Source organism: Schistocerca gregaria, chromosome 2 (genome assembly GCF_023897955.1).
Source record: "Schistocerca gregaria isolate iqSchGreg1 chromosome 2, iqSchGreg1.2, whole genome shotgun sequence".
In the NCBI taxonomy this organism is placed as follows: Eukaryota; Metazoa; Arthropoda; class Insecta; order Orthoptera; family Acrididae; genus Schistocerca; species Schistocerca gregaria.
The window spans coordinates 489,131,486-489,203,574 of record NC_064921.1 but is presented as its reverse complement, the minus strand read 5'-3'; the positions used below and the strand labels follow the sequence as shown (position 1 = coordinate 489,203,574).

At 37.1% G+C, this 72,089-nt stretch overlaps 1 protein-coding gene across 1 annotated transcript; it reads left to right on the top strand.

The window, feature by feature from the left end:
- The first annotated feature begins 33,254 nt into the window (after positions 1 to 33,254).
- LOC126327615 (esterase FE4-like) lies at positions 33,255 to 61,556 on the top strand. The gene is made up of 11 exons (XM_049995902.1): positions 33,255 to 33,360; positions 33,658 to 33,801; positions 41,384 to 41,518; positions 43,669 to 43,819; positions 47,908 to 48,093; positions 49,314 to 49,513; positions 51,271 to 51,436; positions 55,864 to 56,045; positions 59,607 to 59,739; positions 59,891 to 60,011; positions 61,281 to 61,556. The coding sequence occupies exons 1-11, from the start codon at positions 33,292 to 33,294 to the stop codon at positions 61,432 to 61,434; spliced, it is 1,641 nt and encodes a 546-aa protein (XP_049851859.1). The 5' UTR covers positions 33,255 to 33,291; the 3' UTR covers positions 61,435 to 61,556.
- The last annotated feature ends 10,533 nt before the right edge of the window (positions 61,557 to 72,089 follow it).

The following is a 72,089-nucleotide window of genomic DNA, read 5'->3' as shown; positions in this document are numbered from 1 at the left end:
CACTAAAGAAGTTGTGTTCAAATCCTAAATCACTCTGGCAATTTTTCAGTCTTCTACTCAGTTAGCACTCCTCAGATTTGGTAACAGTCATATTTTAATATTACTGTTTAAGAGCAATATGCTAAGTAGTCCATCAGGTTTTAGTGACTTACCTTTTCCCAAAGCCTCAGAAACATTGATTTTGTTGATAAAAATATCCATACAGGAAAACCTGCTATGTGAGTATAAGCAACATATATTTACAAAGTACATTTATGTGTTATTAATTGTGGATGCACATGACAGGAAGTACATTGATGATCATTCAATAACCTGAGATTTAGAGAATTCATGCAGACATGATTTCCACTCATAGTCAAAAGAGTTTAATATGATTTACATTTATGAGATTTATTGTATTATTCTTATATTTGGGTTCCAGTTAATTATTTTATATACTGTTCCTTCAGATGTATATAAACCATACTTGTATTCTTTCTGTATTTAAAATGAATAATTGATGGACAAGTTATAACAGAAATTGATTCATTCATACACAATGTTGTTAGTATAAACAGCATTCATCTGTTATAAAAACCATACAAGCTGCTAGGAGAGATACTCAGATAATCTGCAAAAGTGCTCAGAATAAGTATCGTTAGTGAACAGTACGTCTTTTATGTATCTTTTCTGAATGTAGTCATGATGATAAGTTTCACAAGTGTCATATGCTCTCAATTTAGGATTATTTCAATTTAGGATTATTTTAATCTCCTGTATGAAAAATTCTACTGCATGGAACACACACTATATAAAGAATTGTATACATTATTATATCTCCCACTGAGGGATACAGCTGCTTTAATTTTAGTTGACAACTTTGGAAAAAACTGCAAGAAATGAATTTATATTTGTTTGTTGCAAACAAAAGTTAAACCTTAAGGAAAGTGTGTTTCCAAGTGATGTGACTGTTACTGAGAAGTAACATGTCATACATAGACTGAGATGTTGTTGATGTGATATCCATTGGCCAACAGACATTGTTCATGGGTTAAGGTAGTTACCAAGTAGGAAGCACCCCTCTTTTTGGAGGTTTGTGGTGATCCGAGCTGTGCCAGTCTCATGCTGTCAGTGATGTGGGTGGCAGACTGTATTTTCTGTCTGCTGGGTGAAGTTTCTTGTTCTATGGGGCCATGTGGGGAAAGGCGTGGAGCACACATGACCTCCATGATGTCTAAGAAATCATCATGTAATATTGTTCTGAGTCTTATGTGAGACAGGTACATGACAACATCTAACTGGAATGTAATGTATGTGTAGTCAGTTCAGAAGTTAGAGTTGCACATTGCAGGAAACACATTGAGTTCCACTTCCCTGTGTTTGTTATTCCACTGCAAACAATAAAAGCCTCTTTCAACATCTTTGACGCAATGGACTGAACTCCACAAGAAAGAATCTGCGTCGTGGTGTAAAGGTACTGAATAGCAGGACACTTGCAGCATTGGTATTGTGTGGTGAGCACAAAAAAGTAGGAGAAGCATGGATCCTTGCAAGATATGGAAGTTATGGATCAACTAATGCACTTTTTCAATGGCCTATGCCCATCACCCTCATCAGGGAAATGAAGACTAAAGAAACAATCCATTATAAGTACATATACATTTTTTTTTAAATCACGTAACTAATGCTATTTCAAATTAACCTCTTGCTTGTGTAACCACTGGTGTAGATATGAAGACTGTAGCTTTTTACCACCTACAGCACAGTCATCTTTTAATAACTGCTGCTTATAACATGGCAACAATACAATGAAATTAATCTTGTTCAATTCATAGTTTTCTCTCAGCTGGAAAAATGTAAACATTACAATACTGTTTGCATTTGGTGCAACAACATAAACAGGGTATGTTTCTGCTTGAGGAACACAGTTTGATCATTTCATTCTCTACAACTAGGTGGTTCATTAACACACATTTTGCATATATCTTCCTGCCTCATCTAAACAAAAGGTGTCAAAGGCAAGGCAATGTAATAACCTGAAAACATGTATACAAACTCTGGAAGAGCTAAAGTGTTTGCCTCAAATGTGTTTCACAAAGACAATCAGGTCCACAATTGTATACAACAGTGAGAATGAACAAGCATACAAATGAAAAATGATAAAGCATCAATTTGATTGATTAGAATTATAGCTTAAGAGTAAGGCTATCAGGTCAGAACCAGACTTTTCTATCCTACTGAAAACACCACCATAAGTAGCAGAATTGTTACTTACTATGATCTGATGAACTCTGTAGCCTCATTGGGGGTTCTACTTTTGTTATTGTCTGTTGGTGAAGTATGTAGTGTCTGCACAAGTAAATCTAACACTTCTGTGATTCATTGTGGTGGCCAATGATCTGAAAGTGTCAGCATTTCTAGCTAGCATTTTCCGAGGGCTCAATTTCAGTTGGTTTACTATCATTCTTAGTTTCTTATTTGATAATGTTTTGATACGTTTTCCTTATACTTGAAGTGTGTTATTTTTTAGCATAGTCCTGTGCTGTCAAGTATTTATTTTGCCATATATGAGTGAAATCTACCTTCTTTGCTTCATCATTAGGCATTCCTCATCCCTTTTTTAATGAACCTACTTCATCATGGTACACCACAAAAATTTCTCAAACTACATTATGAAAGCACGGCCTTTAACAAATCTTTTTCAATGTACCTCTGATAGATGAAGAAGAGAAAAAATTACTTGTAGATGCTACTGTTCATCACTACTATCATTTATTCTAACAACTGTCAGAGACTACGTGGGTAATGCCTTGGGTAGATCCAGTTGGAAAAAGGGGATGGGAAGCTTATTAAGAAACCACCAGAATTAATTTTCCATAGCTTGCAGACAGTGCGGGAAGAAGATGAGATGAACAAATATGTGAATTATTTCTTATGAGCAAAAGCACTTTGATTTCTCTAGGTTAATTAAAATGTTGTTGTTGTGGTCTTCAGTCCAAATACTGGTTTGATGCAGCTCCCAAAGGTACTCCATCCTCTGCAAGCTTCTTCATCTCCAATCAACTACTGCAACCTACATCCCTCTGAATCTGCTTCTGTATTCAGCTCTTGGTCTCCCTCTATGAGTTTTACTCCCTATGCTTCCCTCCAGTACTAAACTGGTGATCCCTTGATGCCTCAAAATGTATCCTACCAACCAATCCCTTCTTTTGGTCAGGTTGTATCACAAATTTCTCTTCTTATTACTTTTATTCAGTATCTCCTAATTAGTTGTGGGATCTATCCATCACATCTTCAGCATTCTTCTGTAGCACCACATTTTGATAGCTTCTATGCTCTTAATGTCTAAACTGTTTGTTGTCCATTTTTCAGTTCCGTACATGGCTATGCTCCATACAAATACTTTTAGGAAGGATTTCCTGAGACTTAAATCGATACTTGATGTTGACAAATTTTTCTTCTTCGCAAAAGCTTTCTTGCAATGGCACTCTGTATTTTATATTATCCCTAACTCAACCATCATCAGTTATTTTGCTTCCCAAATATCAAAACTCATTTACTGCTTTAAGTGTCTCATTTCCTAATCTAATCCCTTCAGCATCATCTGACTTAATTCAACTACATTCCATTATCCTCATTTTGCTTTTGTTGATGTTCATCTTATGCCCTCCTTTCAAGACACTGTCCATTCCATTCAACTGCTCTTCCAAGTCCTTTGCTGTCTCTGAAAAAATTACAATGTCATCAGCAAACTTCAGAGTTTTATTTCTTCTCCCTGGACTTTAATTCCTACTTCAAATTTTTTCTTTTGTTTTATTTACTGCTTGCTTGATATACAGATTGAATAACAACAGGGATAGGCTACAACTGTGTCTCACTCCCTTCTCAATGACTGCTTCCCTTTCATGCCCCATGAATCATATAACTGCCATCTGGTTTCTGTACAAACTTAAATAGCCTTTCACTCCTTGTGTTTTACTTCTGCCACTCCAGAATTTGAAAGAAAGTATTCTAGTGAAGAGTGTGAAAAGCTTCCTCTAAGTCTAAAAATGCTATATATGTAGGTTTGAATTTCCTTTAATCTACCTTCTATGTGAAGTCACAGGGTCAGTACTGCCTCATGTGCTCCTACATTTCTCCAGAATCCAAACTGTTCTTCCCCAATGTTGGCTCCTACAAGTTTTCCCATACTTCTGTAAATGATTCATGTGAGTATTTTGCAGCCATGACTTATTAAAATGATAGCTTGGAACTTTCACACCTGTCAGCACTTGCTTCCCTTGGAATTTGGATTATTATCTTCTTCTTTACATCTGAAGGTATTTCACCTGTCTCATACATCTTGCTCACCAGATGGAAGAGTTTTGTCATGGCAAGCTCTCCCAAGGCTATCAATAGCTTTAACAGAATATTGTCTAGTCCTGGAGTCTTGTTTCAATTCACGTCTTTCAGTGCTTTATCAAATTCTTCATGCAGTGTCGTATGTCCCTTCTCATCTTCCTCTACACCCTCTTCAATTTCCATAACATTGCCTGCAAGTACATCTTCCTTGTAGATCTCCTCTATATACAGCTTCCACCTTTCTGCTTCCCCTTTTTTGCTTAGGACTGGTTTTCCATCTGTGCACTTAATATTCATACAGGTGGTTCTCTTTTGTCCAAAAATCTCTATTTTCCTGTAGGCGGCGTCTGTCTTACCCCTAGTGATATATACTTCTACATCCTTACATTTGTCCTCTAGCCATTCCTGCTTAACCATTTTGCACATCCTATCGACACTTTTTAGAAGTAATCTCTTTCACCTGCATCATTTATTGCTTTTTTATATTTTCTCCTTTCCTCAATAAATTCAGTATGTCTTGTGTTACCCAAAGGTTTCTACTAGCCTTCATCTTTTTACCTACTTGATCCTCTGCTGCCTTCACTATTTCATCTCTCAAAGCCATCCATTCTTCTTCTACTGTACTCCTTTCCTCTGTTCTTCTCAATCATTCCCTAATTTTCCTCTGAAACCCTCTACAGGCTTTGGTTCCTTTTTATTAATTATTTTTTATTAATTTTATTAGTCCATTTCAATTAAAATATTACTATTTATATTGAATCTACAAACTACAGAAACATTTTTCACTTTCCTTACAGATGCAGTACCATACAGATTATATATTTCTTTCAACAGTTCAGATTTATGTCCCCCATGTAAGCAATATCAGGGTCATTACTTAAAAAACACCATTGTAATGTTCTTCATCCTCTTCCAAAATTGATAAGTGCTCTATTTGTAATACCTAAACTGTCAAAGGATCATAACATTCTAATATACTGGTATGTGTAGCTGATAGGAAATGAAGCCAGGTACTGAAAAGATTTTGTGTTTAAGGCAGTTTTAATAATTAAGTGAAAATTTATTTAATGGCCATTTTTCACAAATGCTAAAGCATATATTTCACAGAAAGAAATACTCAATAGCTTAAAAACTACATTCCATAGTTTACCATATTAGTTACTGTATTGAACAGTATAATAACAGCACCTTTATTGTATTTTTTGGCTTAGGTGTATCTGCTCGGGATTTTGACACTTGCTTTCTTGTAATGTACTTTTATGGTTTCTTAAAATATAATTCTGATTAGACATCCTTACAAGTGTCGAAATTAGGTTAACGTACGAAACAGTTCTCTGCAGCTGGTTCGCTGTGTGAGTCCTATGCTGAAATATTTACAACTGCTGAGAGACAGCCATGTTTAAATCTGTAATATCTCAGTAGTTTTCATCTGCTGTTAGTATACATTAATGAGCAGTAGAGCAACCTCGCTGCTGTGACAATTTTTTACTGAAAGTTGCATACATTCAGTGGCAAGCATACATTCAGGGGCAAAACTGGATCATTTATGACTACCTCCCACTCCCCCAAATGTATTTCTTCTGGTAAATGGTTTATGAGACTCTGGGGATAATCGTCCTTCTGAGAAACCCCCTCCCCCTCCACCACAATCACCACCCCTCTGGAAAACACCCTCACTCATACAGGCACACATTTGAAATCAAATTTTTGGACTAATTATTAAATCAGTTATGAATATAATAGAGGGAAACATTCCACGTGGGAAAAATATATCTAAAAACAAAGATGATGTGTATGTGCAGATGGATATGTGTGTGTGTGTTTGTGTTTGTGTGTGTGTGTGTGTGTGTGTGTGTGTGTGTGTGTGCATGCGTGTGTGCAAGTGTATACCTGTCCTTCTTTCCCCCCTAATATAAGTCTTTCCGCTCCCGGGATTAGAATGACTCCTTACCCTCTCCCTTAAAACCCACATCCTTTTGTCTTTCCCTCTCCTTCCCTCTTTTCTAAAGAAGCAACCATTGGTTGCCAAAGCTTGAATTTTGTGTGTATGTTTGTGTTTGTTTGTGTGTCTATAGACCTGCCAGTGGTGAGTTGGCATCAATTTCTTGATGGTATTCCTTGCTTGATTTGGAAAAAAAGCGATTGATTTAATTGCTTCTTTTCGATATATTTTACAAGACCTGCATCTCCCAAAATAGCCTTTCCACCCAAATAAAAGAGAGATCCAACCCCCACAAACTGAATTTTATAAACAAACAATATATCATTTGCCATGTAGCTGACATTGATTTGAATTTACTGTCACGGGATCCTTCCCATCCAGCACAGACTAACTGCTTTTCCCACCAATTTCCTGGTGGCAGAGGGGTGATAGAAGGTAAGGGCTGGGGTTTCACCCATGTAGGAGGGGTTAACTAATTAACTGATTTAATATATCTAAAATAAAAAATGATGTGACTTACCAAACAAAAGCGTTGGTATGTTGATAGAGACACGAACAAACACAAACACACACACAAAATTCAAGCTTTCGCAACCCACGGTTGCTTCATCGGGAAAGAGCGAAGGAGAGGGAAAGATGAAAGGATGTGGGGTTTTAAGGGAAACGGTGATGAGTCAATCCAATCCCGGGAGCGGAAAGATTTACCTTAGGGGGAAAAAAGGACAGTTATATACTCGCACACACACACATATACATCCACACATATACAGACAAAAGCAGACATATGTCATTGCACTGACGTCCTTTATCCACGAAAAATTCGCAATGGAAGACAGTGGCAAATCGTCATTGGTGCTGAAACTGTCATCACTGTCATTATCAAAATGGTCCTCACTCTCACTTTCCGAAATAATATGAGATGAGACAGGTGTTTTCATTCGCAAATCCAGATCACTATCTTCAGCTAGCACAACACTTTCACTGTCACTGCTAGTGTCAATCAATCAGTCTGGATATGAAGGAATATCTGCGAAAAGGCACTCCAGAATTTCCTCATCCTTTAGTCTGTGAGAATACATCACGTGAAACTGGGGGAAAAAAGTTCGTCAAACCTACTAATGCTGCCGTTACAGGATCACTGGTTTCAAATGGAATCACCACAAGATTCACTGAAATAAATGCAGTATTTTGGTTATTATTGCAGTAAATATAGTATTCTGCATTTAATACATGCATAATAGTTACCTAACACAGAAGAATACAGTCACAATTCGAGAACAAAGACGTTCACGCACAGCGTACAAAAATGGCTATCCAAATCGCCTCACTACTTGCTAATATTTACAGATTTTGAAGCGGTTCCGATGACAGTCGCTAGATGGCTGCACCAACTAGACTGCTGAATGGTGTCCCCAGTCTGTAGCCACTGCCCTTTTGTCACAAAATGAGAAAATTGTGGGTGATTTCATACGGAACCACTTCCCCTGAAAGGGTTAAGGCCCTATTTTGAAAAATATTTTAACAAAATCAGATACTGGACGAATCGGGTGTCTCAAGTAGACATGCTGAAAATTGTAAGAGCTGTCTTTCTGACAACATTAGGGAAAAACTCATTACCATTCTGGAATACGACACCAAATACTTTTTATCTGTACTGGACTCAATAGATTTAATATATAAAGAGAGATCAGTACAACCCAAGCCTGTTAATACACCGATAGTGACACAGAAATTTATGGACTAACAAGTAAACTAAGGATTCGTTGTACAACACAGATGGCAACTACACCCCACACATACCTTTGATAATGGTAACGGAAATCGCAACAGCAATGGAGGAAGCTGTAGATATAAAAAAAATGGAGAAAAGTTGAGGTAAAATAATTTCAGTGGGGGAGTATTGTGTTGCCAGCCTGCACAATATGTACAATCAACAGCTACCGAGTATAATCAACCGATCACCTGGCAAACGGAAAACAATAACAGACAACTGAATGACCCACAGACAGTGGAATTCTGCTAGCAAAGTTCACACATATGCCGAATAACACGCAGACACAAAGAGAATTTCAGTCAAGAGCCTCTCAGGACACTAATTGACGTAACCAAACACCAATGGTCAACATAGTGGAAGTTATGCCTAACGTAGAGATCGATGCCAGAAAACTTGAACTGGTCTGTGACCTTGGAGGGGAGTGGGGGAATGAGCTTGATCAACACATGCATTATTAGATGCAATCAAGGTAGGTATACCTCTTAGTTGTGAATATGTACAATAATATTAGATTTAGGATGCTGGAAAACCACATTACGGAATCTATATTGTTAGTTGATAAGGAAAAATTTTGTTTGTGTTTTTTCTTATATGTCAAATGTGTAAATGATAAAGTGAGTGGATGTAACAAGGAAGAATTTTACTTTTATGTGTCTAGAGTTGGCGATACTGTAAACACAATGCTTTGCCCTGCATGTAGCCCAGTTGTAAATGAGTTAATGAACTTGTGAAACGCATGGTAGTGCGAACTGCAATACACAACTCACCACAGCATTAGTGGTAACAGAGAGATGCAGTGCATGCGCACTGGGGAGAAAGCTAGTCAACAAATTGTCGTGTGAGTGCCAGACACAACTGAAAGTATTGGAGCACCCAGAACAAACAATCCCTATGAGCTATGGCCTGAACTAGCATTTTTAGAGGATACTGCATTAACTGGGACATAGAAAATCAAGGGAGAGTGTATGCTACAACTACGCCTATCTACACAACACACACAAACAAAGATAAGCTAAGGGATTATACATACAGAAAGGGATCCTAAACTACTAAATATTTACTGATGTTACGCTACTATTTGCATTATATCTATATATTTATACATTTAAGTATTGAAAGTACTTACACTAATTATAATTGAAGGGCCAGAAAACCAATGCTGCAGGTACACAAGCGAGTACAACGTAAGTGACAAGCTGAATAAAAGGTCGCACCACGCCTATAATACACTTTATCTTAAGATTTATAACGTAAGTAGAGAAGCATACATGACATTAAATGAGGTTGTGATAGCACAATTGCACACTGAAGTAAATTAATACATGGCTGAATATTTGAAAGAGGTATTAGTGACCATCGAAGTCTGTACATTTATCTATGAAGGGAACGATGCAACAGCATGTCCCAAAGCGAAGAAAGATAAATGCTTTCGAGTGTTAGGTACCATACGAGCATAAGAAAGGACCGCACTGCAAGTAAATATAGTTGTAAGTTTATTATACTATGTATGAAAGTGATAGTGTGAAAATATGTGTAGAAGAATACAGTTGCAGTACGATGCATATCACAATGCTAAACGAAGGTGGAATACTATCAAATAATAAAGGGGTCGAAACCTAACTACTGCGAGAGTCGACTACTCATGAAAGCGTCAAACACCTGATATACATTGAAATTTTTATACACGTTTTGTACATAACATATAGTATTGATGATACAGCTCTTATCTCAGCATATGAAACGGTTATCTTCTATACAATTAATATAACAAGTAAATACTGAGCTGCATTTTAAACACTGAATAAGTATTCGATAAAATTGGCATCGTCATGTTCGTGTTGTGTTTAGAAACAGCAAACTAGTTTGCTCTGGGGATCACAATTAAGTTTAGTAAAGAGACATAACTGATCCCATAAATACCTTTCCATGAAATTTCCTCACCCTTGTAGTTTGTAGATCCTTCCTGGAGAATACTGGAAAGGCACACGTAGTTATTTACCGTATGCAGCATGTAGAATCTGTTGTAGCGACAAATGTTTAATTCTTTAATTCTTGGAACTTGATAAATATGCTCCGACAAGAAGTCATTTGTAGACTGAAATGAAATGTATGTCAATTTATGCCATGAAGGAAAAAAGAATCTATTATTGTATAAATGATATGTAAAAAATGAAAAACCAGAAGAGAGCAAAAAAGTGTACTCATACAATTGGAAATGAGCAATGAAACGAAATTATTATCTAACAAAGTGTAATAAGAAAAATGACAACTAGACTACAAGCTATATGAGTAGCGAAAATGTCATGTCAGCAAATAAATAGGATAAGTTCATTTTTGCAGTTGAATTTTTTTGGTCGTGTATAGTTTGTGGAAAGGACACTACAGAAATTTTGTCTAATGCAATGGTATGAAAGACGCTCAAAAACAAAGAGCAAAAACATACAAAGCCTGCCTGCCAAGTGTTAAGTGAGTGTGTGTGATGAACTAAGAACGAGAATACTTCGTGTAACATGAATTTTCTGTGCTCGACGATGTCGTAAAAACAAGAATTTTCTGTGTTCGACATCGTAGAAACTTACAGCTAGAAACTTACCTTGTTGGCGGATGTCAGATGTATGGCTGGTATCCCCCACTGAAAAAGTGCAAGCTATGGGGTGAAATACATTCCTCGGGCGGCCCATTTGGAAACCAGTTGTCACCACATTCAAGATTTCACAAAGGATCATGCCACAGTACACGAGCTTCACGAATTTGTAGAGTGAAGACTATGTGAACACACGATAGTGAGCAGGGACAGTAACGGTCGTCGAGCTGCAAGTGCATGCTTCGCAAGCTAAACACTGGGCAGATGCTGACTGACAATAATGGGACTATGCGCTTACAGCAAGCACTTTGTTATGAAGGAAAACTTATGTATGCATGTTAAGGAAGCTGACACGCCTATATAAATTGATTGTGTGACTAGGGCCTCCCATCGGGTAGGCCATTCGCCGATGCAAGTCTTTCGGTTAGACTCCAATTCGGCTATTTCTGAGGCGATGGGGATGAAATGATGACGATTAGGACAACACAGAACCCAGTCCATGAGTGGACAAAATCTCCGACCGAGCCAGGGATCGAACCTGGGCGCTTACAATTGACATTCTGTCGCGCTGACCATTCAGCCACCGGGGGCGGACATATAAATTTCATAATCATATAGGACAACTCAAATGGACGAAAAATAAGGGCTAAACCCACACCAGCCATAGATGTCAAACCATAGAAAGGGAAATAAGCTCGGACACGTATGACGTCATCCACATTGGGGGGCAATTGTAATGTACCGGTATGAAATTGTTTTTCTTTTCTACCATGTTCTTTTATAAAGAAAAGAACGAGGTAGAAAAGAAAATTTACGTGTTGCGGAATAATGAAAAGATGGTTTTTAATAAACTTCGTCTGCCAAATAACTTTTATAACATTTCCTTAATGTCCACTTAGAATACACATTTTTGAACAATACTAATGCTGGGGAACTCTTCATACGTAGGTTTCCATTCGGATGACGACAGGGCTTCCTCCTCGAAGTACTCCATGTACACATTCGGTCGCTAAGGTTTCGCATCGCAGCGGTTCTGCAGCAGCTAAGAGAATCAAGAAACGAGCCAGCCTCGCATTGGTACGTGAGAGAGTGCACTTCACCCGCCGGAGCCTTGAGTTTTTCTCACAGGAATTGCTCAAACTACATTTGCAACTGGCTAGTAATTTCACTTCTTTTTTCCTGGGATTGGATTGATGGTGTCACCTGGGTTGCAGCTGATTCCGCTCATAAGAAGGCAACGGGACGTCAAACAGCTATGTTCTCACGTCTCCTCGACTAACCATCTCTGCAGGTTCCGTGCAAGACTGTCATCAGTCTGAGTGGCATGGTGTTGAGTGATGATGCGGTCTCGGTTTTGCAGAAAGGTCTCAACTTCGCTCCCATCCCCAAGTTCACTCTGGTCGCAGAAATTGTTAGTGCTGCTGAACAGGTTGCAGCTCTACTTCCGCCTGAATCAGCTGAGGAAATACGTCGTGAAACTTGTCGTGCGCTGACGAAATCCAAGCCGATGAAGTCAAATATCACCAGTAAAGAGAGGGCGGCCATTCGTGATCTGAGGGAGCGCTCTGAAATTGTTGTCCTACCGGCTGACAAAGGCAATGCTACAGTTGTTGTCTCCCATTAGGACTACACTGATAAGATGCAGAGCCTGCTAAATGACGATTCCTACCGGAAGATCAGCGTTGACACTACGAATAAGGTGGACAACAAGACGAGGTCGCTTCACAAGGACGCAGATTTACCGGAGGGTGACGCTAAGAAATTGTTACCCCAAGATCCGGTACCGCCTAGGCTATATGGACTCCCGAAGGTTCACAAAGAGGGGGTACCACTACGCCCCATTGTCAGCAACATCAGGGCACCTACATATTTGTTGGCCAAATAGCTGACGGGAATATTAAGTCCTTATCTGGGTATATGCTCTCATCACATCCGTAATTCCGTGGATTTTGTTAAACGCCTTCATAGCTTCAGGTTCGATGAGTTAGATATCATGGTGAATTTTGACGTCGTTTCCTTGTTTACGAGGGTACCCCTGCGAGAGTCGTTAGAGTTGATTGGTCAGGGGTTTGACGAGAATACCACTGAACTTTTTAGGCATGTATTGACTTCCACGTATTTTCTTTTTAATGGAGAATACTACGAACAAACGGAGGGAGTCGCCATGGGTAGCCCACTCTCACAGGTGGTAGCGAATTTGTACATAGAGTACTTCGAGGAGGAAGCCCTGTCGTCATCCGAATGGAAACCTACTTGCTTTTTCCGTTACGTGGACGACACGTTCGTCATCTGGCCACATGGTATGGATAAACTCTTTGACTTCATTACACATCTAAACTCCATACACCCCAACATCAAATTCACTATGGAGACTGAAACGGACGGTAAATTAGCTTTCCTTGACGTCTTGGTCAAGAGAAGGGCTGACGGCACCCTAGGTCATGGGGTGTATAGGAAGACAACGCACACTGATCTGTATTTGCACGCAGGCCACCAGCCTTCACAGAGGAATGGGGTACTTAAAACTCTAGTACATAGGGCGCGCACTATCTCTGACGCAGAGAGTCTACCCCAGGAATTGGTACATCTGAGAACTGTATTTCGAAAAAACTGGGTACTCAGAATGGCAGATTCAACGTGCTCTCCGCCCAACCACTACAGCACAACCTGTGGAGATGGATGAAATCACGAGGGAGGAGGTAGGCACTGCGTTTATTCCATATACAGGCGCACTCTCTAGGAAAATCGCCCGCATTTTGAAGAAACACCGGGTCGGAACTGTGTTTTGTCCTCCGCATAAAACTCGTGCAATGGTGGGGAGCGCCAAAGATGACCTCGGTTTGAGGAAGGCCGGCGTGTACCAGATTCCTTGTCAATGTGGTAAGTGGTATATTGGTCAGACGATGCGTACCGTCGAGGATCTATGCCGTGAACACGAGAGGCACACTCGACTGATGTATCCGAGCAAGTCGGCGGTCGCTGAACATTGTTTGTCGGAAAATCACGCTGTGGAGTACGAACGCACGAGGATTCTCGTACAGACGTCGAGATACTGGGACAGCGTTGTTAGAGAGGCCATCGAAATTCGCACCAATGACGACCTCATAAACCGTGACTGTGTCTATAATCTTAGCAAGGCTTGGGAACCAGCGATTGGGTTAATCAAGAGTAAATCGAGCAAACGTATAGTTGTGACGACCACGGCGGAAAGAGCCATCACACCGACGTCATCTCAGACGCCGTCGCAATATGTTCCACCGCACGACCGAGGCGCTGGGCGCGGACAATGGAGGGAGCGCACCGCGGGCGGAGGGTATTTAAATCGGCCGCCACCGCGATCGAATCCAGTTCCCTCTGAGCAGCCATAGCGTACGGATCTCCGTGCCGGCACGTTCACAGGAGCTCAGTTCGTCAGTTCACCTGATGATGGCGACATGTATGATCGCCGAAATATTATGCCCGTTGGACACTGTAGACCGCCAGTACACCCGTGGATATTTTGATTATCAAATACGCCGGGAGAAACTCAAGAATCACATTTGCACACCCAATCAACCACATAGACTAACAATGATTGGCGTTCACGTGTTTGGGTTTATTCGGCTCAGCTCGTATAGCTCTGTCCCTTTTGCCTGTGGTAAAGTTCGGTTGTAAAGTTTTGTATTTCCAGATGCGACACGGATTCACTTGACAGAGAAATCTCGTACACTGTGCACGCATTCAAAAAACCCTAATGAGTTCAAAACCGTTGAAAAACCAACTGGGATGCATTTCGAAATCATATGAATAATCGATAGACTAACATGTGCTGGATGCTAGGCGCTTTGTGAAAAAGGATTTTTTTTCTCCAAGAACAGGACTTTGGCGCCCCCTGAAATTGCTGCTGGAGTCAGATACCCCTAGTTTGCCCCCACTCCCTCTCCCCACAAATCAGGGCCCAGTCATACCCAGACTGGTGAAACATGTCACTTCATATCTTGCGTGTGGTCGGTTACAATGCGGTTGGGAGTTCGCAATAGGTGCCACCGCACACGCCCACAACTCTGAAGTACGTTTTGTAAATGTACGCTACAATCAACGTTTATACGTAAGTGCAACGAACTATGTTATCCTAACAATTATCCACGCTCATAGAAAGAAATCAAGCAACACATGTATAGCCTACCTGGCTGCAGAGAGAAAAAGAATTAATTCTGTATACTTTTACACTCACCAATTTACGATGTCAATGGCGCAATTCCATGCAGTTATGCTTCACTGTCGTCGGAATCGGCGCCAAAACCGTTGTCTTCCTCCTTCTTATCATGATCATTAAGAGAAATCATTAATTGTTCGTTTTCATTTATAATGTCATCTGTAGTCTGTGCTTCTCTTATCATTTTAGCAACATGGTCTACTTTTTTCCTCCATGACGTAGCGTCTACAGTAGCAAGACCTTTACGTAGCAGTCTTTCCACTTCTGTTATAGTAAATGTATTGTTGTTACTTCTAATGTACGCCTTGATTTCACTCCAAACCAATTCAGTTGGATTAAAATGGCAGTGATAAGGCGAAAGCCTACTACGTATTTAGGCGTCACAGACTTTTTTTTTTTTGTTTCATGAGCAAATATAACAGCAGCTTTGCCATGCTCATTTCCGCAGCAATATCTCTCGCTTGCAACCACTGCACCATAGTTTCTTCACGGTCACTAGTGGTGGGAGTTTTATCGAAAATCACGGAATGATATGGTGCATTGTCCATCACAAAAACTGTTGGAACACTAAACTGGAGCAACAAATTTTTAAACCACTGTAGAAACCGTGGGTATCCATATCCTCATGATAGTCACTGGTTTGTTTCGATCGAAAAACGAGAAGTCCTTCAGGCAAAAAGTCGTTTCAAGATCCTGCATAGGCCACAATTAAATGGGATCCTCTTCCTGTTGGCTGATGACCGCTGCTATTCGGAGTATCATCCATCCAGCATTTCTTAACTGATTCTCCAGTGTTCACCCAGGTTTCGTCTAACCAAATGACTGAGAGTATGTCCTTTCCTACAATTTTGTGTAAGAAAATGGCACGAGCTGCAACGACATGAGCATTTTCTAGCAACAGTTTTCGTCCAGCTAACTTTTTGAAATGGAAGTCCATACTTTTTAAAATCATCTTAAGTGACGTTTTCCCCCACAGAAAAGTTCACTTTCTTTTAAACAAATTAGCAACTTGGCTATTGTGGGACATTCGTTCCTTTTATAGTTTCCGTATAAGTGCCAATGAATTGCATCGGACTGGAAAGAATCAATATCTGAAACAGGACGAGGCTGCTTTTTTTTCTTGCCCAGAGTACTTAAATACACACTGTTTCTTCCACAGGGGATTTCTGCAACACTGTTTACTTCACTGTGCTGTAAGTCTTGAAGTAGCACCCCTTTCCTTATAACTGTTCTTTCACTGAGTCCTAGAGTTTTAGAGGTACGCTCTAAAACTTTATCGGCAGGGATCGATGCAGGCCCATGGACAGAAACAAATTCTTTTTCTTGCTTGTAAAACTCACACGTCCTCCGTAGCAATTCCAAAGCCTGACTATTTAATGGCACTCAACGGCGCAAAGTATTGTTGCTTGGTGAACGACATCGTTTTGTTGACATTGCTTAAGAAAGAAAAAAAAACTGTAGTCAAGGTAGTAACACAACAGCAGGCGTTCGCGCACTAACATACAATGTTCACACGATAGCTGGCAACCTGGAAGCGCCAAGACGGAATCGGCTTTTGTTCGGTGCTGTTATTGGTTCAGAACGCGCGGCGCATTCCGTTCCTCACTTGTTCGTTAGTTATACTACCAAATCTACAGCGCTTGGGGAGCGACCTTGAAGTGACATGTTCAGCGGCCCAGGTATAGATACAAAATTTTTTCACATGTAGCGAGATGTTTGAACTTGAAATGAGGATGTGATTTTTTTTATCCTTGGAATCGGACGTGGCACTTACCGCCGATGTATTCTATCCATGAATTATTTTCTCATCAGTAGGCAGATGTGTGCATGTTTGGCTAGAAAAAATGGCTCACGTATGTACCTGTGGAGACCTAGAGGAGTCTGCAGTCATGGGGAAAACAATGAAACGATCGTACTGAACTGAACTGAACTGAAATGATAATTTGGTATGGGTCAGATACAATGAAAGAGGAGATCCCAATTCGAATTCCAGTCCAGCACTAAATTTTGCAGCGTACCAAGTTCAAATAAAATAAGAGAACCGGGATCTTAAATGATCATTGCCTCATTAAGTAAAATAAATTTTCTACTGTAGGAAGCTCTGTGCCTATACAGTTTTTGTTTGCCATGATTTCTGCCTCTCCTATGGACAAACCTAAATTATCTCTGTTCCAGTTGGTAGTGAAACCATGTGATGTTTGTAATGTGGACCCTGAACCACAATGCAACCTGATGTTATTCAGCTGGCATTATTAAAGTTAAATGAGATCTGTTTGCGTGTGATTAAAATACCTACCTGAAGTAGGAATCGAACCCATACCTAGAATCAATCCGTCAGACCATTGAAGCCCACATTTGTTGCAGTCATGATTGTCTTATAACTCATGTTTTACATAGATTATTAATTAGGCTTGGTGAAAAAAATTCAATTCTCAGTCAACTGGTTAATATTAAAATATGCATTGTACTAACTCGAATGAAATTCATATTACCAATATCCTTCTGACAAATGTCTATTTTAATGAAACATAAACTATCCGTAACTGGAGTATGCCTAATCCAGGCAAACTAGTAAGGCATTGCTCATTCTGGGCTCCAAAACGGCCTGTGTTTACTTGCAGTCCTGTGTCACAATGAAATGGCATGAAAATGTGGTTTTTCATAAATAAAATAAACAAAAGTTATTTACTGGTTTTTGATCTGACTTCTTGTAACACTATCACAAAATGGCTAAGAATATATCCTTCAGCAGGACTGAAACTGGTAACCAAAGGCAGTCCTATTTTTACAGGCAACCATGTTACCTCACAGCTAGCACGATATTACAGGATCGAGCATTCCCTTATTGCTCCAGTGCTGGCCAGGATAGATTAAACTTGCAGCATAAGAGACAAGATTAACTGCAGTTTCCACACTGAACGACTTTTCCGGATTCAGATTGATAACTTTATTTAACCTGTGAGAACTTGCGCCCTTAAAAGGTATGCGAATGCTCGCATGTCGGGCATTTTGCTTATACTCAACAAGCAGAATAAAATGTACCTAAAATGTTTATATAGTATGTTTTTTTGTTATTTTTGCAGTAAAACACCCATATTTTAGGTTTTAATGTATTTATTTGCAGTACACAACGGTGAGTTTATTTATGTTTTTGGCATTAACCTTAGGACAATTGCAATCGCCATTCTTCTGGGGCACTTACAAAAAAATTGAAAAAAATAAAGAAAATAGATATTTTGTGACTTAATCTTCATCATATATCTGAGATTTGCACGTATCACATAACAGTGCAGCATGTTCATTACACAAACATGTTTGACAATGGATACAAGCTATTTTTGTCTTCCGATTTTTGCGTCTTGAACAGACTTGGCATATACCACTGGGTTTGTCAGCTTCCAAACTTCAGTTTCATTGGTAAATCGTTTTATAACTTGCTGTAGAGAATGAGATAGGTTTTTCCATTGTACTCCTAGTCACATTTTGTGGCCATGTTAGCTCTAGAGTACTGTCTTCTATCAATAATCACATTTGTATTATCTTTATGTATTATTTGTCTGTCAATGCCAGTAACAATTAAAATCGAAAAAAGTAATTTCAGTGGCCACCTACATGCTCTTCGAGCCACGGAACATTTTTCTTCCAGTCTATCCGCCACATGGACACCTCCTTTTTGCCGATTATAATACGTGATGATTTCGGGTTTTGTGTATTCCCCAGTTGTTGGATCAATCTGATCTTTGTCATAGAATGTACGTTTCCTTTTTTTATTTTATATATAGGAAACTGGAACATTTTTGTCACGAAAACCAAAGATAATGCTGGGTGGTGGTGTTATTTTAGTATCTAGGAAGATAGGGGGGATTTCTTTTCTTTCTTTCATCTACATCTACATGATTACTCTGCAATTCACATTTAAGTGCTTGGCAGAGGGTTCATCGAACCACAATCATACTATCTCACTACCATTCCACTCCCAAACAGCACGCGGGAAGAACGAACACCTAAACCATTCTGTTCGAGCTCTGATTTCTCTTATTTTATTTTGATGATCATTCCTACCTATGTAGGTTGGGCTCAAAAAAATATTTTCGCATTCGGAAGAGAAAGTTGCTGACTGAAATTTCGTAAATAGATCTCACCTCGACGAAAAACGTCTTTGCTTTAATTACTTCCATCCCAACTTGCGTATCATATCTGCCACACTCTCTCCCCTACTACGTGATAATACAAAAAGAGCTGCCCTTTTTTTGCACCCTTTCGATGTCCTCCGTCAATCCCATCTGCTAAGGATCCCACAATACGCAGCAATATTCTAACAGAGGACGAACGAGTGTAGTGTAAGCTGTCTCTTTAGAGGACTTGTTGAATCTTCTAAGTGTCCTGCCAATGAGACGCAACCTTTGTCTCGCCTTCCCCACAATATTATCTATTTGGTCTTTCCAACTGCAATTGTTCGTAATTTTTACACCCAAGTACTTAGTTGAATTGACAGCCTTGAGAATTGTACTATTTATCTAGTAATCGAATTCCAAACGATTTCTTTGGGAACTCATGTGGATCACCTCACACTGTTCGTTATTTAGCGTCAAATGCCACCTGCCACACCATACAGCAATCTTTTCTGACTGTACTAACTAAAGTTGTCCTTTTGCTCATTAATTCGTCAGCCAATGGAACCCAGATGCTATAATTAACAGTCACTGTATTTCTATCAGTGTATAATATATCTTGTGATAAACGATTAACGACAGAACATCCAGTGTTATCGATTTTGTATGGGCCATTTGGCTGCTTGCCTGGAAAAATTTCTACTTGATTTGTGTGAAAACAATTGTTGTTGTTGTTGTGGTCTTCAGTCCTGAGACTGGTTTGATGCAGCTCTCCATGCTACTCTATCCTGTGCAAGCCTCTTCATCTCCCAGTACCTACTGCAACCCACATCCTTCTGAATCTGCTTAGTGTATTCGTCTCTTGGTCTCCCTCTACGATTTTTACCCTCCACGCTGCTCTCCAGTACTAAATTGGTGATCCCTTGATGCCTCAGAACATGTCCTACCAACCGATCCCTTCTTCTCATCAAGTTGTGCCACAAACTTCTCTTCTCCCCAATCCTATTCAATACCCCCTCGTTAGTTATGTGATCTACCCATCTAATCTTCAGCATTCTTCTGTAGCACCACATTTCGAAAGCTTCTATTCTCTTCTTGTCCAAACTACACTCCTGGAAATTGAAATAAGAACACCGTGAATTCATTGTCCCAGGAAGGGGAAACTTTATTGACACATTCCTGGGGTCAGATAAATCACATGATCACACTGACAGAACCACAGGCACATAGACACAGGCAACAGAGCATGCACAATGTCGGCACTAGTACAGTGTATATCCACCTTTCGCAGCAATGCAGGCTGCTATTCTCCCATGGAGACGATCGCAGAGATGCTGGATGTAGTCCTGTGGAATGGTTTGCCATGCCATTTCCACCTGGCGCCTCAGTTGGACCAGCGTTCGTGCTGGACGTGCAGACCGCGTGAGACGACGCTTCATCCAGTCCCAAACATGCTCAATGGGGGACAGATCCGGAGATCTTGCTGGCCAGGGTAGTGGACTTACACCTTCTAGAGCACGTTGGGTAGCACGGGATACATGCGGACGTGCATTGTCCTGTTGGTACAGCAAGTTCCCTTGCCGGTCTAGGAATGGTAGAACGCTGGGTTCGATGACGGTTTGGATGTACCGTGCACTATTCAGTGTTCCCTCGACGATCACCAGAGGTGTACGGCCAGTGTAGGAGATCACTCCCCACACCATGATGCCGGGTGTTGGCCCTGTGTGCCTCGGTCGTATGCAGTCCTGATTGTGGCGCTCACCTGCACGGCGCCAAACACGCATACGACCATCATTGGCACCAAGGCAGAAGCGACTCTCATCGCTGAAGACGACACGTCTCCATTCGTCCCTCCATTCACGCCTGTTGCGACACCACTGGAGCACGGGCTGCATGATGTTGGGGTGTGAGCGGAAGACGGCCTAACGGTGTGCGGGACCGTAGCCCAGCTTCATGGAGAAGGTTGCGAATGGTCCTCGCCGATACCCCAGGAGCAACAGTGTCCCTAATTTGCTGGGACGTGGCGGTGCGGTCCCCTACGGCACTGCGTAGGATCCTACGGTCTTGGCGTGCAACCGTGCGTCGCTGCGGTCCGGTCCCAGGTCGACGGGCACGTGCACATTCCGCCGACCACTGGCGACAACATCGATGTACTGTGGAGACCTCACGCCCCACGTGTTGAGCAATTCGGCGGTACGTCCACCTGGCCTCCCGCATGCCCACTATACGCCCTCGCTCAAAGTCCGTCAACTGCACATACGGTTCACGTCCACGCTGTCGCGGCATGCTACCAGTGTTAAAGACTGCGATGGAGCTCCGTATGCCACGACAAACTGGCTGACACTGACGGCGGCGGTGCACAAATGCTGCGCAGCTAGCGCCATTCGACGGCCAACACCGCGGTTCCTGGTGTGTCCGCTGTGCCGTGCGTGTGATCATTGCTTGTACAGCCCTCTCGCAGTGTCCGAAGCAAGTATGGTGGGTCTGACACACCGGTGTCAATGTGTTCTTTTTTCCATTTCCAGGAGTGTATTTATTGTCCATGTTTCACTTCCATACATGGCTACACTCCATACAAATACTTTCAGAAACGACTTCCTGGCACTTAAATCTATACTCGATGTTAACAAATTTCTCTTCTTCAGAAACGCTTTCCATACCATTGCCAGTCTACATTTTATATCCTCTCTACTTCGACCATCATCAGTTATTTTGCTCCCCAAATAGCAAAACTCCTTTACTACTTTAAGTGTCTCATTTCATAATCTAATTCCCTCAGCATCACCTGACTTAATTTAACTGCATTCCATTATCCTCGTTTTGCTTTTGTTGATGTTCATCTTATACCCTCCTTTCAAGACACCGTCCATTCCATTCAACTGCTCTTCCAAGTCCTTTGCTATCTCTGACAGACTTACAATGTCATCGGCGAACCTCAAAGTTTTTATTTCTTCTCCCTGGATTTTAATACCTACTCTGAACTTTTCTTTTGTTTTGTTTACTGCTTGATCAATATACAGATTGAATAACATCGGGGAGAGGCTACAACCCTGTCTTACTCTCTTCCCAACAACTGCTTCCCTTTCATGTCCTTCGACTCTTATAACTGCCGTCTGGTTTTTGTACAAATTGTAAATAGCCTTTCGCTCCCTGTGTTTTACCCCTGCCACCTTTAGAATTTGAAAGAGAGTATTCCAGTCAACATTGTCAAAAGCTTTCTCTAAGTCTACAAATGCTAGAAACGTAGGTTTGCCTTTCCTCAATCTTTCTTCTAAGATAAGTCGTAAGGTCAGTATTACCTCACGTGTTCCAGTATTTCTATGGAATCCAAACTGATCTCCCCTGAGGTCGGCTTCTACTAGTTTTTCCATTCGTCTGTAAAGAATTCATGTTAGTATTTGCAGCTGTGGCTTAATAGACTGATTGTCCGGTAATTTTCACATCTGTCAACACCTGCTTTCTTTGGGATTGGAATTATTATGCTCTTCTTGAAGTCTGAGGGTATTTCGCCTGTTTCATACACCTTGCTCACCAGACAGTAGAGTTTTGTCAGGAATGGCTCTCCCAAGATCGTCAGTAGTTCCAATGGAATGTTGTCTACTCTGGGGGCCTTGTTTCGACTCAGGTCTTTCAATGCTCTGTCAAACTCTTCACGCAGTATCTTATCTCCCATCTCATCCTCATCCACATCCTCCTCCATTTTCATAATATTGTACTCAAGTACATCACCCTTGTATAGACCCTCTATATACTCCTTCCACCTTTCTGCTTTCCCTTCTTTGCTTAGAAGTGGGTTTCCATCTGAGCTCTTGATGTTCATACAAGTGGTTCTCTTATCTCCAAAGGTCTCTTTAATTTTGCTGTAGGTAGTATCTATCTTACACCTAGTGAGATAAGTCTCTACATCCTTACATTTGTCCTCTAGCCATCGCTGCTTAGCTGTTTTGCACTTTCTGTCGATCTCATTTTAGAGAGGTTTGTATTCCTTTTTGTCTGCTTCATTTACTGCATTTTTATATTATTTTACGCAAGAGGACGCCATCATCTTTTAATCATACAGTAAAACTGCATGCCCTCGGGAAAAATTACGGCCATAGTTTCCCCTTGCTTTCAGCCGTTCGCAGCACCAGTACAGCAAGGCCATTTTGGTTATTGTTACAAGGCTAGGTCAGTCAATCATCCAGACTGCTGCCCTTGCAACTACCGAAAAGGCTGCTGCCCCTCTTCAGGAACCACACGTTTGTCTGGCCTCTCAACAGATACCCCTCCGTTGTGGTTGCACCTATGGTACGGCTATCTGTATCGCTGAGGCAAGCAAGCCTCCCCACCTACGGCAAGGTCCATGGTTCATGGGGGAGAGGGTGAAAACAAATGTTTTCTGCAGTTAGGACGGAATCAAGGTGTATACTTTATGCGACTCTAATTGTTTTCACAATTCCGTCCTTACTTGGTTATTTGCTGTGTATATACGGAATTTATAGTAGCCTCGAACTGCTTCTAGCATTTCATCAGTCCTAAGATTTTCTCCTATCTGATAATTCGATAGACATTTTGCAACAAATGAATCAAAAATTTCACAAATTGGGGAGAGATTGTCATACTTAGACCTCTCTGAGCTTGTCTAAAGACCGTTAAGCCTTACAGTTGTCATCAGAAAACGAAATCTAGTACCTCTCATATCGGCTCGAAAAATATCAGGAGCATTGCCGTATTTGTCCCACATTTCCTGCACATTCAAATGAGGGATTTTTCGTCCCAGCCATGTATAAAATGCCAGTAAACGCTGTCAATTCTATAGTATCAGTCTCTTTACGATCTCCCTCTCTTGAAAATCGAGCCTTGATATTTCTAATATGAATATTATAGTATTTGTTACCATGTCAGTCAGCATTTGTTAACTTACAAAAAGAGGAAAACAGTCTACAATATCTTTGGCATCCTTTGCCACAGCTTCTGTCTCTCGTCTACCAATAATAATATGATGAGATCTTGTCCTCACATTGGAACGTCCTGGGTTATAACTCCACTTTGTTTGTTTATCTTTGTCTAAGTAAAATAGCTGACCTCGTGCTTAGATGGAAGACATTTCCACATGTACCTCATCTGATGACTATTCCGTTTCGGTACTGTGGTCGCTGTGTTCACTGTCCAAGTCACTTTCGGTGTTATCGGCTCTAACACATGCTACTGCTATATCTTGTTTGTCGTCTTCTTCCAGCAACGCCAAAATTCTTTCTTTTAGTCTATCTGTCCGCAGAAATACAAAATAATGTTAATGTAAGTAGATACTTAACGATCGTAAACATTAAAAAAAACACAATAAATCGAGAGAAATCCACATAAAATGATATTTTAAGAAATATGAATAACAGAATATATAATAATAATAATAATAATAATAATAATTTTACTGTCGTTCAGTTGATTACAGCAATAGACAAAGTCAAGAGCATATATTCCTATGTAAACTACTATATTGATGTAAATTGGTTTACATAAAATAGGTACACATTAGAATACAGTATTTTCATCTTCAAAGCATTCATCAATGGTACAAAATGGATTGTTCACTAGTAGCTTGTATAATTTAGCTTTAAAGATATTTATAGTCAGTTCTTTAAAGTCAGCACTTAGTCTATTAAACATCCTTAGTCCAAGAACTAGATAAGAGTTATGCTATTTTGATAATCTATTATATGGTACATCCACAGATGTTCTGTTTCTAGTATTATGGCTATGAATATCACTTCTCAACACAGAATTAGACACATTGTTTCTAATGTACATTAAAACATTGTAGATGAATAAGTTTACTACTGTAAGACATTGCAATTTAATAAACAAAGGTTTACAATGTTCTGTTTTATCAGAATCCGTTATTATTCTTATTACTTTCTTCTGTAAAAGTGAAATGTCATTTACATGACAGCTACTACCCCACAGTAGAATACCATAAGAGATAATGCTTTGGAAGAAGGCAAAATATGCTGATCTCACATAGACATTGGGAACATGTCTTTTTAAATTTCTAATTAGATAAATAACTCTTGAAAGCCTAGCCAATATATTTTTAATGTGTGGTTCCCACGTCAATTTATTGTCAATAGTAACACCTAAAAATTTAACAGTTTCTAATTCCTGGTAGCTAGGAATCTATATGAGGCTAAAGTAAAGTGTCTGGGTTTTGTTTTCATTTAGCAAGAAGCCATTAGCTTTGAACCATAATGAGGAATGAGCAAGGGTATTTTCAGTCAGTGTTTTCAGTGTACCAGATCAAGAGCTTTTATGTAGAAAAGTTGTGTCATCGGCATACAATATTGTATGAGAATTTATGAATAAGGGCAGGTCATTAATCATTAGTATAAACATTAAAGGTCCAAGCACCTACCCTTGGGGCACGTTGTACCTGACATTAACCAAATTTGATTTCTCCCTACCAATGCACACAATTTGTTGACAGTTCTTTAGAAAAGACCTGAACATACAGTATTTATACTGTTGTCATCGAAACCATAGTAAACTAGCTTATTCAGCACAGTGTCATGCTCTACACAGTCAAAGGCTCTGCTCAGGTCACAAAATGTAGCCTGAGCATAGTCCCTAGACTTGAACACATCTAGGACTAATTTTACGAGGGAGTCCATTGCATCCGTTGTGGATTTACCTTTCCTAAATCCAAACTGTTTATCACTAATTATATTTAGTTTACCCAAGTAGGCACTAACTTGCTCATACATAATCGTTTCTAGGATTTTTGAAAAAACTGGGGTTATGGATATAGGTCTGTAACTAGTGGGACAGTTCTTTTCCCCTTTTTGTATATGGGCACAACTCTAGAAATTTTTAGTATGTCGGGGAACTTACTTTCAACTAGGAATTTGTTGACACAAAAGGTTAAAGGATAAATCACACAAATCAATAACATCTTTCAAAAAATTACATGACATATCATAGTAATCAACACTAACTGAAGGTTTGAAATTTTTCACTATTTGTAGGATATTATTTGGGCTCACTTCTGTGAAAGTGAAGGTGCTTGGGGGAAACTTTTCAAAACAGCTGTCCATAATACTAAGTGCATTTTCAGGTGGTTTGATTATTGAACAACTAATTTCTTCAATGGACTGAATGCAATATTTATTAAATTCTTCTGGGGTAATGGCAATTTTCTCTTTGTGTTTAGTGTGTGCAATGGAGTTTATTACATTCCAGGCCTTCTTGCATTTATTGCTAGATTTTTCAATGTTTACTACGTTATGCAGTTTCTTTGCTTCATTTATTGCCTTCCTGTACTTGCATTTAGCTTTAGCATATAGGTCTTTATACAGTTCTGATTTACTGGTTCTGTACGGACTAGAATACAGCATAACAGTGTTTTTCAGTTGCCTAACTGTGGAGTATACCATTCCTTCGTTTTCCTTTTCTTGTAATGACTACAAATATTCACTGTACATTTTTTTTAGAGGGATGTTATTTTCAAATACATTTAAAAAGACAGAGAAAAACTTTGCAAATACAATATCAGCTGAACAGTGTTAAAGCCTAATAAAACATGTGTCCCAACTGAAATAAGTGAGGGCCTGTCTAAACCTATCCATCCTCTCTCTGCTCACTGGCCTACTAATCACAGTTTTAGATTCTGGCAGTATGAAGTTATATTATTAAGACTAAGATATACTGCATCATGGTCTGAGAAAGGGAAACTAATTACATCAGTGGACATACAAGTTCTCTTAATATTTGTAAATATATTGTCTAGACAGGATGAGCCTCTGGTAGGTTTGCAGTTAACATAGTACAGGTTAAATTGTAGAATCACATTTTTGAGCTCTGTCACAGTTTTTCTGTCCTGCAGGACATCAAAACTTGAATTGATATCCCCTCCAATGACAACATTGTATTTTTTCCATTTCGGTATACATATGTACATTAAGAGTTCCTCAAGTTTCTCCAGAAAGATGTGGGGGTCACCACTATGTGGCCTGTACACTACTACTACCATTACCTTAAGGCTCTCAATTACTAGACCTGATATTTCAAAATGCATATCATTACAAAGGGTATTGAGATCTATCCTGGCACAGTTTGGTGCAAGAGGTGTTTTTGCATATATTGCTACTCCACTACATAAGTGCTGTTTTCTGCAATAGCAACTAAGTAGTGTGTAATCATCCAATACTGTCTAATCATCCAATACTTTGTACCCAAACACATCCTCTTTACACCAATGTTCACTTAAATATAGAATATCTATCCCGTTTTCATTTGAAAATTCGTTGACAATTAAGTTTTTATCTGCCATGCCCTGAATATTGAGATAGCATATTTTAAACTCTGCTTTAGGCATTTCTTTTTTTTTTTTTTGCATTTTCTCTTAGTTGACATGACCTACTGTTACTGCATGAAAGTTGAACAGGTTGTGTCCTTGTGTTACTAGAACACCCAACCTGGCCTATGCATACAAGTTTTTTGTCATCTCAGTTGAAACATAATCCAAACACATTTTTGGTCTTTTTTCCTTCTCTAGCTTATCCAATACTATTCCGATAATTGTATCACTTAAAACACGTTTACCTAGATAACTGAAATGTTGACCATGCTTGGTATGCCATTCTCTGCTACAACTACTGGTGTTAATTAAGGAAACATTCTTAAAGTGCTTAAAGATAGCTTTATACTCCTTGTTTGTCTGCTCCACTTCCTTATTCACACATGACCACTGGGGAAATAACGTCGATGTGGCAGATTAACAACAATCACGTTGGTGTGGGTTAACATTCCGAGAGTCTTCTTAAGTGTCGAGGTAGAAATCTTCCTTTCGTTTCTGCTAACGTCGTTTGATCCGGCCATTATCACTACAAAGTCTCTGCCCGCGAGGACTGTGCTTTCTTTCTTGATTGATGTTTAAACATCTCGTAAACCAGCTCCTGATTAAAGGGTACCTTCTATTTCAAACTCGTTAATCACACGAGGTCCGCTTTCCGTTAACATAGCTACTAGTCCTCTGGCGTAACTGTCTGACTAAATCTTGATTTTACGTTTTTTCTTATACCTTACTTGGCTGTTCGCTAAGTTGTGAGAGTCCTGCACCACCTTATCAGATGAGTGTGCTGATACCGTTTCATTGTCATCTGTGTTTTGAAGCGAATTATATTTGTTATTTAATGGTAACACAAAGTCCTGCCTATGTTTATTGCTAATATGTTTGTAAGCGCTCCCCTTCGATTTTACAGTTACGCATCTACTGCTAGGCCTGTTGTGAGCCGCTTTAGTCGTAGCTTCACTTTCTGGCAATCCTTCCATAGGTTTGGGAATATTAAGACATACCTGATGACCACTCTCTTCCAATTTAAGTTTGAGTCTTCTGTTTTCATCACTCAGAATTTTTGTGTACTATCGTAGCTCAGCAATAATTAACAACAGATCATTTTCGGAGGATGAAGCACCGATTTTCACATCTTTGATTTTTGTTTTACCACCCCATTGCTCCGACTTGTGTGGATTTAATTCATATTTCTCGTACAGTTTTTTTAATTCGACCTGTAAGAGTCCAATAATTGTAATATATGATAGGTTTTCCTTTTTGATACTGTCGGTCTTCCTTGCTGCATCACGCGTACACGTTTCTTGATCATTAAGGGATACAGCCTTTTGTTTAAAATCGGCACAGTTCCACATAGTCGCACAATTATCGTCGCTTCTCAGGGAAGGATCAACCTTTCCGCAACGAAAATGAAATTTATGGTTACACTGGACACAGACGAAGCCACTTTTAACAGGTTTCGTGCACTTTTTGCAAGATTGACACTGTATAACACTATTTTCGCGAACTTCTATGTTCAATACTTACGTCGACACTCGCACGATGAGCAAAATGCGGTACGGCGAAGATCGGCCTAACAAAGTGTATCTGCGAGCAACACACACTTACTGGCGAAATGACAACAGTTTGTGCTGGTTGGGGGAAGTACAAAACCCAGCTACGGGAACGCTGAAGGCATTGTTTAAAAAATGCCGATTGTTTAAAAATTTGTGTGGGCAAAATGATCTCAGCGCGAGCGCTTGCTGGTTAACACCTTATTTGAAAGCCATTCCGATCATTTAATGGAAATTATATAAATATATCAAGTGAATTGTGCAGGCAAATTCTGTGTCACACGGAAAATAACTCATCGATCACAGGATTGACATGCCTATCCTGCATTGTTGCCAAGACTCAGTTATACTTCTAGCATACTTCTAGACAGCGGCAATTTAAGTGTCAAAGAAATGGAGCCAAGGACCGAAATATCCAATGTATAGATACCAATGAGTCCCTTTTGCATTTCTGTATTTGGGTTTAGGGACTAGAACATCGCCACTAATAATACTCAGTAGTTATATTGCAAATGTTATGAGTAGGCAACAACATTTTTTGTAATAATAGACGAGGAAAATTTTTTTCTATAGATCGATGAAGATGCCAATGTCCATGAAAGACAGTCACACAAATGAAGAGAGAGCAACACAGTAATTATGGCTTACATGGAGATCAATTTTTTGTCATGTGTTGTGAGTGTGTACATCCATTGTGAGACTTTATGAACTGTGAACGACATGAAGTTCCAAATCAGGGAAGGCTGTTGTGCATGAAACCAAAAGAAATGATAAAATATGCCGGGTCAGAATTCTGTTGAAAATTAAACTGGTGAATGTATGCAGTGAAACGTCGATTTCAACTTCTGCTGACATGAAACGTAAAGCAGTTGTTACAAGTACATTGAGAAGGAACACAAAACACTGACAGTAAAGTCTACAATAAGTCAGCCTTGAGTAAAACTTCCATTCAGTCCATAAGTACTAAAAGAAAAATACGCATAATCTATTCTTTATGATTTACTGTATCAGCTGCTGGATTGATTATAAAAATGAGAAGCACTTATGTTGAAAAACTTTTTTACTTCAATGTGCTTAAAACAAAGAGAAGCTGAAATAACAACAGGTTCACCAAGCTGAGTGTGGTGCTGAGGTTCTATGCACTGCTTACCCAGAATGTTATTAATTTTGCCCCTGGTGTTTTAATGCTCACAATGTCTGTAGGTTACCACAATAGCTTTATGAGAATTATTGCCAGCACAGATGGGCAGATGGTTCTAGAATTTGCAGAGACTATCCATATGTTACCGGAGCATAATGCCAATCTACTACTAAATAAAATTATAGATCATACTTATTTCTATGTATTTATTTATTTGTCCATGAGACCATGTTGGTACATAGAATGTACATAAGAAGTTGGACATCATTTAGTAGAATATTGTTTCTATCATTTTAACATCATTTATCTCTTATGGTTACACTACCTAGTATTGGTACATTATTTGTATTTACAATGTTACTATGATTTCAGCGAATAAGACTGATATGTTATTATTCATACTGGCACATTATTATTTGCCAAAATGTTCTCTCAGACTGTAGATGCAGTGATCAATTAACTACGCCTTTACTGCAGCTCTCAAACCTGCCATGTTGTTTATTGTTTATATATCACTTTTTAGTTTCCTAAATATCTTTTTTGAAGGCGTAGAACTTCATTTTGGCAGAGCTTCGTTGTTTTATTGTGCATATGGAGATCCACTTTTTGCCATGGGTTGTGTGTACATCTTCATTTTGAGGAGGAGTGTGGGATTTTCAGTTGCATACTATTGTATGAATACTATGATCTCATACATATGAAGGCACGGAAGCGGGAAGATTTGCACTTTTATGGAGAGTGGCTTGCAAAATCTTCTGTGTTTGCCACCTTCTGTGATTTTGTGCTTATAATTAAGAATAGTTGGGATTACAAATGTAGATTTGGCCATGTATTTGCAGTTAACAGTAGAAGAAGTGTTAAACACTGTAGTTCAGGAACTCTTCTATCGTATAAAATGGTCCTTCCGGTAGGAACTGCCTTAAAGCTTTCTTAAACAAGAGCTCATATTCCACTAAACTCTTAGTTCGTAAAGGGACAATGTTAAAAATTTTGCAGCAAGTGATATGGACTCCTTTCTGTACCATACTTAGATTTGTCTGTTCATAGTGGATATCACGTTTTCGTCTCATCTCGTGAATACGATACTCAGTGTTCAGTTTAAAAATGGATATTTATTTCCTTATGAAACACATCATTCATCTAGGATGGACTCTGTTTGTGCACATAGTACGTTTTTACCTATTGACTGATTTTCCCAAAATTTAATTCCATATCCCATAACGGCGTGAAAATAGCCATAATAGGCTGACCTCATAGTTTCCAGACTTCTATTACAAGAAATAAAGCATATCAGATATGTCTGTTTGTGTCTGTATATGTGCCTCGGTATATATATATATATATATATATATATATATATATATATATATATATATATATATATATATATATATATATATATATATATAACAAAAAACTAAACTAACATGCAAAAAGAGAACTCATCACTTGTATTTTCTGTAATAAACACGAAATTCATCACCTATCTGCAGTACCTTTAGAATATCGTATAGTTTACTCTTTTTCTTTCTTGAGATCTTTATTCCAGTTGTTACCCAAGATTTATCTCAGTTATTAAATTTCAGTCTACGTTTATTTATTGGGAACACAGTTTCTTAGTAGTTGTTAAATATTTCAATAAATCTGATGAACTTTTCATGTGTATGTCCATACTCGTATACTGCATTCCATGTTTCCTTAGCTTACAGTTGTCTGAAGGTGCCTATATTCTGTTTGCTTAGGGTTCATTATTCTTTGACTCGTTCTGTTGGCATTGTGGTTTTAGGTATCAGTATTGTATGGAAATCAATATACTGTCCATTATGGTCACTTAATCCTGTTCTTATGGTTCTGCTGGGAAATCGTTTTTTTCTGCATATTTGAATATTTAGTCAATAGTGGTACATGTACATGTAGTTTTGGTGATTCTTCTGGGAGAGCTTATAGTGGGCTGTAGATTATACGTTGAAAGAATGGTTATGAGATTTTGTTTTACATTTCAGTTTTACTGGAAATTTATGTTGAAGTAACCACATACTATTATTTTTTCTTGTTGGCTTTAAGTCTGCAGTGTGCACTGTCTATTTTCTGTAGGAAAATATGTATCACACGATACCACAGTACAATAACTGTTGCACAACTATTTGCTTCCCACACAGGCCATGGTGTTCACAGTGAGACTCAGATGCACACCAGCAGAAGGCCGCACTATACATTAATTTCTTGCCATCCACGGACATTCCCAAATACCACTATAGCCACTCCAGCAGTGAACAGTGAGTAAATCAGTTCTATGTTAATTTAGGTTAAGACAATTTATCATTATGTAACAGTTTTCTGTATGCATAAGCACCTGATGATGGGCACAGGATGCTTCAAATGCATCATAATGTGTTAAATTAAACATAAAATAAATAATTAACCTGCGTCTCTCTGCCTTAATTTGAACTACACTGAGGAAGGAATGTTCATGTACTTGATTCCTCAGTAGCTGAGTGCTACTAAAACTGTAACCATAGGCTTTAATCCCTCTGGAGTACTACTTTTAAATTAAGACTTTTTCCTCCTTCTCTATTATAACTGAATTTAAGTAAGAGATTCCTAAGAAACTCTCAAGTTTGTACTGCACCAATGCATAGGTTTTATATTATTTTATATTGTTCACAGTATTATGGCTGTCCACATTCCTGCACAATTATTTCTTCCCGTTCTTTCCTTATGAGCAGGTCTTTTGAAATAAAATTATGTTATTATGAATAACAAGTAGTGCAATATCTTGACAGTCCAGTTACACTTTTTAACACTGGTTTATGTGCCTCATAAAACAGTTTCTGATGAGAATTAATTTTCTTGGCAACAAGACATTTGCTTAAATCAAGACTTTCTTAGATAATTATCTACCTAATTGAGACTGCTCATTAATATGTGCTTTCATAGGTCATATGAACAATTTATCATCAATTAATTTATTCTGGGAGATAACTGCCTCAAAGTAAGAATAATGTAATCTCATCACCTTTGTATTAAAAACTGATGCTCTCAAATCAGCACATACCCAAGCACTTATTATCAGTTTATCTGTTTCACAAGTGGTAAATTATCTCATATGTAGTAGGTAACTCCCTGCAAAACTTGAACTTTGTTTTATCACAAGTCTTATCTCACAAAAGTGCATTACAGTAATTTAGCATACGAGTGAGCAGAGCTAGTTCACAAGTGAGTATTTGATGGATATTTTATCTTACAATAAGATTATAATTGCTGATATACATCTGTATATATAGTAGTTGAGGGGAACACCTCTCTGCCTAGTAAGTCTGTGCTTTGACATTTTCTCACAGACAGCGATGCCTCACATAAGAATTGTGTATCTTGCCTTCGCTCTTTTGATATGTGGTTTAGCGAAGCAAACTGAGGTAATACAGCACTTAGCTAATATATATTATGTTTTGAGAAAGCAACGTTCTGTTTTATAACAACTGAAATATATCAGAACTTTTATACAATCAGTAACTTTGAGATTACCCGCAGTTTTTGGTAGTACCTTAGTAATGACTACGTTCATTCCTTTGTCATTAGTTTTTCTCTACTTTTCGAAACTAACTTCACAAGAAAGTTTATACAGTTTATGAAACAATAGTAACTTCTTTGGATTAATTATTTGCAATGTGTATCTCCTATCCTAATAAACTTGACATTAATTTTTTTCGTAGGGTGCACCACGAATATACGTAACAGTCGACACACCTCTGGGTCCCATAAGAGGTCGTCAACTTAATACCACAACTGGCAACCCTGTTTATACCTTCAAAGGAATTCCATATGCTGAACCACCAGTTGGATCATTACGTTTTAAGGTGAGCAGAAATATTCTTTAAAATAGTTTAATATTTTGTGGATGTATAATATAATGCTATTATAAAGTTGTGCAACGTCAGTGTTATAGCAGGTTAAGTGTTTTAGCAAGAAGTTAGTTAAATAAATGTCAATTTGCTAATGTTGTTTAATTTTTCTTTTCAAATGTATTTGTTGTGTTAGTTTAATGTATTCTCAAACAACTATGTTCCAACAAAATACCCATAATTAACTTTCACATATCATAATGTGTGAGAGCTGTGGTTATGTGTATGTGTATGTGAGTTGTCCACTTTAGAAGGAGGCCTTTTGGCTGAAAGCTCATTTGTTTAGCAGTCTTTTTGTTGTGCCTCTCTGTGACTCTGCATGGTGAGTAGTAAAAGTCAGCAAGCAGCAAGGAACCCACATGTAAAAAATGTTACAATTATGCAAACTTTTGAGGCCAATGGCTCCTTCTTCTGGCAGAAGGGGTGAAGGGTGATGGGGAAGAAAGAGGGGTGAAGGAAAATGACTGGAGAGGAATAGGAAAAAGAGTAGTTTTCGAAAATTCAGCCAGAATTGCAGGTCAGGGGAGATTCATTGGGCAGGATGGGAAGGAAAGACTTATTGTTGTGGACTGCACTGGAGAAGATTAGAGCTTAAAGGTGGAAGACAGGGTAATATGCAAGACAGAGATTACTGGTACAACATTAAGCAGACTGAAAAACTAAATGCATTGTATGTAACAGAGGTAGAAGTGGATGGCAAAAAACAGACAGGTAAGAAAATGAAAGATGTAGAAAACTAAAATTCAGTGAACACACTAGCAGTTACAATAAAAAATGCTAAGATTTAAGAAACTAGCGTCAATTAAGGCCAGGAGGGTGGCGAGAACCAATGATATGTTGTAGCACTAGTTCGCACCTGTAGAGGTCTGAGAAAGTGGTCATTGTGGGAAGAATCCAAATAGTGCTTGTAGTGAAACAGGCACCTATATCATAACTTTCATGTTGTAGAGCATGCCTGCAACAGGATATGTTGTGCTGCCAGTATACACCCTCTCCCTATGACCATTCATTCTAGCTGATAATTTGGTGATAGTAATCCTGGCAATGTAAAAGGCCAATCAGTGTATACACAATGCTGGCATATGATGTGTTGTTTCTCAGGTGGCTCTCTCATTGATAGTACATGTTTTGACAGTTACTGGGATGGTGTAGGTGGTGGTAGGAGGGTACATAGACCAAGTCTTGCAATGGGAATGGTTACAGGGGTAGGGGTAATAGGGTAGGATGCTGGGTGCAGAAGGAACATAGGGTCTGACAAGAACATTGTGGAGATTGGGAGGGCGAAAAACAGCTATTCTAGGTGTGGTGGGGAGCATCGGAGACAGAATAGATCTAGTTTCAAGGCATCATTTTAGAAAGTCATAGCTCTGTTGAAGTAGCTGATTAATACATTCCAGACCTAGATAATATGAGTGACAAGTGCAGTGTACCAAAGTTGTCTTTTGGAGAGATCAGCAGCACCAGTATTGGATATGATGGCCCAGGAAATCTGCTTTTGAAATAGGCTGGTGGAGTAATTATGTCCAATGAAGGTGGAGGTGATAATGGTGGTGTATTATGTAAAGAGACTTCATCTGAAAAAAAAAGTTTAGCTTAAATGTGAAGACTGTATAGGAGGAATCGTTTGACATGGAAAGGGTGGCAACTGTCAGAATATAAGTAATGCTGTTTGTTAGTAGGTGTAGTATGGACATAAGTGTGTAGTTGGCCTTGGGTGAAAATGAGATCAGCATCAAGAAGAATAGCATTGTGTTCAGAATAGCAAAATGTGAAATTTAATTGAGAAAAGGTATTCAGAGAGTCTAGGAATTTTAACAGGTCAGCCTCATGTTAATTTCTTCCATATCAGCATTTCTTCGCTGTAAGTACTCCTTTCTGCACTGCTTTAATTGTCTACATCTAAATTTTTTTTGCTCCCACCTTAGTTATGTATAATGAACTTAGGTTTTAATTTTGCAGGAATCTCATTCTTTCATATTACCCTGTCATCCACCTTTAAGCTCTAAGGTTTTCAAATCTCATCCAGTGCAGTTCCCAGCAATTAGTCTTTTCTTCCGGTTCATTTCCAATGACCAATGGTTCTGGGTGACTTTTCCAACATCTACCACTTTTGATAGACCTCTGCAGTCATTTTCCTTCACCCCTTTGCCTTCCTCTTCATCTCTTCTGCTGGAAGAAGGATCCAATGGCTCAAAAAGCTTGTATAATTATAACCTTTTCTTATGTGGGTGTTCTGCAGCCACTTGGTGAGCAAATTTTATTACCCATCCAGTTACATTACAGTTTCAAAAACACATTGTTTTTCATTGTTATATTAGTCCACCCTTTTTGTAATATTTCATTAAATTATCATATACAACTTTGAGGTTCCATGTTTGAGTGTTTATTGTTTCTGTATGTACATCTACTATTATATTATTCATGCCAGTTTACAGTGTTTGGTCACGTCCCCAGTTTTGTATTATAATTACAAGTGGCCTGCAGGCTGAATGTCATTTTGTAAGCAACCATTTAATCTCAGTTCTCTTTATTAGCACAGAATTTCAACAGTAAAGAATACCATGACACACAAAGCCCCTCTTGGCGTACCTGGAGTTGGATGTGAATCTATGTGAGACTTTTTCATGTTTATTTATTATACTGACAATTAGTGTAATACACTCATCTACACCTCTTCTTTGGATGACCTCTGCTTCCTCTACTAGTTCTACCTGTAATGGGTCCCAGAGTGAGGAAAAATAATCAACTGTTGGTGAAAAGAAGAATATGTAAGCTACCTGCTTGGTGTGTGGACACCTATTCTATTTCCTGTAATTAGAGTTAGTTGGTGATTCTACTATAAATTTCCCTGTACATGTACTCCCATATAGTTAATAGATGTGACTGTTCATAGTGTCGTTGAACAGTAAATGTTTCTTCTTTCTGTTATGTAGAATGTATTAAAATGGTTGATTGTAAAGTTTTGGAACAGGTGTTAATCCCCTGCAGGTCTTCTTGCATTTTACTATACTTATCTACTATTGCAACTTCCCCATGGGCAATGGCACCAATCACTACACAGTGTAGACAGAAACACTATAAAAATATTGTAAGCATATTGGAGGGTAGGTTGTGCTGGGAAGTAATTGTTAAGAAAGAAATCAATATGCTGCACCATGAGTTAATTAGCATTGAAGTTAGTGTATCAGGTCACTATCCACACAAAGTCAAGTGGTTTGCCAGATACAGATTACAAGCAAAACCAAAAGTAATTACATTTACATTATCAGTAAATAAATTACTTGATTTATTTTTCTGTAAATTTTGCATAAAAATGCAAGTTAAAGGACATATTACTGCAAGTTATATCCTTCTTTACATAGCTTTATTTTCAGGTAACAAGTTATCAAAATTATGTAATCCAAAATTTTACTTTTTCACTGTATTTACCACTACGCAGTGGTATTAACGGATACATATAAAGTACGTGACTAGATTACAACACACTGCTAACTTAATATGAAATCTGTTTATTTTTACACTTATATGGAATAGCCATGCCTAGGTTTTTATTATTTATATTGACTCAATTGGTCTGTAAGAGTGTAAGGGTCTTACAGTCATGTTTTCCTGCCGTACATTGAGTGAATGAAAAGATTCAGCCTGTTACTAACTAAAATATCTAAGATGTTCCTCTTACAAGTTCTCTGTTAAATTTACAGAGAAGGCATAGAGAACAATATCACTAAATTGCTGTTCACAACAACTGCCTTAATCTCTCAAGTCTCCCAGTCTACAGCTGATATGATGAAATCTACTCCTAATTCTGTAACATGTTTGGGAAACCTACATGCAATTTGTTAAAAATTTTCTGTGACATATCATGCCATTACAGTTATTAAGGCAGAGGGTACGTAAAAGCAACTTGTTACAAATGAAGTCCCTCATTAACACTTGTCCTCAACCAGCTTATTTTGTTGTCAACATCTGCACTAACATGATTAGATAGGTTTACTACCATATAATTCACAGTTGTAAACAGACATGAACCATCATCATACAGTGTATCTTAACAATATGTAAGCATTCAAAATCAAAATCTGATTTGCAATTAATTTGTGGTTTCAGCTTGCTTTCTGTTACTAGCAATATGTGAATGTCTTTACTATTTGTAAGCAAGACAAATTCTGGAATCTTTCCATGCAGTAACTTAAATTATATTAACATTTTCTTTCACCTGTCTACTATATTACATACTACTCTTTGTAAGTAATAGATCATAGATTCTGACATATTTGGCAGTCCCTTAAAGTGGTATCTGTACTCTAAAATACCCACTTGTGGATGACACACATACCCTGCTGACATAGTAAATCCTTTCTGTATATGGTGCATGCCTGATGTATTAAGGAGGGACCAACAGTTATTCACTTTATAACTGAGGTTTATGTTGATACCCAAAATGATCACAGAATTGTATGATTCTCTAATTTCAGCCATCCACTTCACACTAAACCAAAGAAAATGAATTGTTTCTGGGAGTAATTTTGCAGATTCCATCCTATTTGCAAGGCTAGCTGCCTCCACCAGTTCAGTAAGCTGCCTGTAAGAAATGGTGGTAATATCTGAACACAGGTAGCAGATGTCATTCAGGCTCTCATGGCCGATTATTTGCCAGTGGCTAAGCCAAGTGTAGTCAGTAGAGCCACTGGAAGCTCCTCCTCTGTACCTCACATGAGACCACTAAATTTTCATCCTGAGTGGACACTGGTCTTCCTACCCAACCTACACGTTATTTCGCCAAGTGATTCCATCACCTGTCTAACATTGGAACTGTTAATGGTCAGAAAACCCACACTCTGCACTTATTCAGAATTTTCACTAATATTGGTCACTGTCCAAACTGTAAGGCAATTTGTGGTGACTCATATGCATACACACCAATGGCAATACCTCAAAGCAGTTTTAAGGCATATAGAGCAGTAGTGCAATGCATACCTCCTCTCCATAGATTTTTGAGCATGTCACTCTTAGCTCTTCTTCCTTAGCTCTGTGAAAACTGGTCACATCAACTGAATCATAAATCACTGAGAAATCATGTATCACAGACAATGTTAGTCCCAACAGCACGTTCAAGTTTTCACTGAAAGTGATCAGTCTTCACCTTGATAGGAGCAGTACCTATCCATCTACATGAGAAATATAATACTATCCCATGCAACCAACAGACACAACCTATGTACTCCTGCTACACTCCTCCTGGGTATAAATTCGCAAAAAAAACTCACTACTCCTGTGACAGTCCATAAAGAAGCATGAAAGATAAAGACTAAAGCAAACATTGTGTACAAAATAGATACTATCATTGCTGGTGATTACTCATGGTGCAACAACTGAAGCATTATTTACTTTTTATGATACTATTTCCAATGGTTACAAAATTCAAAATGAATCAGGAAACAGCTGAATGCTGAAGTGATTTTTAACTACAGAAATGAAGTCTATTCATTTAATACAAATGGCGATAACATAAGCAAACAGAAAGAAATTAGTAAACACTATTAAACAGATAAATAGCCAAATATTAATTGCTTCTTCACAGAAGAGTCTAAGAAAAGTAGTGAAGGAAATGCTGTCTACAGACTAGGTACTACTGCTACATGTCGCTGTTATAATCTTAATAACTGAACACTGCTTTGCATGTAATGAAACTGACAACGTTTCACCTTTAGAAACAATAGTTAGGTTGCTTGTGTAAAAACTACAAGGGTATAATGCTTTTTATAATGGAATGTAAGACTTTTCATGTGAGAACTAAGAAGTTAATTTATCAGAAAGTAAAAACTGCATTATATGAATATTCAGATCATCAACCAAGTCCTTTCTTTTTGATCGTCATTATCTAAATGTCTCTAAGTTACCTTACATATCAGCAAAATCATAGTTATACCTACTCAGTGACTTAATTTTCAGTATAAATAGGGATGAAGAGTGTAATCCATTAAGCTCATTATCCTTTTAACATAACACTTACAGATTATAAACTCTCCTCCTGCAGAATGTAATTTGATAATAGATTGCTTATATTTTATGGAATGTGGGAATACTACCATACACTATGTCATTAATGTGAGCATTATCAAGGAATGGATAAAATAGGGAATAGTAAATATTACTAGATGAAGTGCTCAGTGCATATAAATATGAGAAATTAAAGTAACTGAAAAGGTTGAGTTGGTGGAAGTGGGGAAGGGGTATAGATGTGTGAAATTGAATAAAAAGTTCAGTACACTGAAATAAATGTAATACTTAGAAATTTATTATATTTATTTATAAACGAAAAATGAGATACAGAAACTAAACTTTCTCTTCATTTGTTTGAAAATCACTCTTTGAGTTATATTTATTTGAAGAGAAACATGACAAAAATATTAATTATATTTTTGAACAAACAAACATTATCAAATATTTCACATAGTCGGTAACATGTTCTTGTAAAGATATTGAACTAGTGAAATAATCAGTGCATGATTTTTTCTGACTGAATTAATAGACAGCTCATTAGAATGTAAAGTATCTGTACAGATTATGACAACACATCTCTTTGTACATTTTCATTACTGAAGTTGGCTTTCCCTGCACGTATTTGGTATCACTGTATACACAGAGTTTGAGAGGTTCATTGTCCATCCATACTGCAATACTTAGAAAAAATTCCTTAAAACTCATCTGGTACACCAAATGCAAACACAACATACCTGACCTCGATAATGTATATTATGGCACTTGTTGTCAAAGTGTGTTCATCTAAAAGTTTTTAATAAATGTTTATCTAATAGGAATCGCCAATACCAACAATTATAGATGGAAGAGAGAATTCTGAGTGTGATTTCAACATTTAGGCATTTATTTGTTCACCAAGTTCTACCCTAATGTTTTTAAATATATTAAACTTTTGAAAGTGATAGTATAATATTCTCCTCATTAATAAACAGTACAGAATCAGACTATTATTGATAAGATTATTGTCAAACAGTTTGCTTGTCTGCATAACTATTCAAGCAGCTACCTTATTTGTTCTTCACTGAAATGAGAAACTTTCTAGTTCCCCCTCACCCTCCTAACATGGTTTCCTCTCATCCTGGAATATGAGTTCTCCTAACTCCTCCTAACATTCCACAGCCTCTCCCTCTTTCCTCCCTTAGAAAGGTAGTGATCATTTCAAAAGCTATGAATAGATTTTCATCTTCTAAGTGTGCCTATTGGTAGTACTACAGTTTTTCCTCCTGAAGGTTTGCCTGTCTCTTCATAATTTTACTGTTTTCCCAAAGTGAAATTTCATTTTGATATATTTTGGTGTATCTTTGTAATGACGTGTGTCCACTTTTACATGATAATAATGCAATTTTTAATCATTAAAAATTCACTGACACCTCATTTTCTGTGAATAAAACACTTGTATCTCAATTATAATAACTAAATAATAATACGGTTTTAGAAGAACTGTACAATTAGCAGTTGCATAACAATGTGATTGTAAATTTACCATGATTTGCAGCCACCAGTACCTGTGTCTTCTTGGACAGAAGAAAAAGATGCTCTGCAAACACCAAACCGATGCATACAGATGGATGGTTTGGGAAACATAAAGGGAGATGAAGACTGTCTCTACCTGAATGTCTTTAGCCCAGAGGTAATTTCATAAGAGATTTTCTAATAGATGTAGTTACTGTCAACTTCAGAAATAGAGCAAAAATTAGTCTAATGGACTGATCCAAATGTTGCAAATCTTTAAAGATAGAAATGAACTAACAGATGAAATAAACACAGAAACACAATATTTATCTACTCAGTATTATGATGCATAAGAGAGAGCACAGAAAAAGAGATACATCCAGTTTTCTTCTGTTGTTTTTTCTTTCTCTATAGTTATATATGATTACTGGTTCATTAGCACATTAACTGTATCTCAAACCTAAATGCTGTTGCACCATCAATGATTTACTAAGTGGAAAATACTTTTTCAAGATAGTGACATTTCATCTACCAGACAGAAACAGAGCTAAGTACAACCAAAGTTTACTGTCTGTTGGACCAGAAGATGTAGACTGCAGGTACATTTTTGGACCTTACAAGAGCATTTGATTCGGTAAACCATAGGGTATTTCTTAAAAAGCTAAAATCTTATAGTATTGGGGATCAAGATATGAATCTTCTCACCACATACCTGCTGCATCATAAGCAAAGCACTAAATTGTCATACAAACTAGGTCCGTCTCTAATGACCTCGTTGTCGACAGGACGTTAAACACTAACCACCACCACCACCACAAACTAGGTAATAAAATCATGGACTCACACTCCACCAGTGAACTTGTATTATAAGGTGTACCACAGGGCTCAATCCTTGGACCCTTTCCGTTCCTTATGTTTATTAACGACATTGCACAACCAATTAACTCCCATATTGTAAGCTATGCAGATGACACATCAATCTTATTATATGGGGGTGAATATAATGTGCTAGAATCTCTTGCTACTAGTGGTGTAACAGAAGTAACAAAATACTACAATGATCAGGGACTCAAGGTGAATGTCACCAAATCTCAACCACTGACATTTAAAAAAGGCAGTTCTCAACACAACAATATGAATAGTGTGTGTAATACCTCTGCAACAGAAAATAGCAACTGTAAATTCCTGGGTGTGTATGTTGATGAAAATTTGTGGTGGACATACCACATTAATTTCGTATGCGGAAAAGTCGGTAGTGCCATATATCTCCTCAGCCACCTTGCAAAGATACTTCCTATCCAAGCACGGAAATTAGCACTTTACAGAACACTTTACCCCTTTCTCAATTACGGAAGTGAACTATAGGGCCGTGCAGCTGATGTACTTTTAAAAAGAATACTACTACTACAGTAAAGAGCAATAAGACATTTACATGGAATGGGACATAGAGATTCATGTCATGAAATGCTTGAGCAGCACAAACATCTGACAATATATTCCATGTACAACTACAAAATAGTCATATTTTTTATAAGTTGACTAACAGAAGCTATCCAGGGCAGTGATGTACGTCATCACAACACTAGAACAAAGTGTAAAGTGTAACTATTTCTGTTTTTGGTATAACAAGCTACCAAACGCTCTAAGAACATACATGAGATATCTTTTTAAAACAAAATTAAAATGTTTTTTAATAGAAAAATGTTTATATTCTTTCAACAAATTTTGAGACAATGATTGTAACATGAGGCATTAGCAGATCAGTTGTAATGTGATAAATGTAAAAAATAGGCATAAGAAGCAACAGCTACAGAATATAGTGTATTTTATAAGTGTAAAAATAACCATGGTATTAAGTCTGATGTTTGCAAAAGCCATCATTAAAATGGCTCCACCCAAAGAAAATGTAAATAAATAAAAAAAAGAAACTACATATGTTTCATGTTTTACTACCTGTCACTAAAATACATAACATCCCAGCAAGTATGATCTTAATATGAAAATCATTTCACATACATATTTCATATGTGTCTACAGAACCTATAATATTATAGGCTACAAAGAGAAAGGATGATGAAATATATAAAAACTAAATCAAAAACACTACTACATAATAAATTCAACGGTTTTTTGTTATTTGCTGAAGTAAAGCTTGTGTCAGTACAAAGTAGCATACCAAAAACAAACACTATCCTTACAGTTATACACTGGATTTTCATTTTCTTTTTTCTGATTGCTCTTCATTCACAATTCTGATATAGTTGTATATTAAAAATTGAAGTACAGAGCCTAAACATTTAGTAATGTGTGATTGTTATTAAATTTCAGTTACCATCTGATACAAGTGTCCCAAGACCAGTTCTGGTCCTGATACATGTTGGCTGCTTCAGAACTGGATATGCTCAGCAACGTTATTTAGATTATTATATTGATCATGGAATAGTGGTTGTATCCATACAGTATCGTCTTGGAGCTTTAGGTAAGAAAATTGACAATACAAGAAAAATCTTGACTGTTAAAAGTAATTATTTACAAATGTTAATTCACTTATTAAATATAATATTACGACTAGATTGATTGATTTTTAATTGGTCTTGTTGTTTACATTATGCACAGAGTGTCTATTTGGAATTTAGGACAAGTCAACTTACCCCAGTATTTGAAAATATTTAACCTTCAAATTTCAGTGTAAAATAGTAAATTAGCAATAAGGATAGTTGTGTTCATGTTTTTTTTCTCTCAATTAATATTTGGGTCTTCAATTTACATACTACGATACATTCAAGCGATTACAGGACACACTTAGAAGTAACAATAGCATTACTCATTCTTTACACATATACTCCTCTAGACTACAAAAATCTTTTTTTGCTAAACAATTCTTTACAAGTTTGTGGAACATGCTTTTACTTATACTGTCCTGCAGACTCCTAAGAAAATACATTAACAATTTCACTATTAAGTATCAAGGATCTCTATCAACAGCTAAAAGTTCTGTGTTGTATACATATCTGCTAGTTTCTGTTTCTTGTGTCATATGAATGATAATCTACACCTTCATCAAGCAATTTATTGCCCTTGATTAGTTGACTTATTGTTGTTAAATGTCCTATGAAAATGCCAGTATTTTTAGATTATGAAAGATAATTCTGCAAGAATCTGTTGGTTTTTTTTATTATAGAAGACAGTCCTAATGGCCTTTTTCAACACAAAATTCATTTGGTATTATTGCTGCTGGCATTTCCTAAAATAGTAATTCCATTTTATCAGTATGGTTCAAACACTGTTCGTAAAAGTTGTTTGTCAACATAGTGTGCAAGCTATTTCAAAAAAATATCACACTGTTAAAAAGCACAGCAGACATTGTCTATGTCTTGTCTCCATTGTAGTTTATTGTGAACTGTAATCCCTTAAAATTTGGTAGAGGTACCTTCTTAAAGTCTTGATTCATTGATGAATATATCTATGTCAGTTTGTCTCTGTTTGTGAACACTAGAACATTCTTTCAAATGATGTTATATTCCTTTTTACCGTTACTTACAAGAAAGTAAATCACCATGAATACTGCTTTTTACAGATTTATAATAAATTCATTCTGTATGAGCCATTATACCTTGTTACTTGTTGATATAAACATGCTTCATTAAAGTGTTTCTTCTTGATTCACTAATGCCATGTCTCAGCATTCCATAGTCTTTGATCTTTATGACTGACATCAGCAGTTTTATAAGAAGGTTGAAGTCAAGTTAAGCCTAGTAGAAATTCTTGAGGTACATTGCACTTAATATGCAAATTCAAATCTGCATCCAGCATCTCTTTCGCACATACTGACATATGGTTTTACCCATTGTGCTGCATGTCCGTGTATGTTGTAGCTTTCAAGTTTTTCAGTTAGTGCTGTATTTGTGATAGTGTCAAGAGATTTAGACCAATCCAGAAACATAGCAGATACAGAGTTTGTATTGCCTAATGCATGTATAAAAGATTTTGTTAGGCTGGAGATAGTGGTTGCTGTATATTTCGCTTTATGGGAACCATGTTGTTCTGGAATCAGAATACTATGTTCCTCTGGGAGCATCGCATGCATTGAGCAACTCTTTTGTTTATGAGTAAACAGTGGTTCAAGACATCAGTCTGCAGTTATTCACATTGTCCTTTTCACCTTTCTTATATGTTATTGTTACTTTTTCTAGAATTACTCCTTTTCTGAATGACCCGTTTACTATATCCAAAGGAGATTAATTATTTCTTCATTTATGCACTTTATGAAATAATTTGATATTTCATTATCTTTTGCAGTCTTATTGGGTTTCAATCTATGAATTCTTTTTATGAGTTCTGGTTACATCATTGGTTCCAGGAAAATTAAGTGGGATGGTTGTCCAAGTGTTCTAGACTGCTTTGATCCTTGGTGACTTCTTTTTCCCTTAAAACTTTTACAGAATTCTATAAAACTGTTGTTGAGTAAATTAGCAATTTCCATTACACATGTAATTATGCTGTTCTCACTTCTCATTAAAATAATAATAATAATAATAATAATAATAATAATAACGGTGGTTTTGTAGAAGTATGCATGAAAATGGTGTATTAGTGCATTAAGAAACACATTACACTTCTCCTGTCGAATCTTCTTTCCTCTCAGTTATATAAAATATTGGTGTTTTCTTGATTAATAATCCTGATTTCTCTATTGCATAGTTTTATTCTGTTTTTGACCTTTTGTTTTTATAGCTATAAAATTTTAAATGAAGAAAACTTACCGAAAGAAGAACAGAAAACATTCATAGGAAAATTGACATACAGACATAATTTCTGCACATGCACCAGCAGGAGGCATGCCTCGTGAAGAGATCTGCACTTCATTATTCAGTTCAGTCTTTTTTGCTGATACGTAATGTATAATTATTTTTCTGTAGGTCATGATCCACAAATATCCAGTATTCATTTGTGTGCTAGAGACTTCCCCAGAGTTAAAGTACTATGTGCTCTGATATGTTATCTATGCTTTCTTAGTGACAATCCACAGCCGTATTGAAACAAACCTTTTGGATTAGCAGGAATGATAAGCAGCCATAAACTCTAGATATCAATATATTGACACATTATGCCATTTCCAGCCATAAACTCTACATTTCAGTATTTTGATGCATCACACCATTTTTTTTTTCTCAGCAACATGCTACTGATAGCTAACACACCACAACAATTATATTACTTGTAGTGAATTTTTTGAATAAATTTGTCCTATGACTTATGGTTCAAAGTAGGAGTATATGAAACAAGAGGACACATGCCCCTTGTCAAGAGGAGGACGAGGGAGAAGGAGATTAGTGTTTAATGTCCCATCAGCAACAAGATCATTTCAGAGAGAGCACAAATTCAGAGTAGGGAAGGATTGAAAAAAAAAATGGCCATACTCTTTCAAAGGAACAATCCCAGTGATTGGTTTAAGTGATTTACAAAAAAATCAAAAACAACTTAAATCTGGATGGCAAGACACAAGTTTGAACTGACATCCTCCCAGATGCAAGTCCAGTGGGCTTACCACTGCATTACCTCACTTGGTTCTTTCAACAGAAGATACTCAATATTTTAATAGTAAACACTTTAATCTCACATTGAGAGGCACAGTTGCTGTAGTTAGACAGCCTTCCTACAGTTTGACCAGGTTTGCAGCTATTTCTATATCACATGATGATTGGAAATTGGTTGCATTTTAGATGATTAACAAGTAATGTAGATTTCCAGCATGCCGTCATTAGAAAAACTATTGGCCCATGATGGATTACTTCATATCAGAGAGTCAGTGTGTTGTGTCAGTGATATAAATGTTTAGTCAAACATGATGAATATGTTCACACTCTTGCATATATGCTAACCATCGACCACCCAACATACTGGCTTAATTTCACTCTTGTTTTCATCCACTGGCTGATTCACCTTCTGTGTTCTTGTGTGTCTGATATTTGCAAATAAAATTTTGTTCAATAAGAGAATTTGTTTTGGTGCTACTATTCCCTCATCTATTGCCTGTTGCAAGGGGACAGAAGTTACCACACATATCAGTAACACATCTCAGAAGATTAGTGACAATACCTTTGGAGCATGTATGTCCTAAAGATCATTAATATATTAACATTTTAGATCATACTAACAATTTATGTTATGTTGCTAAAATTGATCTGTTTTATTTAACTGAAGAAAAATACATCCACATTCAAGTTGTACAGTTCTTTCGTTTTTCAGAAATTACATCATACTCGTCATCCCCCCCCCCCCCCCTCCCCCCTACATTCTCTCTCTTTTTCAAACTAGAAACGGAAAATATTGCACATCGGAGAATCTTCCTTCCTAATATCAACAACTTTTAAACTAATAAAAATAGTACATTCATACTGTCTAATCATTTCTTACTTTTGCAGATAATTTAAACTTTACTTTTATTCAAATTGCAATTTTTTTTGTCTGTTACAAATTATATACAATAGAGTATCTGCAAAGAAATTTTTGTTTTCAAATGACATGTCTTCTGTTCCATGCTGAAAGAATTTTTGTTGAATACAGGGTTCATGAGCACAGGTGATTCTCTCCTTCCTGGAAATCTTGGAATGAAAGATCAGGTCCTTGCACTGAAGTGGATAAAGCAAAACATTAGAGCATTTGGCGGTAATCCAGATGAAGTTACTATTTCCGGTCAGAGTTCAGGAGGATCTGCAGTACATTACCATGTGCTGTCACCATTATCAAAAGGTATAGTAGTAAAATCTAAGATTTGAAAATCGTATAATATAATGTAATAAATTGTGGAGCAGCAAATTGGGTCAACCAAATAAATCATTTATGATGTGCACATCATCAATACCGTCATTTCTTAAGCTGCAAAAGAGCTTATGTTACTCATTGCAATTACAGTCCCACTTCATGAGAAGCTGAGAAAACTAATTTACTCACTCCTCTGGCAATAAATAATCTGAAATATTCTGGGAGTTGAAAAGAAATAAGATTCAATTCTTACTTAATAAGCTATAAGATATTGCCATTCAAAATGTGTTGAGAAGTGATGGTACATACCAAAATATCAACAAAAGTCCAATGGACATGGGTCAGGAAATGGAATCATCATATCTGAAACCTGAATCTTAATTCACAAGAGAAGCTGAACATAATGACCACTTACAACATTTTTCCTTAGTGGTGTTCATTGTTAAAGCCACCCATGACAATACCTCCCTCTATGATTTTTACTTCTTTTAGCACTAGAAAATCAGAGATTTTGTGATGGCTTTGCACTGCAATATTTTCAAAGGGCAAAAAACTCCAGAACTGAAATGTAAGAATGCAAAGTGATTACAAATATCACTAATTTCCAATTGAAATTGTATGAGATTGTACTGAACAACAGACATATTTAAAAGGAATTTTATCAGCCACTGAAACCTCAATTACCTCTGAAATATTGGTATTTCCAAGAAGATGTCCCTGCATTATTCACTGTGTAATCTCAATGTCGAACAGTTTTCAGATGCAAAGTCCATACCCCTTCACCATGTTTCATAATTAGTAATAGAAAGTAATAATAAATTGTTTTTATACATAAACTTGTTTTGTAACTCCTGTTAGTATAAACGCCTCTGTTACAGTTTTTCTCTGCTGTTTACTTTTTTACTCATGGGAAGGTAGAAGACATTTACAGCATATTTCAGAAACAAATAAATGGTACTAATTCCATTACAGTAGGATAATGAGGGATGTAAATGCAAAATAAAGTAAATATTAGGAATTTGAGTGAAATGCATAAGTGACCAGTGTCATATTCGTAAAAATATTGAGCATTGCAGCAGAAAATCATTGTGACAGAAATTAACAAAGCCAAAAACATAATTTCATGTCAAGCAAAGATCTTAAGTTGACGTAATGTACTTATTCGATCCTTTCTTTGTGTTGAATAAACATTTTTTGTATTCTCACAGGTCTTTTCAAACGAGCTATAGCACAGAGTGGATCTGCACTTAGTCCTTGGGCATTTACTACAAATGCTACTGACAGAACATTCCGTTATGCATCATATTTGGGATTTATTGGAGAGACCACTTCAGAACTTATGGAGTTTTTGATGTCTGTTGATGCAAAGGAATTTGTCAAAGCAAGGGGGCCAGCTCTGGATCCAAAGGTAACAATTCCAGATTTGTCAAGTGTTGCAAGATTTAATATACAGAAGTTAACAGATTCATAATACTAATTTGAACAACCTACAATATATTTCACTGTCAAAGGATTTAAACACACCTTGTTTAAGAGTAGTCTGAATTAGCACCGTCTGTGTTTATTTTCCATGTATTTGCCCATCTAGACACTGTTAAAAAGATGGGCAGAGAGAGAGAGAGAGAGAGAGAGAGAGAGAGAGATTTGCTATATTCTCTATTTTGTGAGAAACTATGGTCCAAAACATACTGAATCAAATGACAAAGAATAATATTCAAAGCTCTTCAGTCAACATGATTACAGGATACTTTATTAAAGAATATTGTCTTATTTAATAGGAGATTCAATTAATGATTCACATTACCTTATATTTAAAACTGAAAGTTACATTAGAAATGTCACTGGAAGTTCTCCTAACATATTCTGTCACTACTACTCACTTTACACAAGATGATTTGCTCACACCCTCGACATGTTAATTCACTTATGATGGATCCCCTGACTAGCTTCTGACATGTTGACAGTGGTTTATACTGTACTTCCACTTTACCTTTTCCACACTGTCTTGTAATCATTGGGAATGCTGTATAACATATATACTTTGTGAATTACCAGCAAATGTTCTGTTACAAAAGAAAACATAGATCATGAATCTTTGTGTTTAGTTGCTACAGCTTAATAAAGCATTGTTTTAAATGGAGAAGTGTCATGGAATGAAGGGCAGAAAAATTAGTTTAAAATGAAATTGTAATGGTGTGATGTTCATTACAGTTTTCGTGACCAGATTGACAACTTTTCTTCCAAATTTGAATACTAAAATTTTTCTTTGTGAATGTGACTAAAACTAGATCACAATGTATGTATATTAGAGAAGGAGATTCAGTTTTAAAAAAATTAGTTATATGCCTGTACTACATATCAAGAGGTTGTTTGTAGATGAAGAAATCGCAAGCCAAGAAATGAAATATGAAAGAAGCAGTTGTTCATAGGAACATGCCCAAGGCTCTTTTATGGAAATGAAAAAAATTGCATTGCAGTAGATAAACTGGATTGAACTTATAGTGTATGAAAAATACACCAATAATGAATATTTTCTAAAGTTTTGACAAGTTTGTTACAAGATCAAAATGAGCAGATGTGGTACAATATCTTAGTTCTTAACATTGTTGTTGTTGTTGTGGTCTTCAGTCCTGAAACTGGTTTGATGCAGCTCTCCATGCTACTCTATCCTGTGCAAGCTTCGTCATCTCCCAATACCTACTGCAACCTATATCCTTCTGAATCTGCTTAGTGTAGTCATCTCTTGGTCTCCCTCTTCTGGTCAGGCCCAGAGAAATGTGCAGAGGTGACTGTCCACAATTTCAGCATTGTGAAATAAGGTGCCATTTAGATGCAGTATGGAAGGGGATAGAACCACGCAACACTGAGCTTCTACCAGGCTGTATTATCCTTCCAAGCAGCTCCTCAGTGAGTCTCATAAGACTGTATGGAATTGTTCTAGTGCTGCTACCAATGGAACGATCTCTCAAACACTAGTGTTGATGCCTGCTCATCAACATTGCACTGCTGATGACCTCTCAGCTATAGATACCGTCCCTTCATACCAATGCACTATGACATTTTTTCTTTAATAAAATTTTGCCTTTTAATATAGCAAAACATCTGTGATAAAAAAAGTAAGGTTGTTTGACTTAAACAAATAAGTAAGATTTTCTTTCATTTCAGGACCGTAAAAATGCCCTTATCTGTGTTTGGGCTCCACACGTGGAACCAGAAAATGAAGGTGCATTCCTGACTGAGCATCCAGCTAAACTAATATCAGAAAACCGCTATACGCATGTGCCATACTTAACAGGTGTTACAAGCTATGAACTGCTTGTTAGGACACAAGGTATGATTATAGATTATACATATATTTATTCATAGAATGAGCAGATTTAACACACAAGATAACAGCTGCTTCAAAGATATGGATAAAATGAACTTGCAATATATTGTTTAAGTGTAGTTTCGAGTGAAAAGTCCACAGTTCTACCACTACCACAATATTAAGTTTATACTGAGGACTCTAAAAAAAATAACTCAGATGCATGTTTCACTTGGTAATATGATGATCACCAGATCAGTTATGACTATGTAAATTTTTTTAACCATGACAAATGCAATAAAAGTTGTTAGCTTATAGTATTATATTTGTATAGAATGAAATGAAACTTTTCATACTCTGTCTTTAAGCAACACTAAATAGATACATTCCAGTATATCATTTTATTCTGTAGTGAAGCAAACGCACTGCTGTCTTAGCTTTTCAAGCATTTGCCATCTACAAATTCTCAAAATAATTCATCAATTTGAAAACTTATTTTTGTCTAGCTCATATATAATTGAAATGAATGTAATCTTTATGAAAACGTGATTTATTCTTGTTGATAACTTGTTCTATAAGAAAATGAATATTTGATTAAATTGAGACATGAGTTAACTCCAGAAAAGCACAACATATACTGTTTACCAAAATCTTTTTTGAACTTTATGAGCACTTGTGATAATACTGAAATAACAATTACTTACCTCAATTCCACTGGTGATTTGTCACTTACAACTCAATTCGTTATTACTAGTGGGATTTTATTCACTGTCTTGCTCAATACATGTAGTATTGCACTAAGAGTAGGTAGTTGATTGTCAAGAGCAAAGTGACAATTTGAGAATGCAGCGAACAGTTTACCCCAAAAAAGTCTCAACGTTACACAAAATGAACAAAAATACTTAAGATTTCACTGTTTATGACTAAATAGTATGCATTTCAAATATCCAAAACTTTTCTTTCATATTATTTTGAACATTTTCTTGGAACTTGATTGAGTCAGTGATCAGCATACTGGATAAGAGTTAATTTTGTGTTTACAAAAGAAAAGAAAAAAAATTTCAACAGAGAAGGGAAAAATTATGATTCTTTTTGTTGATGAGACAGTCAAACACTTTTCACAAGTGGTGGACTTGTTAAACTCAACTATAAAGCCTAATTTCTAATTTGACATTAAACACATCTAACATTTACACACTGCATGCTGTTTGCTGTGTGTGATGCAGGTTACTTTGTGTCTACCGTCACTGTCCCCCTTATCTGTTCCAGTTGTGAATAGGTTGCAGGAAGAATGACTGGCAGTAAGCCTCTGTGTGGGTTCAAATCTCTCTAATTTTTTCTTCGTGGTCTTTTCACAAGATGTACATTAAGGGATGGAATGTATTTGTTGATTTTTATAGGAATGTATGCTCTTGAAACTTTAACAATAAATCACAGTAAGATGCTGAATGTTTGCCTTGTAGCATCTGCCACAGGAGTTAGTTGATCCTTTCTGGGACACATTTGTACTTACATTTGAATAAGCCGGATTTGGCTGATATAACTTCCTTTTATGACTAGTTACTTCTGTCACTCTGATAAATAATCTCTCAGAAAGAGAATCATTATGACCTTATTTTCAATATTACAAAATTGGCTTATGCCTTCTGATAGGTAGCTTTTGCAGTGACAGGGATTATAGATTGGGAAGAATAAACTGTTACATACAGCAGGAACTGAGAGATTTGGACCATTACTGAGATATGAGTATTTATGCAAGCAAAATTCACAAACATATTGCCATTGTCTCTAGGCCCCAGGGGCCACTAACTCCAAACAAAAGTGCCAAGACACAGAGACAATTCGTCTATGTAATGCACTTGTGTTAATATACATGTGTCTTGTAGTACATGAGGAGAACATTGTCATATGCCTCAATATTTTAGCAGTCATCTTCACTGTGCCTGTCTACATCTCAATGCCACTTCTATGTCATGAGTGGCACTTTATCATTTCCATATTGTTGTTATTCCATTCTGGACTTTCCAACATTTGAAAAAAATATTTGATCAGTCCAGAGGTAGTCATTATCATGTGATCATGTCAGGGATTACAATTACAGGGGATGGACAGGAATATGATAACACCAAGAAAAATGCATGCCTCAACATAAATAAAGGTGCTAGCCAAACCCCCTGGTTGGATGCTGTATTTGACCACAGGTGTGAGCTGTGCAGTATCCTTGATATGTTGCAAGTATCTTTCATGGTTAGAATAGTGTTCTGCATAGTAACAAAGGTAACAGATTCATTTGGTGTTACAAGAGACACCATTTTGAAGGTTTATACCACACTTAGGAAAAGCAGAAAAACTTCTCCTACTAATTCACGATGTGGATGAATGTGCGTATTGAGTGACTGTGTCAGTCAGTCACTGAACAGTACTGTGATGAAGAAATAAGAGGACAAGGGCTCTAAAAGCTACAACAGAACTGAATGTTGAACTTGGAAACATTGTCAGCACAAAATCAAAATGAAGAGACCTCCAAAAGCAACAATTTGAAAGTGAAGTTTAATGTGAAAACCACTCATCATTGATGAAAATGTCCAAGCACAGGAAAATGTGGTGCCAAAGATATAAAAAATGGAATATGTATCAATGGAAGAATATGATTTGGTCTGATGTGTCTTGTTTCACACTGTTTTCAACTTGTGGCCATGTTTATGTCCCAAGAGTGAAACAAGGTGAGAGTGTGATCATGATTTGGGGTGCCATATTGTACTGTTGCTTGTACCCTGTGGTCACTCTGTAACATTGTCACAGATTACATCATCAGCAGTTTTGCAGATCAGACTCATCTCATGGTTCAGTGCTTGCTCCCCAATGGTGATGCTGTGTTTCAAGGTGGCAGGGCCCCTATTCACACAGCATGCACCATCCAGGACCAGTTTTTTGATACAAGGATGAAGTGTCTTTAGGTCTCCCCAAGCCACCACAGTCACCATATCTCAGTATTATTTAGCCTTTTGCAGCAACTTTTGAGGGAAGGTTGTCTGATCACTATCCACTATTTTGCAGGAAAATTAGTATACAATTCCCTTGAAAACTATATGTGACCAGTATTTATCCATTCTGAGATGACTGGAAGCTGTTTTAAATGCCAACAGTTGCCTACAATGTATTACGTATATTCGTCTTGTTGAACTTCTGGTATTTCTCTATTTTTGTCCACCCTATCCATAAAGTGGGCAAATGGAAAGTAGGTAATACCCAATAATATCCATATTACTGTGAATGAATGAGACCTCAGAAGTGATGAAAATGTTAACTAATAATCCATGATCTTTATGTCTGATGAAGATTTGGAGCAGAATGCATTCAAAAAATTAAATAAAAATATAACAAAAAATGTAAATGGTAAAATACAACAAAGTGTTAAGTGTGGATAATATGTCTCAATGTACACACGGTGTTACCATTGCTATAAGGTACTCTCTGCCATGATCTTGACAGCTTTATGCAGAGTACGAATGTAAATATGGAGGACGATCTAGATGTAAAAGCAGTTAATGTAACTTGCATGAACTTTTTATAATAGCAGAGAATCTGTTAATGTTTTAATTCGTTATGCTTAAAAGCAGTAAGTATAATAGTTAATATAAGAGGAATTGTTCTAAAAAATAAAATTGCAATAAAAAACGATGAAGATATTCACTGTCACATAAAGCAAATGAGCGGGTGGAGAGAGAAGATCAGAGACACAGTACGTGTGAGAGCAAATACAAGATTGATCATAACAAATGAGCTACTGCACCAACAGCGTGTCTATTTGATGTGGTAACTTCTAACTCTTAAAGGACTGTAATAAGTAACTTTAGAAGGATGCATACAAGAGTAAAACAAAAATTTCAGAGATAAATTTCTGTCCAATTTAGTTGATCAACAACAGAGAACCAAATTTTACAAATTATTAACAGACAAAACAATTTTTAGTGTAGTGTAGTGGCTATACTTTTGCAGTTTTGTAATGACCAAAATATATTTTCAATCCCAACTGGTCAATATTTGAGTATAGTATAATGTTTCATCACAGGTGTCTTCTATGCACCTCCCTATAAAAATACTCACAAAAATGAACATGGCCTGCAGCTAACAGTTACAACCTGTCTCAAGTAAAATTATTTTTCTAATTGTACTGTTTCATTCAGACCATTCTCTGTATAACCTTAGATAACCTTAACACTGCCTCCTGCCCTTGCCATTGATACTACTGTCTGTTCCAAATAGGAACATTCTCACACACTTAAAAAAGCTAATAAATTATCTTCAAAACAAGAGAGGATTGTTATTTTCTTTTTATACTGATGTCTTGTATGGAAATGAAATATTATATGTAAAATGTCATATTCAGAGTAATGATATGTGCTAATATAGCCAGTGGCTATACAAACTAACTAAATTTTTACTTCCAGCTGATGGGCTATTTGCAACTGAAGAAGGAGCAAAGAATTTGAATGACAACTTTGATCTCTATGTTGCTGACGAACTTCGCTTCTCAAGTGAAGAACAACAGCTCAAAGTAGCAGAAGAGGTCCGGCAGTTTTACTATGGAGACAACGAGATCACTCCAGCAATGAATGACTCAACTGCAACTGTAAGAGCCAATCTTTAAAATTTGGGTTTAAGGAGATGAAAATTTCCTTTCATTACTATTCTGAGAAGGAGGTACTGAACAGGTTCTGGGAAGATTAGGAATTACATTGTAAAATTCACATCTGTTTTGCTATTTTTATTGAAGACAAATGATTTTGGTCCAACATCAAACTGTCTTCAAATCTCATGCACCACTTGTTTCTTGTTTTATCCTGCACATGCTTGCTTTTGTTGCACCACACTCAAAGATGGTCTAATGTTGTACCAAAATTGGTTGTCTTCAATAAAAATATTAGTACAACTGTTTGTTATTGAATTCAGTATTTAATATTTTAACTGAAGTATTATCTCCTATCACATATTTATGGAGGGTGTGTATGTACAGAATTGTACTTCTTTCTGTAAGTGTCATGAAAACAGTAAATCTTTATTTTTAGGATGTTCTGAAAGTGAAAATGTTAATTAAAATGAACAATTAACTCTCATTTTGAAGTTATGATGCCTTTTCATTATAGCCTGTATAAACTGCCTCAAAGGAAGGTCACTGAATGCACAACTGCTTTGCAACATGTTTCGAGTTTTCTGCTCGTAATTTCCTAATTAGTGTTCACCAGTAATTGGCTAACAATGATTCACTCCACTTTCCCTGGTACCTCATTTCCATGTCTGAAATTTGCTGATAGAAGCTCTCTCAATGCTGATTGGTTACAGTACCACAGCTGTCAGGGAAGAAGTCCCACTGATAATCTAGAAAATCTAAATTTAAGAACATGTTGCACCCCAATCTATTGCAGTAATGCAGAGGATTTGCAGCAATATCCTTACAGCTTTCTCCCCTCTTATTTCCTAGAAAGTTTGTTGCACTTGAACAAAGGCATCCCAAGCAAACTTTTCATCACTTGTAAGGATGGTGCTTAAATGCTCATCGTCATACAGTTTGTGTATTTGAGGACCTATAAAAGTCCCCTCTTTTAATTTTGCCTTGCTAAGACATGGAAATTTCTCAAGCAAACAGAAAAATATTTACCTAGTTTTGACCATTGTCTTAATAAAGTTTTTCATTAGGCTGACTATTCTATGAAGAGCAGAGAAAATTTTGTCGTTGGATACAACAAGCACTTTGTGCATAACATTATGAGATTTAGGTTCAAGTGACTAACATCAGTCTTTCTTTTTGTAATTGAAGTGCTTTTGTGCAGCTGTCCCAGAGGCACAGGAAGCAATAGAATATGACGTAGTCAGGTTGTAGCCCAAGTAATATGCCTGTGAATTTCAGTTCCCTAGAAATCTGCCATTTAAACTTGTTATAGTTCATTCACAAAAACAGTTGTTTCATGTTATTATATTTCTTTCATGTATGGTGCATATCCAATCAGAACTGATGACAATATGTTGTCATTATGCTCTAGCACTTACTTGAGAGTTACTTTGAAGAAGTCAATGAAAAACCTACACTGATCACTTTTATTGTCAGTGCTCATAGCTGCCATTTGTCCCTGTACATCACTGCAAAATACCAAGTTCTTTTCAATTTCGAAAATCGATGGAATGGCATATGTCAGTTACATAACAAAGTCTCATTTACTATCTTATCAAAATAAGTCCGTTGTTATAGTTCTTGAGACCAACAGTTTTGCTTTACCTTTAGGCAATCTAGGTCCCTCACAGGACCATCATACTCATACAGTGGTATTTCCTTAATCTCTATTCACTCACTGTTACACACGAAATCAGGATCTTTTGAAGAACAGGGTTTTGAAGGTGATGGTGTAGCACTAGTTTCACTACTGCCCTTGTCACTATCTTAATCACATGGGACAGGAACAGTGAGTCCCTCTGTGTTAGTCACTGATTACTTGGCTCATGATATTTTAGGATATGTCAAGGAAGACTTTCTGCTTGGAAATACCATGTGTTAATGGAGCTGTCATACAAAAGTAAGAATTATTCACATGTTTTGATGGTCCTCACAGATCATGTGTACAGCAAAGCCCATGGCACATATTTTATGATTCAGCCATTAATGTAAACTTGAGACTGAAGATATGCAAAATACATGAGGAGCCTAGGGCTTGTCCTGGACCCTGATTTCACAGCCAAAGCACAGTCGAAATGCCTTCCTAATCCATGGCATTATTGGCCTTCAATGTAGCCTGTCTGCAAATGTAGCAAAAATTGTCAGCATTGTTTATACATTTGTGAGGCATACTGAGTCACAGGAATTACAATGAGCACTCACGCTAATTACACTTCAGCAACATGCTCTCCCAGCACAGAAACAGAACACAGCTTGTAACAGACTGAAACTATGCTCAAATGAAGCATGCTCCACTCCTCCCTCTCCCCTGTCCATTGTTGCTACTAGACTGGGCTGAAAATGGTCACAAAACACACACAGCTATTGTTTCCTCAACTTCATCAGTCTGTCTACCATTACTGGATTTGAAGATCATTTGGGAAGGATTGACAACAAATGATAACAAAATATAATTAAATGCACCCCATTTAACTTGAAAATCAGAGCTAATTCATGTTTTTCACTGTTGTTATCATTATCATGTAGTCAATATAGATAACAAACATCACAGTTACATCTTCACTGTTATCTAGTGTATAACTGAAGCTGCAGTTTGGTGTGAGAGAAAAGTAGATCATTTCACAGATGAATCTGCCTCTGTTGAAATATACCATGGCATTAGTGGAATAGTATGTGGTGGGAGGGTGCATTCACAAGGACAGGAAGGAAGCTTTTGGAAGCATCTGTAGAACTAGGCTACTTCATCATTTGATGAGATTCAAAGAAGCACTTAGGAATGGATGGCAATGATTTTGAGTGCAGGGTGACAATGATTTTGATTTCTGTCAAAGATATCAGATAATTTTTGCAGTCTGTCATATAGTTGGGTAATGAGAGGGGTGTTTTTGCCTGATTGATTAATAGAGTGGCTAACCTGTGTAAAAAAGTCTGGAACAAGACAACTGTTTGTAGACATATCCTACATGATAATAACCATTCTGAGTGTGATCATGTTCTAACAAAACAGTAGTGTAACCAAAGCTTTTATCTTACTTTGTGTTCTTGTACATGTATTGTTTTGAGAGTTCTTGTTTTGTATACAATTAAACACAATACTATGAACAGTCATGAAGACAAATGAATAGTTAATGACTTATTTTTAATACCAGAATATGTCTGTTATATTTCTGAGATCATATATACGAGACATCAAATCAAATTTATTCAGTCAAAATCAATTACAGACCACAATATCCATGAGTGAACTAATATATAACACATCCATAAAAAACATTTGAAAGTTTATCAGTGAATTACAGAAAGGAACATGTTTTCAGGATGAACTTTAATTAAGTGTATTTCTTCCCACAGTCACAATGTTGACCTATTAGGTTAATCTCTAGTAATAGCTTACTACAAATTATATCAATGCATATTGTAACTTCTAAAATGACACTGTCTTGATGACTACAATTATTGACTCATTATTGTGCTGTTCATGTTCTCTTCAACACATAATGGTACATAAAGTTTAAATTTTTACAGATGATATCAGATCTCCTTATTGTGGAAGGAATAGACACCACTGTACGGAACATGAGTAGGGATTCTTCAGAACCTGTTTACTATTATCAGTTTTCATTCAATGGACCACTCAATACATTCCCTGATTTCCCAGGTAATTGTTTTACATTCATATAAATACTGTTCAACTATCAATTCATTCTTTTTCAATTTTCAAAGCTTGATAAAAGTCATTTAGTAGTAGTAAATTATATGTAACTCCACTTCCATAAAACATGCCTCATTATGTCATCTAACTTTCACAGGAGCTAGCCATGGAGATGACAGGAGATACATGTGGTATTATGAATCTCTTGAAACATGTTCACCAGGCTATCTAACTGCAGTGCAGCTACTACAGATGTGGACAAATTTTATCAAATACAGGTAAAGAAATTCATTCTATTCCATCAATTCCTTCACATGTTCTGAAGATCCAATCTGACTGATAACCTTCATTTTTATTGTATAGGTGTCTAACAGATTAGCATCAGCTGCAAAGAATTGTTAGAGGTCTACTAGTTATTATTAATTAGATAACTTTTTTCAGAGAGATCACCATTGTCACCATCAGTGAGTGGCAAGAGCCTTATTATGAAGATACTTGCCCTACAAGTCTCTTCCATTAGTATCTGTTGAGTGCAATGTTTGTCCATTAAATGTTGATATTCTTCATAGCCATATTCTCCCACGTATTCTTTCATTATGTAATTATGAATCTTCTTCTTCCTTTCATTCTCTCTATTGTCCTGCTGAAGGCTATTCCAGGAAATCTGTTCCCCATCATTCATGCTACATGGCCAGGCTGGTTCAGGCTTCTCTTCTTTAGCATTATTATGATGTTATAGTGTTTGTACAGGTCTTGTAATTCGTTTTCTGTTATCCTCCATTCTGTGTTACTTTCATCACATACATGTTCAAAAATTACACTTAACCTTTTTTCTTCAAATATTAACAGAGCCTCTTCATCTTTCTTTCGAAATATTAACATTTCTCATCAGTACCATAATACTGCTATAACATACAATTAATGTAAGTGAATTTTTAAGTGTTTCTCTTTAATATATTGATAAAATTTAGGTGTTTTTATGAGCATTGTTTGATGAGAATCTTTTCTGTTATTATTACTTATAAGACATTCTAAGTAATTGAGGCACTCTAACGTTTTCGAAAGTGAATTCACCTGCAACCAACCATGCATCACTTCAGATTTTCTTACTTATAACTATATATTCTGTCCTTTTTTCTGGTAACAAATAGCACTGTTTTCTCAGCAATTTTGTAATAGTTTTGAATACTTTTGGTTATTTCTGTTTCAGAAATACTCATTAATGCAGCAACATCTACATAGTCAAGTCCAGTAATGACCAGTAATGACCCTTATAGTGGAATCCCTTGTTTATTAGTTTTAATAAATCTCCTATCAGTTTTCTCTAAGATCATATTGAAAAAAATAAGTGAAGTGGGTGTCTGATCGTCTCAGTCCAATGTACACTTTTTTTAAGGGGATACAGGATTTCTGAAAAGTTCCACATCGGTGTTGCAGTATTTAACCTTCTACATACTTTTCATTTTTTGTTAGACAAGCTGCATTGATATATTAAGAAGCCATCAGATTTTGTAGTGTGTCTATAATTCTAAATTGTCTCCTTTCAGTGATCCTTCTCCCTACAGTGGTGGAAAAGTTACTGTAGACTGGAATGCATATAAGCCAGACAACCCTAATTATCTAGAAGTTGGCTGCACTATTCAACCTGGTACATCACCTAACAAGGAACGCATGGATTTTTGGCACAGTGTTATGCCATAGACTAGGCACAGTAAAGCAAGGAAGTTATTTGTATGCGTTCAACATTTTGTTATAAGAACTATTAATGAAAACCAACTATGTAAGGGCAATGGAAAATAAATAAAGAAATGATACATAATAAATATTGGATTTATTATTCCTTGGCTATTTCCATCACCTAAAATCTATGAATATTTTATTTACTTTGTGGTGTAAGTGTATAATTAAGTAGGCAATTAGTTTTGATATTGACCTACAAACATAACTGGAAATATTTTTGTGTTGAAACAAAATCAGTATTTTTGAGGTATCCTCAAGAAGTCTTTGCTTCAATTATCCAGTTTACTCATTACCAGTTTCTTACATTTGTGTATTATGACTAGGTTCTAAGATACATAAAAGCCACCACTTTTTACTCGTAGTGGTTTTGTGGCCCATTGAACATGATTTGAGTCTTGTAGTCAATAAAACATTATAACTATCTAAGAATGATATCACTGAAGTTCCACTGTAATTCCTTTAACACCAATACCAGTATGATGAACAGAGTCATCAACCAGATGCTTAAGGATCATATCATCCTTTGAAGTAACAACCAAAAACAAAGAAATAATGGTTGCTGGTGATTTCAATGTAGATTTACTTAAATACTTTCCCAATAAGAACTTATTTGAGTTAGTAACACTATCATTCAACTTAATTCCCACTGTAAAGTTCCCCACTAGGGCAGCCATTTGCTCACAAACAGTTATTGATAATATATTTATAGAAGAGTCCAATGGACAAAATTATATTACAGAACCAATAGTCAATGGCCTCTCAGATCATGATGTGCAGTTCCTTCTGTTACGTGTTAACACTGAACAGGATATAAAATCTGTTAAATCTGAGCTCAAGAGGGTAATGAATAAGCCAAAAATTGGTTATTTTAGGACACTCCTCAGAGACATTCACCGGACAGATGTTTACAGTGCTCAGGGCATGAATGAAAAACATAACACTTTTGCTAATAAAGTGTTTACCTTTTGTGAACACTGTTTTCACCAAAAACGTACCAAGGTTAGAGCTAAGTCTACAAAGAAGCCAGGGATTACTCATGGAATAGGGATAGCTTGTAAAACAAAAAGAAAACTGTATTTGTCAAACTGAAACTGTTCCGATGTTGATACTATTGTACATTACAAGAAATACTGCGAAATATTAAAGAACATAATATGGACATCAAAGCAAATATATTACAAGGAAAAGATAGTCATATCAGATAACAAAATAAAGACAATATGGGATATAGTAAAGGAGGAGACTGGTAAACCAGACATGAAGAGGGACAAATAGCATTAAGAGTAAATGATACATTGGTAACAGATGTGTATAATGTTGCAGAACTTTTTTTAAAAAAAAACTTTTCATAACTGTTACTGAAAAGATGGAGTTGTCAAGTTCTGTAGATGCTGCTATGGAATATCTCAGACCAGACATTTCAAGCAACTTCCATAATATGAATCTGACCCTCACCACCCCAGCAGAAATAATGTCCATCATAAAATCTTTAAAATCAAAATTATCTAGTGGGTATGATGAAATATCAGCAAAACTAATTAAAGAATGTGATTCTGAGTTAAGTAACATATTAAGCTATCTGTGTAACCAGATGCTTATCAGTGGAATATTTCATGAATGATTAAAATATGCTGAAGATAAACAACTGTTTAAGAAGGAGATAAAGAAGTAGCATCCAATTTCCATCCAATTTCACTTCTGCCTGCATTCTCAAAAATTTTAGAAAGAGTAATGTACAATTGGCTTTATAACCATCATATCTCAAATAACATACAGTCAAAGTCACAGTTCGGATTTCTAAAGGGCTCTGATATATCTACACTTACAGTGAAAATGTGCTTAATTCATTAGATAAAAAGTTGCAGGCAACTGGTATATTTTGTGATCTGTCAAAGGCATTTGACTGTGTAAATCACAATATCCTTTTAAGTAAATTATAATATTATAGTGTAACAGGAAATGCTGCAAAATCGTTCAAATCTTATATGTCTGGCAAGAAACAAAGGGTGCTATTAGGAAAGAGACATGTATCAAGCTATCAGGCATCATCCAACTGGGAACTAATCACATGTGGGGTCCCACAAGGTTCCATTTTAAGGCCCTTACCTTTTCTTGTGTATATCAGTGACCTTTCATCAGTAACATTACCAGATGCCAAGTTCGTTTTGTTTGCTGATGACACAAACATTGCAATAAATATCAAATCAAGTGTTGTCTTAGAATGATCAGCTAATAAAATATTTGTGGACATTAATCACTGGTTCCTAGCCACTTCCTTGTCACTGAACTTTGAAAAAACACACTACATGTAGTTCAGAACTTGTAAGGGGTGTCCCACGACTATATGCCTAACATATGAAGACAAGAAGATAGAATAAGTGGACAGTGATAAATTCTTGGGATTACAACTTGATAATAAATCCAACTGGGTAAGGCACACCACAGAACTGCTTAGGCGTCTTAAGTAATCTCTGTTTGCAATGCAAATTGTGTCAGACATAGGGGATATATAAATGAAAACTCTGGCATTCTATGCTTACTTTCATTCCATAATGTCATATGGGATTATTTTTTGTGGTAATTCATCAAGCCAAGCTTAAGTTTTCCGGGCACAAAAACATGCAGTAAGAGTTGTATGTGGTGTGAACTCAAGAACATCCTGCAGAAGCCTGTTTAGGGAATTAGGGATAATAACTACTGCTTCCCAATATATTTATTCTTTAAGGAAATTTGTCATTAAAAATATATAACTTTTTCAGACCAACAGCTCAATTATTGGAATCAATACTAGAAATAAGAATAATCTTCACAAGGATTTAAAGTCATTTAGTCTTGTACAAAAGGTGTGCATTATTCAGGAACACACATTTTCAATAACTTGCCAGCAGAAATAAAAAACTTAACAACCAATGAAATTCAGTTTAAGAGAAGCCTAAAGGATATATTGGTGGCCAACTCATTCTATTCCATTGATGAATTTCTCAGTAGAAGCAATTGATATAAAAATTGTTCAAATGGCTCTGAGCACTATGGGACTTAACATCTATGGCCATCAGTCCATTAGGACTTAGAACTACTTAAACCTAACTAACCTAAGGACAGCACACAACACCCAGTCAGAGTTTGGATAGGTTGGTGTTGGTGGGAAGTATCCAGATAACCCGGACGGTCTAACAATGTGCCAAGGTGTGCTGGCCATGCACCAAGGCATGTTTAGCCACAGGGTGATCTTCATTACCAACAAACACTGTCTGCCTGTGTCCATTCATGCGAATGGACAGTTTGTTGCCGGTCATTCCCACATAGAAAGCATCATAGTGTAGGCAGGTCAGCTGGTAAATCACGTGGGTGCTTTCACACGTGGCTCTGCCTTTGATCATGTACACTTTCCGGGTTACAGGACTGGAGTAGGTGGTAGTGGGAGGGTGCATAGGACAGGTTTTACATTGGGAGCAGTTACAAGGGTAGGAGCCAGAGGGTAGGGAAGGTGGCTTGGGGATTTCATAGGGATGAACCAAGAGGTTACAAAGGTTAGGTGGACGGCGGAAAGACACTCTTGGTGGAGTGGGGAGTATTTCATGAAGGATGGACCTCATTTCGGGGCAGGATTTTAGGAAGTCGTATCCCTGCTGGAGAGCCACATTCAGAGTCTGATCCAGTCCCGGGAAGTATCCTGTCACAAGTGGAGCACTTTTGGGGTTCTTCTGTGAGAGGTTCTGGGTTTGAGGGGATGAAGAAGTGGCTCTGGTTATTTGTTTCTGTACCAGGTGGGGAGGGTAGTTGTGGGATGCGAAAGCTGTTTTCAGGTTGTTGGTGTAATGGTCCAAGGATTCAAGACTGGAGCAGATTTGTTTGCCACGAAGGCCTAGGCTGTAGGGAAGGGACCATTTGATATGGAATGGGTGGCAGCTGTCATAATGGAGGTACTGTTGCTTGTTGGTGGGTTTGATGTGGACGGATGTGTGAAGCTGGCCATTGGACAGATGGAGGTCAATGTCAAGGAAAGTGGCATGGTATTTGGAGTAGGACCAGGTGAATCTGATGGAACCAAAGGAGTTGAGGTTGGAGAGGAAATTCTGGAGTTGTTCTTCACTGTGAGTCCAGGTCACGAAGATGTCATCAATAAATCTGTACCAAACTTTGGGTTGGCAGGCATGGGTAACAAAGAAGGCTTCCTCCAAGTGACCCATAAATAGGTTGGCACATGAGGGGGCCATCCTGGTACCCATGGCTGTTCCCTTTAATTGTTGGTATGTCTGGCCTCCAAAAGCCATTGTATGGATGGATATGTGTGTGTGTGTGTGTGTGTGTGCGTGAGTATATACCTCTCCTTTTTTCCCCCTAAGGTAAGTCTTTCCGCTCCCGGGATTGGAATGACTCCTTACCCTCTCCCTTAAAACCCACATCCTTTCATCTTTACTTTTCCTTCCCTCTTTCTTGACGAAGCAGCCACTGGTTGTGAAAGCTCGAAATTTTGTGTGTGTGTGTTTGTGTGTTATTTTATTGTGCCTGTCTACCGGCACTTTCCCGCTTGGTAAGTCTTGGAATCTTTGTTTTTAATATATTTTTCTGATGTGGAAGTTTCTTTCTATATATATATATATATATATATATATATATATATATATATATATATATATATATATATATATATAAAAACAGAAAGAAACTTCCACATGGGAAAAATATATTAAAAACAAAGATTCCAAGACTTACCAAGCGGGAAAGCGCCGGCAGACAGGCACATGAACAAAACACACAAACACACACACAGAATTACGAGCTTTCGCAACTGGCAGTTGCTTCGTCAGGAAAGAGGGAAGGAGAGGGAAAAATGAAAGGATGTGGGTTTTAAGGGAGAGGGTAAGGAGTCATTCCAATCCCGGGAGCGGAAAGACTTCCCTTAGGGGAAAAAAAGGACAGGTGTACACTCGCACACACACACACACACATATCCATCCGCACATACACAGACACAAGCAGACATATTTAAAGGCAAAGAGTTAAGGGCAGAGATCTCTGACATCCTAAAGGACCTCCTCACTATGGATCAATTACAATGAAAGTTAATCTAATCTAATCTGTCTCAACACATACACACAACACTGCTACAGTAACATTGCTGCCAACGAACACTATCTCTCCCAACATTCTGTACACTTCACTTCCACAAACTCAGTCCTTATACACATGACTGATTGTATCCCTACCTGCAACTCCTTCTCCTTTGAGCGACAAATATATAAAACATTTGGAGGAATGGATCCTATTCAGCAGTGATCTTAAAACACATTCATTAACAGATCCTTCATTGTCTGGTCTCAGTAACAACATGTCACATTTGTCATAGTCTTAATAACTTCTCCTCCAAACTTACAACTCTCCTGGTTCAATCTCCACTAGCTTTGTCACACATCTATACTTGTAACTGCTCCTATACTCCTCCCATCTCCCTTTCACTTCATTAATCTATGTTCAGAGTATTATCTCCACAATCTCCTTCATTCTTTGTTCTGTCTCTTACATGAACCCACTCCTCCATTTCACTGCATGGCATAACCAAGGTGAAGACACATTCCTAGTTCATTTTGTTGGTTTTGCTCTCCCCAGGTGTCTCCTCCAAACATTCCTCCAGCCTCTTCACCACTGTTCCTCTTCCTCAGTCCAGTTTACACAATTTAAGTCAGACTGCAGTGCCAGATCAGTGCGGAGAGTCACGATCATAGAGCTGTGTCTGTGTATGAGGATGTTATGTGAATCTGCTAAATTCAATTATGATCATTGTTCAAAAGCTCAACAATCATTTAAAAATACTATGCTTTTCATTGTTGGACTGGTGGAGGTGGTTTGGGCATATCAGCAGTGTAGAGGATATAAAGAAGAGGAGAGAGCACAGAGCCTTGGAGCACTCCAGCACTGGGATGGAAGGTACAGTAATTGTTATTGTTAATAATGACAAAATATGAACAATGAAACAGGAAGGACACAATACGGTGGATATAGTTATTTGGAAGTGTGTATCTCTGGAATTTGAAAAGGAGACAAGAATGCCATATACAGTCGTAAGCTTTCTCTACAATGAGGGAGACAAAAATAGTGGGTTTACAGGATCTGAGCTGCTGGAACAGGCACAAGGTTGGAGTGTAAGAGCTGATCATCAGAGGAAAAATTGGAACAGAGGACACATGGGTAAGTGGGAAGGATATGATGCTGGTTCATGTACTGAAGTATCTTTCAGATTCAAAGACCATACTAAACACACCATGAACTAATTGCTTATGATTCTATAACACTGTAGATGTGAGACAACTGCTAGGGATCATAATTTCATGTGCATCTAGAAAGGTTATATTTACATTTTAGTCATGGAGCATTACATTATAACTCTTTATGAGGCTGTTATAAACATTTACTGTAAGCGTATGTTAGGCATTTAGCCAAATAATAATCTCATTTCTGTTTCTTGGTAACGCCTCTGGTAAGCCAAAATCATGCAGCTCACAAAGTGGTGCCCCTTTTTAAGTGTCTCTGCTGTTGTTTTGACAAATGCTAAAGTGAACTGAAGAGACAACTCTGAAAAAACGAGGCCAGCCAACAGTTTCGCTAGGTCTCCATTACATTATGACAAATGGCCCACAGATATAGAGTATATTGGTAATACGGCAATGACGTTTTACTGTGAATGGACTGCTGCCATGCTGTGAGTTGGTGAAAGTGTTGTTATTTCTATATATCTCTTTCACCACCATCTAGTATTTTCTTTCCATCACACCGGTGAATTACTGCTGTTTATCAAGCTGTACTGGCAACTACTGGACTGGGAAAAATATACCTGTGTTCAAATTTCTGATGGATATGTAACTGAGGAAGAAGTAGACTCATCCTGCTTAAGAGAGGAACTTCACTCCATCAGAACATTCTGTCAATAGCACTACCAAGCTCCATATATAAAAAATTAGCAACATTAATTTCAGTGTACATGTGAAGTATGCAACAGTAGATAATAAACCTGAAGACTCCATTATCAGCATGCAGTTTCATTGATCATAGATCACAGATCAGGTTTAGAGTGTTTCAGTACATGATAACTGTACAATGTATAAGTTACATAAAAATTTATGTTATTATGTGGAGAGGTAGCTTAATTTAAAATACCTACAATAATTACAAAGTATTTCTGCCATCCCAAAATTTCTGATCGTAAACATTTTTTGATTGCTTGAGTAGCATTTTCTGCATTAGGAATAAGGTAGTGAAAACTATTCACCTTGCTTTGCTATCAAAGATGCATTTTATACATTTACTGTTTGAAATCTACATTGTAAGATTATAAGTCAGTAGTTTTATAATAATTTTATTTCAAATTATCTCTGGAATAATTTTTGTTTCATTTCCTTTCTGGGTTTGTCAAGGTCACTTTATTCTGAGTTATCTGATTCTCCAAAGCACTGCAGTTAACTGGTGAATAACTGAAACTGTAACTGAAGCTGAAAATGCCCTGAAGTTATGTACAAATTTAATTAATGGCAGAAAAAGTGCTTTACACATCTTCCTTCTTGAAATTTTTCCATTTGAAGAAGGTAAGAAGAAAGTTGTTTTATTCCTGATATCTCAAACTGCATTGTCTCTTCAATCCAAGGCTCATAACAAATTTGACATAGAACTTTTCATTCTTTGTTCTATATAATTTACTATTATTTCTCCATATGCTTATATGTTTTTGCAATCATCTGGTTTTGTGATTCTATATCATCCAAATTCATTATGGAAGCTTAGCTGAAACATGAATGTGAAGACAAGTAATCCTAATTTCTTAAGTGATTTGAAGGATGAAGTTTCATGTTTGGAACCACATGAACTGTTACTGACCTTTATGGTAGATGAGATTCACATCATGTCATATGTTGATTTTAAGACAGGAAATATTACTGGACTGACTTTAGATGCTGCTGATATGGCAAACAGTGCACATGTATTCGTGATTCAAAGTATACTTGTCGTTTCAATCAGTTTTGCATATATTGCCTGTCAAGAAACTGAATGCAGAACATTTGTTTGATGTGGGAAGGATGGAAGTAGTAGGTGCAGAAGCTGTTGGCTTTCAGATTGTATCATTTGTTGCAGATAATAATGCCATCAATAGAAAATGAATCACACATTTTGCAAATCCATAAGAAGCCAATTTTGTGACCCTTCTCCCACAGATAGCAAAAGACCTCTGGTTTTTCTCCATGTCATCTTTTACATTCTTAAGTGGATTAAAAAAGAACTGCATACATCTAAAGAATCATAAGCAGACATTTTGTTATGCAGATTTTGATAATCCTGATATAGTTAGATATACATCTTTTCCTGCAGTTAGCGTAGTATATGGTACCAGGTTTGCTACACATTTCCCCAAGTGAAATACCCTGATTGCCAGGCGTGTTTTAGCATTTTTCCCTGACAAATTTTGAGCTGTCAAGGATAAAGAAAGGCATAAGTTGACAAAAAATGTAAGGACTTCTGTATTTCTCCCCAATGTGAGCAAATATCTTAAATACTAACATCAACATCTTTTGTAATGAACTGCTTTTAGATGGGGAAAGCAAACCACATGTTATGTGTGTTTCATTAAGACCACTGTTGCTATTTTATTTCAATAAAACGAAACATATTTCACAACAAAAATACACATTTCCTTGGAGTTGCAACACAGATTTAAAATACTTTCACTGATTTCTGAAATAACTGCAGAAAAAGTAGGCCTCTTGAAAGAGCATGTAAACCAACACTACAGCTGATCACCAATAAAATGTTGGTTCTACTATGGTCATTATTGTTGTTTATTACCCACTATGTTATCTCTATGATTTTACAGATATTGTTTGATTTTTCTTTCAAAAATATATGAGTACACAGCATACAAACCACCAGCGACAGCCACAGTTTTCTTCTGCTTAGTATGCATACTTTTCCCCCCTCCCTTTCCCTCTTCTTCCCTCTTTCCTGAAGAAGCGACTGTCAGTTGCGAAAGCTAGAAATTTTGTGTGTGTGTTTTATTTATTGTGCCTGTCTACCGGCGCTTTCCCACTTGGTAAGTCTTGGAATCTTTGTTTTTAATATATTCTAATATATATACAACTTTTAAAGTTTCAAAATGCACTACAATAAATAAAATTTCACACTGTACAATCTATTTGTGATGAGACAGTCACAATTCCTGAAATCCACTGCCTCTGGCCACCTCGGAATACTTCTGTCTTGGGTCCATAGATAAACCATGAAAATCCACTGCATTGTGACTCACACAAACAGACCCAGCTCACAGGCCAATCAGTGAGGCTACATCCAACAGGTAGGGCCTGCACATTAGTGAAAAATGGTTGGCACATCTGATCCATTAGAGATACCTACAGAAATGGCCTGCCATTTTGGCCAATCATGGAAATACATTTGTTTAGCCAGCTATTTACATGTCACAAACAATATGTTGATGAAATGAAACTGTGGTGATCAATCCATGCAACAGATAACTTGTACAAATTCTCTGAGAATCAGTACTAATGAGGATATGTAGCAACTCACCTTGAAGATGTTGGTTGAGCCACCGACAGACAAGTAGAAATGACAATCACACTCCCACAGCTAAATTTTCGGCCAATGCTTTTGTCAGAAAATGAAAGCACACTCACATTCACCCAATCAGTCAGACTCACCTCATTCACATATGACTGCCATCTCCAGTTGCTATGTCAACAATCTCTAGGAATCAAGTTTAAACAAACCACTCCTCATGCCTTCCTGCCCCCCATCGGTAGCTGCTAGGCTAGGAGCAAGATGTGGTGGCAAAAACAACTGCAAGCGAAGGGGAGTGCTAAGAAGGGGAGAAGCAGTAAGAATGAGGGATTAGAGAAGAGGCACACATACTCCGCTGCACCCATGCAGGAATGATACATGACTGACATCTCAGTAAACAAACCATTCCAAATGCTGAGATAAAAATGAGATTTTTTGTGTTTTTTTTCAGGTTTCCCTGACATGTTTGAAATTCCATGATTTCCACAACTTGTGGCAACCTTGGATACAGAAAACCAAAAGCTACTAAAATATGGTAATGAGATGTCCATGAAAACTCTGTTGCCTTCAACTTTAGAAAGGCAACATGTTCAACTGGTTACAAAAAGTTTTCAGTGATTATGTTGAAAGTAGTTTAGCTGAGTTGGTGCCAGTTCATAATATTGGGAGGGTACAGCCAACTTCATAAATATGATAAGGCACTGATTGTGTATTGTTAATTTAAAAGCACCTCTGACCAATAAAGGAGGAGATTTGTGCTATAGTTACCTGGATAAACTTATTACTTTGATAGATGCATGGAGAAGTTGAAGTTCAGAGAATGGTAAACTGTCCCCAAAAACACACACAAAACTTTGGATTATTACATATAGATTAATGCAGGTAACTGAATACTATAGCAAGGAGGTAAATTATCATATATACTGTCAGCAAATTCTCTGGAACCTAGATTTGGTCTCTGTAGACAATTATCTGGATGTCAGTATCACATCTTACTTAGGAAGTTGCTGGAAACTGAAAAGAAGATAAGACTTATGACTATCTTAAAAATAAATGTG

Coding starts and splice junctions, on each gene's coding strand:
- LOC126327615 (XM_049995902.1), top strand. CDS start 33,292: ATGCCTCACATAAGAATTGTGTATCTTGCCTTCGCTCTTTTGATATGT. Junction 59,740..59,890: donor TACATTCCCTGATTTCCCAG/GTAATTGTTTTA, acceptor TAACTTTCACAG/GAGCTAGCCATGGAGATGAC. Junction 60,012..61,280: donor ACAAATTTTATCAAATACAG/GTAAAGAAATTC, acceptor GTCTCCTTTCAG/TGATCCTTCTCCCTACAGTG.